The following is a 60,948-nucleotide window of genomic DNA, read 5'->3' as shown; positions in this document are numbered from 1 at the left end:
GGTTGGCCGGGACTGCTGACTGGGCCTGCTGACGTGGCTGCTGACGTGGCCGCCCTCTTTTTTTTTTTTTTTTTTTTTTTTTTTCTCCTCCTTTCCGGGTGCTACATCTTATGGTTTTGGCGCCCATACCGGACGGGGTATGGGGACGGCCCGTTTCACCCTCATACCAGACGGGGTATTGAGATTTATGGTTTTGGCACCCATACCGGACGGGGTATGGGGACGGCCCGTTTCACCCTCATACCGGACGGGGTATTGAGGTTTATGGTTTTGGCGCCCATACCGGACGGGGTATGGGGACGGCCCTGGAAACTGATTATGAATGTTAAAGGTTAACGGATAGCGGGACCCCTATGGACCCCCACGGATACTAGTAGGCTGGTAAATGAGAAAAAGATATGTTGTATAATGATTGAATTACAAGAGACGTGATAAGTGTTATATTTTACAGCTTATATTATTCCATGATTATGATAATGTTATTGTTTTTCTTATATTGTTTCATAAATTCCACCGAGGTAAGTGGATGGTAAAGGGTTTTATTACTGATAAATGAGTTTATTGTGAATTATGCTCCATTGGTCTTTTTGTATTTTCTACCCACCTTTACCTCCGTGATGGTGAGATATCGTGATGTTCTTACTGGGCTAGTGTAGCTCACTCCTTATTTAACCATTTCAGATCAGGAAGACATGGTTCCCGAGCCCGTTCCGCAGGAGGACGACGAAGGGGATGCCTAGAGACTCTGTAGTCATACTCATAGCTTTATTTTCGAGTTTCTCTTTTAGTTAGTTTAATCTTTTATATTTTAAGCACGTTTTTGGTTTTCGTGTAAGGGATGTTAAATGAAATTTTGATCTCGCTTCCGCATTTGATATATTTAAATACTCATTTCATTTTAATATTTCCGGGGTCGTTACAAAAATATTTAATGAAGAAATAACAGCTAATATATATACATATATATATATATATTACAATTACACTTGAATTTTTGGATTTTTTTTTTGGGTATTTAACCTTGTTGAAATTATATTTTTTTGTTTTACTTAAAATTTTCTAATTTTTTTTTATCATTTCTTAATTTACTTAACTACATATTTCATATAAATATTACAAAAATTAATTTATTCATTCCAAACGTAACGGGAAAAATCAAAATAATTAAAAGTTATTGAATTGAGGTTGAATTAAATTACTAAAAAATTATTTAAAAAAATTTATCCTAAAAAATATTCACAAATTTTGAAAAATTAAAAATTTAATAAAAGTGAATTTATTTTTTCAAAATAATTATTTAATTTCAATAAATTAAAAAAAAAATGAAAATTACTGAATAAATAGGGACTAGTATAGCCAAATAGGGGACTAGTGGGACAGTACAAATCAATTCATTCGGCTAACCCGCGGTTGACACGTCATTGTCGCCAACTTCCTGTCCCGAAGTTACATATATAAATACTTTATAATTAAGTTATACACACACATATACATATATAATATGACCTAAAAATATATTATTAAAAAATAATATTTTCTAAATTTACAAAATATTAATGCTAATTTGAATTTTTTTAAATAATAATAATAATCACCATCCTCATTATTATATTATTATTATTATTATTATTGTTGTTGTGATTTAATATTTGCTTTACAAATTATAAATATAAAACTCCAAATAATAAATTGGATTTAAAAACTTTTTAAATTAAATTATAATTAACGAATAAAAATAATAATTTTCTCAATTATTTAATATCATTATTTATTGCCTTAACAATAATCAGTAAGGAGTTTCTCAACGAAACAAAAAAAAAAATTACTCGTTAGAGAAAAATATAAAAAATAAAAAATTCCACGTAAGAAAATAATGAGACACAACCAGGGCCACCTGGCACCGAATCTTAAGCTGCGTCACCGACCAATCACAACTTGCAGTCTTGAACGGATCTTCCTTACACGCACCAATAGTTGTCGGAACGAAAACCTCAGCACACATAATTTAATTTTACTGTTTCTATTTTCCGCCATTTTTTTTAGTATATAAAAATGTAAAAAAGTAAATTCCATTTTAATTAATAACATTTTTTAATATTTTGTTTTCAAATAATTTAAATTTTTTATTTTTAATTTATATTTAATATCTTCAGAAAGAAAAAGCATTATTTTATTAATTTTTACATATTAAAATTTAAAAAGTAAAACCACGATTGATTTTAAAATAAATGAAAAAAATAATATGTAGTAACAATAGAGAATTTAGATAACTTATTTTTTTTATTATTACAAATTTGTATTTGTATATTCGTTAAATAATGTTATATATGAATTATGTGAATTATAATTACAATAAAAAATATACCCAATATATATATATATACACACACACACACACACGTGCGGGGGTGTATGTGTGTATATATATATATATTTAGATTCAACTCCTAATTCTTGTGTACCAAAAATGGTGATTATTGAATTTCAGGGACATTTTTTGAGATTGCTATGAATTATATATGTCATTGCATGCTTTACCAAATTTGAGTTAAATGCATTGAATTCACCTTCAAGTGGGAGCATTGAGTGTAATTATATGTAATTAAAAGAATCAATGTTCATGTAAAAATTTGTACATATATAAAAATTTTATTTTTTTTCTAATAATCTTTTATTGATCTTATATTTGGAATAAATTCAATTTCATGAAATTTATGTATAAATTCATATACTTTTCCCTTTTTTTGTTTAAGAGATTTTGTTTTTGTTTTTTTTTAAATGATTGAAATTAAGAAGTATGTTTATTATATAGGTAATATAACTTCAAAAAAAAAAAACCCAATTGTAATTTTACCAAATGGACCGATAAAAATTTATAATTTATGATGAATTTTACGTATAAATCAAATAGTAGTTCAAATAACTTAAATTAAATTTATATACATTAAATAATAGTTTCGGTAAACAACATAAAATCAATTGATATAATCTAAATTATTATAACAAATAATAAAAATTGAATTGAAATTGAATCAAAATAGTATGAACTCAAAAAAGAATTTATATATTAAAAAAATATTTTCACACATAAATATTTTCCATATGAAAAATGGAATTCTAAAGGGATTGTTTGAAATGATGACTTAATTAAGTTTTTCCTTTTCCTTTTTTGGTTGATTTATTATCACCAAGGAATCCAATGCTTTTAACTCCTTACTCCTAATACAATAATAGAGATATTTCCAAATACATATAATAATTAATTAAAAATATTATATTAATACTTAAATTATTTGTTAATCTTTTTTTTTTCTCGAATCTACAAATTTTTATACTATACCGTGTATGTAATATAATTTTAAAAGAATATAATTTGTACGTAAAAAAAAAAGTAAAAGAATTTAATTTTAAATGAGAAATATGTTGTGAAAAATAAATAGATAATCGAGAGTTTATATAGTATATAGATTTTAAAAGTTATAATTAAATTAAAATTTTTTAAAAGATAACAATTATATACATATATATATATATTTGTGGTGAATAAAAAATTAAATAATTGGTAAAAGAATTTTTCATATTTTTATATGAAGTTGATGATTGACTCAAGGGTATTATTTGATTAAAAAAGATTTAAAGGGGAAAATACTATAATTAATTAATTAATTTAATCTTGTCATGTTTAGCACTAATTATGTATCACAATGCGTTTGTCCACTCAATAAATCACCGAAATTCATTGGATTACTAATAATTAATCTTTAATGGGACCCATTTAATAAAAAAATTAATTATATAATAAAAAATTTTAATTTCCTAAATTAAAACCAAATATTGGTAAGGAATCCTTAGCAATTAATTAATCAAATCTTCGTTTTATTCATAAAAGGAAACGAGTGCATTTTTCTCATTTTACACTGCGAAACACTGTATCATTTCCCCTACATAAAGCCCCACGCGGACCAAACCCAGCCAACTCACCCATCGTCTCCACCATCTCTGTCGTCTCCTCTCTCTCTCTCTCTCCCCCTCTGCAAATCTGCAATCTCGAGAATTCACGAAAACCCACCATGTTTTGACAGACCACAACACAACTGACACAAAAAGCAGAGAGCTTTTTCTGTTCTTCTCCTAAAAAAATGGAGTTCAGACACCGAGTTATCATTCTATGTCTCTGTTTTTTGTATTTAACCGCTGTAGACTCCGATCTCGCCTCGGACAGAGCGGCACTTCTCGCTCTTCGTGCAGCAGTCGGCGGCCGGTCACGTCTCTGGAACTTGACGGCGAGTCCATGCTCGTGGTTTGGCGTGCACTGTTTTCAGGACCGAGTTGTCGAGTTGCGTCTTCCCGGAGGAGGTCTCATCGGGCAGCTTCCGATCGCCATTGGTAACCTGACTCAGCTCCAGACTTTATCTCTCCGTTTCAACGCACTTTCTGGGCAAATTCCCCCTGACTTCGCGAATCTCAACTCGCTTCGGAATCTTTATCTCCAGGGTAATGAGCTTTCTGGGCAGATTCCCGAGTTCTTATTCTCGTTACAGAACCTGATTAGACTCAATCTCGCGAAGAACAACTTCTCCGGTCCTATTCCTTCGAATGTAAACAACTTAACCCGGTTGTCTACTCTGTATCTGGAAGAGAATCAGTTAAATGGGTCGATTCCAGATATCAATCTACAGCTCGAGCAATTCAACGTATCGTTTAATCGGCTGAACGGGTCGATCCCGAAATCCTTATCGGGTCAGCCGGCGAGCGCTTTCAACGGGAATTCCCTCTGCGGAAAGCCGTTGCTAGCTTGTAATGGTACTGAGAGTGGGAAAAAGCTATCCGGCGCCGCCATTACAGGGATTGTCATTGCTTGCGTCTTCGTTTTGTTATTAATCTTAGCGATATTGATCTTTTTATGTAAAAGACGTAAAGGGAAAAGCAGTCGGTCACCGAATCTTGTCTCGACCAGTGGAGAGCAAACAGCAGCTCAAATTCCACGTTCCCCGTCGGCGGTGGAGATTCAAGACAAGAGCAGCGGGGTGACGGCTCCAGTTTCCGGGGATCAAAAGGGTAAAACGGGTTTGGTGTTTTTTGGGACCGCCCTGGGTGGGTTTGATTTGGAGGAGCTGCTGAGGGCGTCGGCGGAGGTTTTGGGGAAGGGAACGTTCGGGACGGCGTACAAGGCGACTTTTGAGGCCGGACTGGTTGTGGTGGTGAAGCGGCTGAAGGATGTGCCGGTGGCGGAGAAGGAGTTCAGAGAAAAAATGGAGGCTGTTGGAGCAATGAGACATGAAAATTTGGTTCCCTTAAGAGCTTACTACTACAGTAAAGATGAAAAGCTTCTTGTTTTTGATTACATGCCCAGAGGAAGCTTTTCTGCTCTCCTTCATGGTGAGGGATTTCTCATTTTCTCTGTTATTTTCCTTCACTTTCTTTCTCTGTTCCTGTTTGGCTTCTGGGATTTTCTATGATTGCTCTTCATGGTTATTATAGCATGCTCACATGATAATTCATATAAAACAAAAAAAAAAAACAAAAATATGATCATTCAATCTAAAATTTCTACCATCTTTACTTCCACTTCTGTTATAATGAAAAAAAAAAAAAAAAATCTTCCTTAAGTTAATAATAGCAAGAAACCAGTTAATTTGACAGTGGGATTCACAATTACTTACTATTATTTTACATGATTTTTTATTTGTGATATTATTATTGGATATTGTGAATCAATTTAGTAATTATTTTAATCTGCACAATCGATTATATTTATTTGTTCGAACGTAAAATAGGAAACAGGGGAGCTGGCAGGACTCCCCTGAATTGGGAAACAAGAGTGACAATTGCTCTTGGAGCTGCAAGAGCAATAACTTATATCCACTCGCAAGGCCCTACAATCTCCCATGGAAACATCAAGTCATCAAACATCCTCCTCTCCGATTCCTACGAAGCCCGGGTTTCAGATTACTGCGTCGCTCAAGTTGTTATTTCCCCATCCACTCCCAACCGGGTTGATGGCTATCGTGCTCCCGAAGTTACTGATCTTCGCAAAGTATCCCAGAAAGCAGATGTTTACAGTTTCGGCGTATTGCTTCTTGAATTACTTACAGGGAAATCGCCAACACATCCTCAACTAAACGAAGATGGAGTAGACCTCCCGCGATGGGTTCAATCCATTGTCGAACAAGAATGGAGCGCAGAGGTGTTTGATATTGAGCTTGTAAGATACCAAACAGTTGAAGATAACATGGTTAAGCTCTTGCAGCTTGCTATCAATTGTGCTGCTCAGTATCCTGACAAGCGCCCTTCCATGACCGAAGTTTCTAAACAGATCGAGGAACTTTGTCACGCCGCCTCGCAGAAAGACTAATCCGTATGATCTTCTATTGCAGAAGATTCAGGTTCAGAAAACCACGTTTGGCAAAGGGTTGAAATTGAAGAGATTGGAGATCTTTGATTTGGTTCGTGCTTTAGTTTTTAGCGGTTCATATTGTTTGTTTATTCATGGGGTTTTTTTTTGCCCTTTTTAAAACCCTTTTTTATTTTTTGTTATTCTTTTTTTTTTCTCCCACATTTTTTCTTTATATCTCTTTTTTTTTTAAATATATATATATATATATATATATGTTGGTAGCAACAAATTTGTTTGTCCATCTGATTTTTTTTTCCAATTTTAAGAATCTGTATTATGTGAAAAACAATGTTATTATTTTTATTTGATTGTGTGAAGTGTGAATAATTAGTTTGGATAATGATTTTCTTTTTTAATTATAGTTTGGTACGATATATATCTATATTTATATTTGAAAAAACAATAATTTAGTACTATATGAAAATTTAATATTTAAATAAAATAAATTTAGCATGAAATTTCATATTGACATGTATAAATTTTTGTTTAAAATAAAAGTCATAATTTCCAATTTTATTCAAATTAATTTCCACCGTTAACAACATATTTAATATTGTTCAAAAAATATTCAATGAAACAATGTCAATATAGTACTTATAACATTATCTTTTAGGGACGATTTTCTTTTTTTTTTTTTAATGATTATTTTTAAAATTATTATATTTACGATTGGCGTAATTTACAATATAAATATTCGTTAAATACATCTTTAATAATATAGATTAATTTTTAAAAAAAATTAAAAATATATGGGGCATTTGAAACAAAAATCACTGCATGAATCAATGTAATTTTTTTTTTTTGAAAAAATGCCAAATGGGTCTAGTGTAGTAATTAAATATTGAATTAAAAAATTCTTGTATTTATATATATATATATGTGTATATGGTAATAATAATAATATATAAACATAATTATATGGTTAGGGAGAGTAGGAGAAAACGGTGTCGTTTGGAGAAGAGGGAGTGGACGGCTGGGATGAGATGAGATAGACGGGCAGGATGAGAGGTAGGTGGAATATAAATAGGAAAAGAAAAAAAGAAAAAAAGGAAAGAAAAAAAAAAGAAAAACAGAGAGGAGGAGACGGGGAAGAAAAGGTTCGAGAGAAAGAGAAGCTGGAGCGAGAAGGAATGAGAAGAGAGAGCAGGAGAAGGAAGACGGTGACGGTGCGAGCTACAGAAATGCAGAAAGAAAAGATGGAGACTGAAGATACGGTAAAATTTAAGTTTTAAGCATAGGATGAAGATGAATGTGGAGTTGTGACCGTAGGTTTTGAGGAAATATATGAATCGCTTAGGTTTTAATTGTAGTTAAAATTAATTAATAAATATAATTTTTTAATTTTTATTTAAGATAAAAATGAAGAAAATTAAAAGGATGATGAAATTGAAAATAATTTTGGAAAAAAGATGTAAAAATTTGGATTTTGATGGTATTTTTGAAAGAAAAATAAGAAACTGGAGGTTAAAATATAATTAAAAAAATTGTGCCACGTATGACGCCCACTCAGCAGCCCCAACGAACCGGAGCACGTCGCGTGACAAGCCACGATGACGCGGTGCCACGCAGAGACCACAATGGCGATTTGTGTGCCCGTGATTGGATGGTTCAGATTCGTTTCTGCGCACACGGACGACCCAGATCTGTTCCCTCCCCAGACGCGATCGGACGGTCAGATTTAAATGCGATGAACGGTACAGATCCATTTCTTATTTAAACGCGATTGAACGGTCCAGATCAGATCGCGATAAACGGTCCAAATTTACTCCTTATTTAATCGCGATCTGACGGTCCAAATCAAACATGATGGACGGTCCAGATTAAAAGAGAACGTATATAAATAACTCTCTTCACACCAAACCCTAACTCTAGCCGCCGGACCCAGCTCTCTCCCCCCCTGTAAGGACTAGAAAGTAGAAAGAATAGAAAGAAAAAAAAATAATAATAATAAAAACGACGTCGTTTTAGAGAGGGGAAAAACGACGTCGTTTTGAAAGAAAGGAAAACGACGTCGTTTTGGGATGTAGGAAAACGACGTCGTTTTGGGGTAGGCTGGCAGAGTATAAAAGGAGGTCGGGAAAGGGAGAAGGAAAAAGGAGAAAAGAAAAAAAAAAGAAAGAAAGGGAAAAAGAGAAAAAGAGAAAAGGAGGGAAGGAGGACAGCGGAGACGAAGAAGAAGAGGAAAGTTCCAGAAGGAGAGAGGAGAGAGTCGGGGCGGAGGGGAGCGAGAAGGGAGAGGGAAGGAGGCCGTGGACGGACAATGCGACCGGCAGGAAGAAGGAAGATGGAAACGGGAGGTACGGTGAAAATTTGAGCTGTTTGGTGTGGTGTGTGTGTGTAGAGAATTTTGTTGCAGGTTGCAGCGTCGGCAATGGCGCGACGGAGTGGAGCAGTGAAGGTAGGCCGTAAGCGTGGGGTTGTCCCGCGCGCTCACGGAGGTGATCAGGGAAGGAATGGAAAGTATGGCGGTGTTGGAGGCGTGTGGGGAGCCGTGGGGAAGGATGGGGGTGGTGCGGGTAGAACAGAGTGAGGAGGATGTGAGAGACCAATCTAGGGGGCGCGGGTGGGATAAAAACTCGAGAGGACAGAAGAGGTGTGTGCGTGGGTGGGGATGTGGAGGGAGCCGCTAATAGGCGGTGATGTGTTTCCCCGAAATGCACGGTGGTGAGAGCGTGTATGTGGCGTGAAACAGTGCAAGCTGAGAGGTTAATCGCCCTAGGTAGGCAAAAGTGTATAGGAACCGGGAGGAGGCAGGAGGATGGGGGAGGTAGCGGGTAGGGGGCAGTGGGAGAGGGAAGGGAGCTGGAAGGTACGGCAGTGGGGACTAGGAAACAGGATTTGAGGGGGATTGGATGGGAGAAGGGGAGTAAGGTGGTCAGTAGGAGTTAGCAAGTTAGAACGCTTGGGACTAGCATGGTATAAGGGGAGATGGGAGCATGCGGTTTGGGAGGGGAGATTTGGAGGCCGTTGGTAGGGGCGGGTTGAGTTGCCGATGTTGGTGGAGCAGGGAGGATATGTATGTGAGTGTGGCCTAGCAAGGCCGAGAGGGGTAGAAGGGTGCATGAGTCACGGATGGTGGTGACGGGAGGTGGAAATGTTTGTGTGTGTGCGTGGCCCAACGAGGTCGAGAGATGGAGGAGTGAGTATGAGTCGCCGATGTTGGTGACGCGAGACGATGGTATTTGTGTGTGTGTGTGGCCTCTTTAGGTCGAGAGGTGGAGGAGTGAGTATGAGTCGCCGATGTTAGTGACGCGAGACGATGGTATTTGTGTGTGTGTGTGGCCTCTTTAGGTCGTGAGGTGGAGGAGTGAGTATGAGTCGCCGATGTTGGTGACGCGAGACGATGGTATTTGTGTGTGTGTGTGGCCTCTTTAGGTCGAGAGGTGGAGGCGTGAGTGTGAGTCGCCGATGTTGGTGATGCGGAATAATGGTGTGTGGGTGTGTGCGTGGCCTATTAGGTCGAGAGGTGGAGATATGGGTATGAGTCGCCGATATTGGTGACGTGGAATGAAGGTGGTTGAGTGTGTGTGTGTGTGGCCTCGTGAGGTCGAGAGATGGGGGAAGATTGTATGAGTCGCCGATGTTGGTGACGGGAGTTAATGGATGATTGTTGGGTGGGTGGGGTTGTTTGGCCGTGCTATTTCCTTGGAATAGGACCTTGATAATTAGTGTAGGGAGAGGGTTATGAGTTGTTTGGGGTTGGGTAGGATAAATGCATATAGACATTTCTGGAAATTCTTGTCACTGCATATTACACTTACAACTTGATTTTTATCGTATTGAGTTATGTGAACTCACTTCTCATCATTCACAGGTGGAGTAAGGACGGAATTGGGATCCGAGCGGCTGGTAACGGAGCCCCGTCGGTAGTGCCATAGGACACAAGTTTTGTTTGTAATTTAAAGTAGTTTGAAAGGATGGTTTAGTCTGGATATTGAATATCTAGGAATGTTTGATATTGTATTACTATGTATTGTAGAGGTGGAGATGTATGTACAATTGATTTGGAACATGGAAGGTGGACAAATTTCTCTTGTGCATGGTTGGAATAATATGGATTTCAGTATTGTGTTGTATGATTGCTTTATCGTACACCGTTAAGAAAAAAAAAAACAGGGTGTTACAGTTGGTATCAGAGCAAAACTAAGTATACCTACTAACTGGTATAACTATCCTGCAGGTGTATCAAGGGAGGTGACGAAGAAAGGACGGGGCCGACCCCGTCGCGGAGCTGTCCCGGGGCTGCGGGACTCACCGGGGATTCCACAACGACCACCTGGGTGTCCCCAAGTACCACTCCCAGCATTTTACGGGCCACCCCCGTATCAAGCGGTGCCCCCTCCCACACAACCGAGGCCCGCGCCTGGCCCAGCGGTAAACCAGACGGGACTGCCTGGGGTACAACAGGAAGACTTCAACCGACTGTGTAGAGTGGTGGAGAGTCTGGCCACAGTGATCAGAGATAGAGAACTACGGGCTGAGACAGCCTCGGTCCCACAACCGGGGATTCACCAGGGTGTGGTGGACACCAGCAATATTGAGAAGTATCGAAGGTTAAACCCTCCTGCTTTCAATGGGAGTACTAATCCCTTGGTGGCGGAAGATTGGATAAAGGAGACCGAAAAATTATTCGAAGTGATCACAGTGACCACTGAACAGAAGGTGCAACTGGCCACATTTATGTTTAGAGGATCCGCTGAGCGTTGGTGGAAACTAAAAAGAAGAACTCTAGCTCCCCCAGTCACTTGGGAAGTATTCCTGGAAGCCTTCAATGCAGAGTATTTTCCGAATTTCTTGAGACAACGGAAGGAAATAGAGTTTGCCGAACTGAGACAAGGAAGATTGTCAGTGGTAGAATATGCTGAGAGGTACATAGAATTGGGGCGGTTCGCGCCCGAGGTTCTGATGAATGAGACCAAGAAGGCTCGCAGATTCGAAAAAGGGTTACGGTCTGAACTGTATCGTCAAGTGGCTGTGTTTGCATTACCCTCATATCAGATGGTGTTAGAAAAGGCACAGTTGGTGGAAGCACTGTATAAAGAACAAGTTGAGAACAGTAAAGGGGAGTCCAGTTACAGACGTCCACCACCCCCCTCCGGCCAAACAGAGAAAAGGCAGAGGATAGCACCGGATTTTGCCCCGAGTCATCAGGTATCCCGGAGTAAACCAAATTGCACCCAATGTGGTAGAAATCATGGGGATCGACCATGTATGAGCGGCGCGCGGGGCTGTTATCGATGCGGAAACACTCAACATTTTGTGCGTGATTGCCCGTTGCCAAAGGAGCTGGGTAGACCGTGGGTTCAAGGACGGGTGTTCGCCATCACAGCGCCAGGAGCGGCCGCCACTTCCGAAATAATACAAGGTATACTTTACATTTCAGATATTCCTGCTAAAGTACTAATTGACCGTGGTGCCACACATTCATTTGTATCGCCTATGTTTGCATCTAGGATAGGTATAGAACCTCGAGTGTTAGATCGAGTGTTAGTCATATCTACGCCAACTAATGGCCCTTTATGTACGGATGTGATGTTTAATTCTTGTGAGGTAGATGTAGAGGGGAGGAAGTTAAAAGTGGATCTAATTTTGTTAGACATTAAGGATTTTGATGTAATACTGGGGATGGATTGGCTTGCGGCCCAACATGCCCATGTAGACTGTTTCCGTAAGAGGGTAGTGTTTAAGATGCCTAACGAAGAACCTTTTTCTGTATGGAAAGAAAAATCTCAATGAATGAATGAGTGTTATATTAAAATGTGCTAGCGAGAATATGTATATGGATTATAATTTTGTCTACGTTTGATAGGTAACGAGGATAAGAGACTTACACTCCGAGAGATACCAGTGGTAAGAGATTTTCCAGACGTTTTCCCAGACGACCTTCCGGGATTACCACCCAATAGAGAGGTCGAATTCGCCATCGAACTCCAGCCCGGCACCCAACCAATCTCTAAGACCCCATACAGGATGGCGAGATCAGCACTAATGGAGTTAAGTAGACAGTTACAAGAGTTACTGGATAAGAAATTTATAAGGCCGAGCATATCACCGTGGGGAGCCCCAGTATTGTTTGTTAAGAAGAAGGATGGATCCATGCGAATGTGTATTGATTATAGAGACCTGAATCAAGTGACAATAAAGAATAGGTATCCGTTACCTAGGATCGACGATTTATTTGATCAATTGCAAGGGGCACAAGTGTTTTCAAAAATAGATTTGCGTTCGGGGTATCATCAGCTACGGGTAAGAGCCGAAGACATTGCCAAGACAGCATTCCGCACCAGGTATGGTCACTATGAATTTTTAGTGATGCCTTTTGGACTAACGAATGCGCCTGCAGTGTTTATGGATTTGATGAATCGGGTGTTCCGATCCCTGTTGGATCGCTATGTCATTGTCTTCATAGATGACATATTAATTTACTCAAGAGATTTGGGAGAACATGCAGAACATCTGACTACGGTGCTGGGGATGCTTCGAAAAGCTAAACTGTATGCGAAACTTAGTAAGTGCGAGTTCTGGTTGGATCAAATTACCTTCTTGGGACATATTGTGTCGAGAGATGGGGTATTAGTAGACCCAATGAAAATAGAAGCGGTGGTAAAGTGGGAAAGACCAAAGACTGTCACCGAGATCAGGAGTTTTCTGGGCTTAGCAGGATATTACCGTCGGTTTGTGCGGGGGTTTTCTAGTATTGCAGCACCTCTTACCAAGCTGACAAAGAAGAATGTGAAGTTCGAATGGGATGAAAGGTGTGAGAGTAGCTTTCAGGAATTGAAACATAGACTGACTACTACGCCAATATTGGCCATCCCATCGGGGGAGGGTAATTTTGCAGTATATAGCGATGCATCTCATGTTGGGTTAGGCTGTGTATTAATGCAACAAGGGAAGGTTATAGCGTACGGGTCGCGATAATTGAGGACACATGAAAAGAACTATCCGACACACGATTTGGAACTAGCTGCAGTGGTCTATGCTTTAAAACTGTGGCGACATTACTTATACGGGGAAACACTTGAAATTTACACAGATCATAAAAGTTTACAGTACTTGTTCACGCAGCGGGAATTGAATATGCGACAGAGGAGATGGATGGATCTGTTGAAAGATTTTGACTGCAGAATTAAGTACTACCCGGGACGGGGAAACGTCGTGGCAGATGCACTCAGCCGTAAGAGTACTGGGGTGTTATCTCATTTGATGGTGTCGGAGTGGGGTATACGGGAAGCCATGCAACGATTGGATATTCAAGAGGGGAACAATGGCAGATATGTGGCTAGTTTGAGGGCACAACCTACTTTGGTTCAGAAAATAAGAGAGGGACAATTGGGGGACACTGAGATACAGAGGATCCGGGAGGGAGTGGAACAGGGTACAGTGGGAGATTTTGGGTTGGGGAACGATGGGATACTCAGATTTCAAACCAGAGTGTGCGTTCCCAGTGATTGTACACTCAGAGAAGAGATACTCAGTGAGGCTCATGACACCAAACTTGCTATACACCCGGGAAGTACTAAGATGAACAAAAATTTGCAGAAGAGCTTCTGGTGGAGGGGCATGAAGAGGGATGTGGCCGAGTATGTGTTAAAGTGTTTGGTATGCCAACAAGTCAAGGCGGAACACCAGCGGCCTGGGGGGTTGTTACAACCCCTACCTATACCCGAGTGGAAGTGGGAACATGTCTCTATGGACTTTGTGACCGGGTTGCCAGGTAATCGTAAGAAACATGATAGTATTTGGGTGGTGGTTGATCGTCTAACTAAATCTTCCCACTTCTTGGCAATGAAAGTGACCGATCCAGTAGAACGGTTAGCGAGACTGTATATCAGAGAGGTAGTGAGATTACACGGCATTCCTGTGACAATTGTCTCCGACCGGGATCCCCGATTTACTTCCAGATTTTGGAGAGGGTTGCAACAGGCTTTGGGTACTAAATTGAGCTTCAGCACAGCTTTTCACCCACAAACGGACGGACAAACGGAGAGGACGATACAAGTGTTGGAGGATATGTTGAGAGCCTGTGTCATCGACACGGGAGGAGATTGGGAAGACATACTACCCTTAATAGAATTTGCATACAATAATAGTTATCACACCAGTATCGGCATGACTCCTTATGAAGCTCTGTATGGTCGACCCTGTAGGTCGCCGGTGTGTTGGAGCGAGGTGGGGGAAGGACAGTTGTTGGGGCCGGAGATGGTAGAGGAAACCACAGCTAAGGTGCGGATGATACGACATAATTTACAAGCTGCCCAGAGTAGACAGAAGGGGTACGCAGACAATCGTAGGAGAGAGTTAAGCTTTGAAGTAGGGGATCATGTGTTCCTGAAAGTTTCTCCCATGAAAGGGTTATTGAGGTTTGGAAAGAAAGGGAAATTAAGTCCCCGGTTCATAGGGCCGTTTGAGATTTTGGAAAAAGTGGGGGTGGTTGCGTATATGGTAGCGCTTCCTCCTCAGTACAGTGGGGTTCACAACGTATTTCACGTATCACTACTACGAAAATACCGTCCGGATCCCAACCATATTCTAAGGTATGAATCGTTGCCATTGGAGAAGGACTTGTCTTATGAGGAGGAGCCAATCCAAGTTCTCGAACGACAAGAAAGGAAGTTGAGGAGCAGGGTGATACCTATGGTGAAGATACAGTGGAGACATCATGCCAAGGAAGAGGCAACCTGGGAACGGGAAGACGAGATGAGACGGAATTATCCAGAATTGTTTGGAGGTAAGGTAACAAAATTTGAGGGACCAAATTTTTTTTTTAGGGGGGAAGTGTTGTAAGGACTAGAAAATAGAAAGAATAGAAAGAAAATAATAATAATAATAATAATAAAAACGACGTCGTTTTAGAGAGGGGAAAAACGATGTCGTTTTGAAAGAAAGGAAAACGACGTCGTTTTGGGATGTAGGAAAACGACGTCGTTTTGGGGTAGGCTGGCAGAGTATAAAAGGAGGTCGGGAAAGGGAGAAGGAAAAAGGAGAAAAGAAAAAAAAAAGAAAGAAAAGGAAAAAGAGAAAAAGAGAAAAGGAGGGAAGGAGGACAGCGGAGACGAAGAAGAAGAGGAAAGTTCCAGAAGGAGAGAGGAGAGAGTCGGGGCGGAGGGGAGCGAGAAGGGAGAGGGAAGGAGGCCGTGGACGGACGACGCGACCGGCAGGAAGAAGGAAGATGGAAACGGGAGGTACGGTGAAAATTTGAGCTGTTTGGTGTGGTGTGTGTGTGTAGAGAATTTTGTTGCAGGTTGCGGCGTCGGCAATGGCGCGACGGAGTGGAGCAGTGAAGGTAGGCCGTAAGCGTGGGGTTGTCCCGCGCGCTCACGGAGGTGATCGGGGAAGGAATGGAAAGTATGGCGGTGTTGGAGGCGTGTGGGGAGCCGTGGGGAAGGATGGGGGTGGTGCGGGTAGAACAGAGTGAGGAGGATGTGAGAGAACAATCTAGGGGGCGCGGGTGGGATAAAAACTCGAGAGGACAAAAGAGGTGTGTGCGTGGTGTGTGCGTGGGTGGGGATGTGGAGGGAGCCGCTAATAGGCGATGATGTGTTTCCTCGAAATGCACGGTGGTGAGGGCGTGTATGTGGCGTGAAATAGTGCAAGCTGAGAGGTTAATCGCCCTAGGTAGGCAAAAGTGTATAGGAACCAGGAGGAGGCAGGAGGATGGGGGAGGTAGCGGGTAGGGGGTAGTGGGAGAGGGAAGGGAGCTGGAAGGTACGGCAGTGGGGACTAGGAAACAGGATTTGAGGGGGATTGGATGGGAGAAGGGGAGTAAGGTGGTCAGTAGGAGTTAGCAAGTTAGAACGCTTGGGACTAGCATGGTATAAGGGGAGATGGGAGCATGCGGTTTGGGAGGGGAGATTTGGAGGCCGTTGGTAGGGGCGGGTTGAGTTGCCGATGTTGGTGGAGCAGGGAGGATATGTATGTGAGTGTGGCCTAGCAAGGCCGAGAGGGGTAGAAGGGTGCATGAGTCACGGATGGTGGTGACGGGAGGTGGAAATGTTTGTGTGTGTGCGTGGCCCAACGAGGTCGAGAGATGGAGGAGTGAGTATGAGTCGCCGATGTTGGTGACGCGAGACGATGGTATTTGTGTGTGTGTGTGGCCTCTTTAGGTCGAGAGGTGGAGGAGTGAGTATGAGTCGCCGATGTTAGTGACGCGAGACGATGGTATTTGTGTGTGTGTGTGGCCTCTTTAGGTCGTGAGGTGGAGGAGTGAGTATGAGTCGCTGATGTTGGTGACGCGAGACGATGGTATTTGTGTGTGTGTGTGGCCTCTTTAGGTCGAGAGGTGGAGGCGTGAGTGTGAGTCGCCGATGTTGGTGACGCGGAATAATGGTGTGTGGGTGTGTGCGTGGCCTATTAGGTCGAGAGGTGGAGATATGGGTATGAGTCGCCGATATTGGTGACGTGGAATGAAGGTGGTTGGGTGTGTGTGTGTGTGGCCTCGTGAGGTCGGGAGATGGGGGAAGAGTGTATGAGTCGCCGATGTTGGTGACGGGAGTTAATGGATGATTGTTGGGTGGGTGGGGTTGTTTGGCCGTGCTATTTCCTTGGAATAGGACCTTGATAATTAGTGTAGGGAGAGGGTTATGAGTTGTTTGGGGTTGGGTAGGATAAATGCATATAGACATTTCTGGAAATTCTTGTCACTGCATATTACACTTACAACTTGATTTTTATCGTATTGAGTTATGTGAACTCACTTCTCATCATTCACAGGTGGAGTAAGGACGGAATTGGGATCCGAGCGACTGGTAACGGAGCCCCGTCGGTAGTGCCATAGGGCACAAGTTTTGTTTGTGATTTAAAGTAGTTTGAAAGGATGGTTTAGTCTGGATATTGAATATCTAGGAATGTTTGATATTGTATTACTATGTGTTGTAGAGGTGGAGATGTATGTACAATTGATTTGGAACATGGAAGGTGGACAAATTTCTCTTGTGCATGGTTGGAATAATATGGATTTCGGTATTGTGTTGTATGATTGCTTTATCGTACACCGTTAAGAAAAAAAAAACGGGGTGTTACACCCCCCCCACCCCGCCGGAGAAGAAGACCTAGCTGCCGGGAAGGAAGCCGCCGCCACTGCCGTCGTGGCGCCGGAGCCACTTCTGATTTCCAAAAGAGGTAAAAAAAAATTTTCTTTAATTGAAATTCGATTTTAAACACCCCCATGACTAAATCACCGTTTCCTTTTCTATAGGTTGATCGAAGTAAAACACTCAATTGCGAGGTAAGCTAGTGGAGCCGCCGCACCGGAGAACCCCACCGCCGGTAAGTTTCGATTTTTTGACCAACCGAACTCCCTTAATGTGTTTTCTCGCAGGGATTGGTACAAAACCGACCGAATTCGATCGAAAACGGTTGAAAATAGCCAACCCGAGGCAAACTGCCGCCGCAAGCGGCGGTGCTGACGCCGGAGCACAAAGGCGCTGCCGTGTCGGAATCTCGAAATTGGCTAAAAAGGGTTCCTAACACTGATTTTTTTATTTTTTAGAATATTTCTATATACTTGAAGCGCGTTTTAATCCGCAAAGGAAAATTCAGGATACTCAAGGACCGCCTGTAGGTGCAGTCAAAAGTTTAGCATTTTGAATATTATTTTGAGTAAGAATCCTTCACTTTATTCCTTGTTATGGAATTGAAGTGTAATTTTAAATAATATAATATTTTGTAAAACTCAAAATATTCATAATTAATTACAGGTTACTAATAGAGGCGGAACCGGTTATTTACTGTTGTTTGCTATGTTTAACCGATTGCCTGATAGACGGGGTATTGAAGGTTGATATCTTTTGGTGCTCATACCGGACAAGGTATGGGGACAGTCTGTTAATTGTAAAATGTAAAATGTAAAAAGAGGATTGACGCGTAGTGAGGATATCTCTATAAACCCCCATGGATTCTAGTAGGCTGAAAAAAGAAAAAGTTGTTGTTCGGACTAATTGTGTATGAAATTATGATATGTGTTATGTTATTGACCCTATAGGTTGTTTTTGAAAATCTTGTTACGGTAAGTATGCGGTAAATGATTTTATTTATAATAAACGAATTTACTTAAATTAAAATATCCATTAATTGCTTTTATAATTTCTACCAACATTCATTTCTATATCGGTGAGTAGTATGATATTCTTACTGGGTTAGTGTAGCTCACTCTTTCATTAACTATTTCAGATCAAGAGCACCAGGATTCAGAGCCCAATCCACAAGAGGATTGCGAGTAGAACATTTTGTTTGTTTACTTTTAATTTATTTCTTTAGTTATTAGTTGTTCTTTTAAAATAATTATTCTCGTAACCTCTATTTAGTACTTTCAGTTATTGTTTAATAAATATAAACCCTAATTTATTATTTCGCTTCTATACTAAATTTATAATTTATCACATTTAGAGTTTTCGTGGTCGTTTCAATATAGGTTGATAATTATAAAATTATAATAATATAAATATTAGTATAATGTAATTATTTGACGTTTTGGCTTGTGGTACAACCTTGATTTGTTGAAACTGAAGTATTAAAAGCAGGTAGAAATTTTAGTATTCTTGTTGTGGGTTTTGCTTCTGCCATAATTTTAATTTGTTGAAACAAAGCTTTTAACTTGGAAAGCTGATTTCAAATGTATAAAATCTTTAATTGCTTGGAAAAAAAATTTAAAAAAAAAAGGAAAAATACAATCGTGTGTGTGTATATATATATATATATATAGACAAAGTGTAAATACTCTTAGAAAAATAGGTAAAAATGGATTAGTGTATTTTTTAATTAATTTATTTACATAAATTAACAATAAGCAGTTGATAAAATAACTAAAGACTATTAGTCAATAAGAATTTCGTAATTTTTAGGAAGAATATTTTGATTCAAAATTATGTAAAAACAAAACAAACAAAAAAAAACAAAATAGGCCAAGTTTATTTATCTCTATATATATGTATATGTATATTTATATGTATATGTATATGTGTGTGCTTGAGAGAAAGAGCTTTCACTTATGTCTTTTTGTTGGGTTTATCCAAGTTTTTGGGCCTATCCCGTATAGTTGGGCCCACGTGAAAAAGCCCAAAATTCAACACTATCAAGAAGAAGAGGATCAAAATTACATATTACTTTTTTTTCTTTTTTTTTCTTAATCAAACACTATAATTTGTACATGTATGTATAAAGATTGTATGTATATATAGCCATAAATCAAACACAATGGATGGTTTAATTGGGATGATAACTTATGCACCTATCGTGCGAATAATGTATATATATCTATACACACATCATGAGGATTTTGGGTGATATATAAGCACCACGTACAAAAATTTTATCCTCCACCTCTACTTATGGTTTACATATATTTATATATGTTATAAATATGTTGTATTGGTGATTGAAAAATGTTGTAATTGTGACTCAATAGACTATAAATTGAAAATAAAATCTATTTTCTTTAGGGTAAGGAGTATTTTGGAAATGCTTCTATGATAAGATTAATATTTTATAGGAGTAAGAGTGTGACGAGATTCGTATATATAGAGGATGTAACGGGCTCGAAAATTTAAATGAAATGTATCTATTAAAAATTTTAAGTGCGGAAGCGTAATAAAAATTTGATTAACATCCCTTACACAATAACCAAAACGTACTCAAAACATGAAAGAACAAACTAACTAAAAGAAATACTCGAAATAAGAACTATAAATATAACTCTGAAGTCTTTAGGCGTCCCATTCGCCGTCATCCTGCGGAACGGGCTCGGGAACAACGTCTTCCTGATATGAAATGGTTAAATAAAGAATGAGCTACACCAGCCCAGTAAAAACATCACACTATCTCACCGCCACGGAAGTAAAAGTGGGTAGAAAAAAAAAATGACCGTCCATCAAGATTAAATCTAGATAGTCCGATCGCGATTTAATTAGAATTAAATCTGGGTCGTCTGTACGCGATGAAATCTGGGCCGTCCGTACGCGTGAATATGGGCCGTCAGTGCGTGCGGGAACGAATCTGGGCCGTCCAATCGCGCGCACGCAGATCGCCCACGTGGCCCATCTCGTGTCTGCGTTTTCTTGCCACGCGGCGTGTCCTGGTTGGCCGGGGCTGCTGACCGGGCTATTGACGTGGCACAACTTTTTTAAATTGCATTTTGACCCCCCGATTTCTGATTTTCTTTTCAAAAACGCCCCCAGAATCTAAATTTTCACCCATTTTTTCTAAAATCAATTTCAATTAAATACAAATAATATTTTAACCCAATTTTATCATTATTATTATTTTTATTTTCATTAAATTAAATTAAATAAAAATCTAAAAAAATTAAATAAATAAAAATAAAAATAATAAGATAAAATAAGAAAAAAAAAACACTTGGGTGTTACAGAGGATCGAAGATATATGCATGATGAAATTAGTATCATCTCTAACATAAAGTGTTTGTACGATAAAATTAATACATAATAATATTATGAAATGATCGTGTCATATTAATATTTTGTGAGATTAGAGTTGTAAATATCAATTTCCTAACGAGATTAATATCTTAAAAAAGTCGAGTATCTTTGTGGGTATGTATGATTATAAGGTGAGAGTTCTTATGTTATTATATCCTCGAATTTTTAAATAATTTTATTATTATATTATAAAATATTATTCTTGATATAATGACTCGGAATAATAAATATTATGTACGAGATACAACTATATTTATTAAATTTATAAGAACATGTTTATTTTATGTAAATTTGATCTCTAGAGTTATAATTGTAAAAATAGTTATGAAGATTAAAAATTAAGTTAACGCATAAACTTGTTTTCCTTTATTGTGAAGATTTTATCTAAACTCGACCTAATTATATATATTTAATTTTTTTTATTATTATACATATATTTATATTTATATTAGTAAATATAATTAATCATATTATTATAATATTAAGAAATATATTTTTAATCAATAAAAATAATACATTAATATTAGTAAATATATGTATAGATAAATTATTACATATTATTAAATATATTTTAAAATTTTCTTTCATATAAATATAAGTATATTTATATTAATATAATAAAATAATAAATATATGTTAATATGATCTATTTTTTTTTTAAAAAAAATATTTTTACCTTTATAAAAACGAATTTGCATTTATTCTTCAAAGAGGATGGATTGAATTCGAGTTTAGTTAAAAGTCGTAATGGACCCGTTGTGTTCTTATCTCTAATATTTTTTATAATATTGTATATTTATATAAAAAAAATATATAACTTTTTAAAATTCATTTATAACATGTTTGAATTAATTGAAATAGAGAGAAATAGTGACACGATGAATCGTTATTTCTTTTCTTTTTATTTACGAATTTCTAATTTTTTATTATTTATTTATTAATTAACTTGTTATTTTATTAATAAAAAATAATATTCACTATTTATTTTCAAATAATTATTTTCTTTTTTATAAAATAAAATATTTTAATTTTTTTTTCTTTTTTTTTCCCTATTTTTCAGTTTAAATATTACGATTTTTGTTTAAGAAATTTTTACTGGAAAAATAAAATATCTTTTTAAGAATTTCGAGAGTGCCGAACACGCGCTCAGATGGAAAGTGAAGTGACAGAAGAAAAAAAATAACAAGAAAAATCTGTCGGTGATTGATGCGGACAAGAGATACCGACGACTCCATCGGAGGGTCCACAATTTCCCATCACCTTTTCTGAAAAGATAAAACTAAAACCGGAAGTATTCAATCCATTTATTTATTTATTTAAATTAGATAATCAATCTAAAATGTATGTAAACAATTTTTGGATTTATTATCATATAATAAATCAAATGACAAAAAAAACCATAACTTATATAACTAAAAATTTGCTAATTATATTAAAAACTATTTATATATTAATAACTAAATGAATTTAACTAAAAAAATTATGTATTTGTTATTTAAAAATCTTATCAAAAAATTCCATTACCCTCCTAAAATTTTAAATTTAATGAATTTAACTATCAAATATTTATACTTGATTAAATTATTATTAAAAGTAGGTCTCAAGTTGTGCAAAATTTACTAAATATGATATGGTTTGAGAAAATAGCTTATTTGGGTCAATTGTATATGAGAGCATATAAGAATTTCTCTAAATGTAGTTTTAATTCGTCTTTATTTATTATGTGAAGTAGTCGGGATCCAAATATGCATTAATCACTAAAGATTTATATGTATGAATCAACTATTCCAACTTTCTATGTGTTTTTTTTAATATCAGAAAATTAAAGTATAAGATTCTGATTACCAATTTTAGTAAATCAAATTATTTTTTGACTCGTTAAATATGGTAAAACATACTTATAAAATATTTATTTTCTAAATTTATGACACCCCTAAACAGTTTCTACTATAAAATTATACACTATTCATTCTTCCACCCCAAACAAGATATTTATAATTCTCCAACCAAATCACATTTATCTATTAATTTAAAAAGAAATCACTTCTCGTACAATGAATAACTCTATAATCAAAGAAACTATTCAACTATCACCATACACATAGAAGTTCCAATATTATTCTAATGCTGTAAGTGTACTACTATGTCTCATCATGGTTGAGAACATCCTGCTACTTTTAAGCCCGGTGCTCCGTTGCTAAGTTCTCCATTTTCGGTTCTCGCCTCAAAACATAGAAAATGAGAGTAATGAGTATGTATAACCCAATAAGATTAAATTTGAAACTAAAACTAATGAATGATAATTAAATGACCTCCCTCATTACTATCATTTTCCTTATTTCGATCATTCTGTTTTTCTCCCTCAGATAACTATTAAATAATAACACTATTCCCTCCTAATCCCACCTAACCCCCTTTCCGTTAGCCCCTCGTTCGCACTCTACCCCCTTTGTTTTAACTACAACACTTTACCAACTCGACACTATTTCGGTAATCTTTACGCTACACCCATACCCTTCTTAATCAACCCCACCTTTATCATATCTCTCATGTAAAGGTCTGGAATTTAAAAAGAAATAAATCATAAATTAAATGCGGAAGCAAAATGATAGAGTTAGGATTTATATTCCTTACACAATAATTTAAAATACCCAATAGGGCTACGGAAATGATCATTCTAAAAGAACAAACGAAAAATTAAAGAAATAAATAAAAAATAAATTATTAGACATCTTACGACGACCTTCACTAGCTTTTGAAGGGAGTCCGGATGATGAATTATTCACAACTCCCTTATTGATCGGGATCTGGATCTTGGTCCTCTTGATCTGAAATGGTAAATGAAAGAGTAAACTATACTAATCCAATAAGAATATCATACTACTCACCGATACAAAAATGAAGGTTGGTAAAAATCATAAAAACAACCAATTGAGCTTTTAATTTAAATAAATTCATTTGTTATAAATAAAATCATTTATTGCATACTTACTGTAGCAAGATTTTTAAAATCGACCTATAAAGATAATAATACAGACAACATCATAATGTCATATTCAAATGGCTAGAACAATAACTTTTCCTTTTTTTTTTTGCTTACTAGTATCCCTAGGGCTTCATAGGAATGTCCCACTACGCGTGAACCCATATCAAATCTTGTCAACTAACCGACCGTCGCCATACTCCATCCAGTATGAGCGCCAAAAGTACTATCCCTCAATATCATGTCCGATATGAGAGTGAATCGAGTCGTCCCCATGCTCACTAAGGTATGAGTGCTAAAGATACCATTCCTCGATACTCCGTCTAGTATGAGGTAACGTTCACAATAGGGTTCCCTATGTACCCGATTCGTCCATTATCTCCTACGATATCCAGTAAGATAACTATTCACTCATTCACTTAACCAATTAATTTTTCGTGTACATTTTAATTTTCAACTTCACAATTTAACCGTAAATCACGTAAGACAAGCAATACATGCATCAAGGTAACACAATTAAATCATGTTACCAATTTCAATCTATTATCATGCATTTAAAACTGTAAAATAAAACAATTAGTTAAAACATGACCAACAGTAATAAATAACCGGTTCTGCCTCTATTAGTAACCTTTAATTAATTCTCGAAAATTTTTAAATTACGTAAAATACCGTATTATTGATAATTAAACTTTAATTTTATAACAGGAAATAAGGTGAGAGATTCTTACCCGAATCAGTGTCTAAAACATTGAACTTCTACTACGCCTACTAGGGGTCTCTAGGTTTCTTAAATTTTTATACAGAGATTAAAACACGCTTTACGTACTTAAAAATACCTAAAAATCTAAAATTAGTGTTAAAAACCCTTTTATGGACAATTTTGGGGTTCCACATGGTGACACTGTTGTGCTCTGGTGACGGCACAGCCACCCATGGCAGCAATTTGCCTCAGTCTAGGCGTTTTCGGTCAATTTTAGCCTTTTTGGCCGGTTTTATACCCATCCATGCGAGAAAACACATTAGGGGGTCTCAGTTGGCCCAAAAAAATCAAAAAATAGAAACCTATCGATAGTGAAATTTTTTGGTGTGGCGGCTCTGCCGGCTCACCTTCGTGGCTAGATATTTTCCTTCGATTAACCTATAGAAAACAGAACGGTGAACATAACTGTGAAAAAATCACACAAAATGAGAATCGGAAAGGGACTCATCGGAGGCAGTTGCAATTTTTTACCTGTGGCAGCGCTGTCGGACTTTGCTCGTAGTTTTCAGCTCACCCACCATTTATTTTGCTCTGATATGGCCATATGGGGTGTTCGAAATCGAATTATGAGCATAGGAGAGAATTTTTACCTTTTTTTGTGATCGAAAGTGGCTTCAGTGCGCAAGAGGCTGTAATGCCCAAAACTGAAAAGAAGATAAAGACATGAATTGCATACGGAAGCAAAACAATAGAGTTTAGGGTTTACATTTCTTACACAATAATTTATAATGTCCAATAAGATTACATGAATGTCTATTCTAAATAAACAAAAGAAAATCAAAGAAATAAACGAAAGATAAACAACTAACATCTTAGAACGACCTTCACTAACTTTTGAAGGAGTTTAGGTGGTGAACTATTCATAACTCTCTTATTGATCGAGATCTGCGTTTTGGTCATCTTGATATGAAATAGTTAATGAAGTGGTGAGCTACACTAGTTTAGTAAGAATATCACACTACTTACTGATATATAAAATGAATGGTGGTAAAAATCATAAAAACAATCAATTGAGCTCTTAATTTAAGTAAATTCATTTATCATACGTAAAACCATTTATTGCATACTTACTGTTGCGAGATTTCTAAAACTGATCTATAGAGACAATAGGTCAACAACATCATAATATCATATTTAAGTAAGTAAGAATAACAATTTTTCCTTTTTATTTGCCTATTAGTACCCATAAGAGTCCATAGGGATGTTCCACTACGCGTGAACTAACATCCAACCTTGTAAACTAATCGGTCGTCCCCATACCCCGTCTGGTATGAGCACCAAAAATACTATCCCTCAATACTCCGTCCGGTGTAAGGGTGAAACGGGCCGTCCTCATACCCCGTCCTGTATGAGCGCCAAAAATACTAATTCTCGATACCCCGTTCGGTATGAAGCGACGTTCACGGTAGGGTTTCTTATGTCCCCAGTGCATCCACCATCTCTCAAGATATTTAGTAAGGTTACCATTCATTCATTTACTTAACCAATCAATTTTATGTTTATCTTTAATTTTCAGTTTCACAATTTAACCTTAAATCAACGCAAGACAAATAATACGTGCATTAAGAAAATACAACTGAATCATTTTACCGGTATGAATTAAATAATCGGTTAAATATAATAAAAATAATAAATAACCAGTTCTGTCTTCATTAATAATCTATAATTAATTCTCAAGACTTTCTAAATTACACAAAATACCGTATTATTGATAATTAGACTTCAATTCCATAACAAAGAATAAGGTGATGGATTCCTACCCGAATTAGTGTTTGAAATACTAAACATTCTACTGCGCATACTGGCGGTCCCCGAATTTTTTAAATTTTCCTGCATAGGTAAAAACACGCTTCACATACCTAAAAATACCCTAAAAAACCTAAAATCGATGCTAAAAATCTTTTCCAGCTAATTTTGGAATTTCGACATGGCAACATCGCTGAGCTCCCACGACGGCACTGCTACCCGCAATGGTGGTTTGCCTTGGATTGGCCATTTTTGGCTAGTTTTGGTCGGTTTCAGCCAGTATTATACCTATCTCTGCAAAAAATACGTTAAAGGGCATCGATTGACCGAACAAAGTCGAAAACCAAAGATTTACCGATGACAAGATTTTTCGATTCGGCGGCTCAGCTGGCTCACCTTCACGGTTGGACTTTTTTTTTGTCAACTTATAGAAAATAGAATGATGAACACAATGGTGGAAAAATCGCATGAAATGAGAAACGGAAAGGGGCTCATCGGAGGTGATTTTTAGTTTTTCCTGCTGCGGTGCCGTCGGGCTTTACTCATAGTTTTCAGCTCATCCGCCGTTTTTTTTACTCCAATTTGGCCATGGAGAGTGTTTAAAATTAAATTTCGAGTGAATAGGAGAACTTTTACCTTTTTTGGTAGTCGAATGTGGCTTTGACACGACGGCGGGTGGCGGTCGGCTCCCTTCTCCGGCGAATGATTTTTCTTCTCCGGTGGGGGGCTGGTGGCTAAGGTTTAGGCAGGTTTTAGCTGATTTTGCATTAAAACTTGCGAAAAACCAAATTAAAGGGTCTTTGTTTGCCTAAAAAGGTAAAAACTGAAACCCTATCGGGTCTTCGGATATGGTGGCTATACCATTCCTCCTTTGCAGTCGAGGTGTTTCCTCAGCTAACCTACATCAAAATGAAACGAGGAACACAATAATAAAAAAATTATGGGATGTTGAAAACGGGAAGAGGCTCATTGGAGGGAGTTTTATATTTCAGCCGCAGCAGCTCGGCCGGGCTTCCCTTGTATTTTCCAACTCAGTCGTCGGCTTTTCAGCTCTGATATAGGCATAGAGAGATTCGGGATTAAATTCTGAACAGATGAGAGGAAAATTTTACTTTTTTGGCATCGGTGCTAGCTCTAGTACGGTGACGACGGTGGCTGATCTCCTTCTACGGCATCTGGTTCCCTTCCCGACTACCCTTCTTCTTCTTCTCCAGTCACCCATCTGTCGGCTAGGGTTTTAGTTTCCTGTGAAGAAAAGTTTAAATACTCATATCCATTTGATCCAGACCGTCCGTTCGAGTCGACATGGAGTGAGGAGAACCGTCCGATCATTGCATGTTTAGGCCGATCATGTGTGCGAACAGATCTGAACTGTTCATGCGTGCGGGATGCAATTTGGACCGTTGAATCGCCCAGGCACGCAGATCGCCCGTGTAGAACCAATGTCAGCGTGTCTGTCACATGACGCATTCTGACTCGGCGTTGCTGCTGACGTGGCCGTCTCACATGGTCGAATTTTTTTTTTTTTTTTTTTGCAATTTTACCTCTTGTTTTAAATTTTTCTTTCAAAAGCATCTCATCTTATTCACAATTTCTCTTTTTTTTCTAAATTATATTCAATTTCATCCATAAATCTATTTTTCTCAAAAATTTTACAAAATTAAAATAGAATAAAAATTAAATTATTTTAGTATATTATTTTGTTAATTGTAAAATTACAACGGACCAAATATTCGGACCCGGGTGTTACAAAATTAATCAAAATATTTTAAATTAGAATGCTAATATTCATAAGAATAGAGATATTATTTCATATATAATAATTGGGAAGCCCGGTGTCCCAATTAAAAATAGAAATTTGAATACGACATTAATTTCACGTGCATGAATTTAATAAATCCTTCTGGACCACAAAAATTTTAAGATAAGAAGTGTAGGTGGGTCCCCCCACCCCCCACCCCTGGTGTATTGATTTATTTATTTATTGATCTCATCGTTAATTTACTGCTTAATATTTATAAAAATATTTTTATGACGAATTAAATAAACTTATTTAAAACTAATTAAAATACTATTAATTAAGGCTAATTTTTCATATAAAATATATTCATAAAATAATTAATTTTTATTTTGCATTTAAAAATTATTAATACAAATTAATAAATTACTCTTCAAAAGTTGATATTTATTATAATTTAATTTATAATATATTTTTTTTATTTATGTATTTTTCTCTTCTTTTAGTTTCCCACGTTTTATAAACAAAACATAAGCTATTTTACATGATTGGAGGAGAAAATAAGAAACACAAAAAGTTATATAAAAAATATATGTATATTTTTTTATAAAAAAAATATCAGCAGCTTCTGAGTTATCTTCACTTCACTACATCTATATATAATGAATCTATCTACCCTTTATAACCATATATATATAATATCTATATCTACATATACATACAGAAATTATTATAACCCTAAATTTTATTTGTATTACTAATCTTCTATATATAAATCCTGGAAAAGGGTTTGCGTTCTTGAGACTGCAATAATGGAGAGGGGCTTTCTCGGTTTGCAGTGGAAAGATTCATGTCATCAGAAAAACAAAAATGCATTCAATGATTCAGGTATGTATATATATAAATATATATATTATATGTATATACACTGTCTAGGACCTTTTGATCTTCTTTTCTTTTTTAGTTCTTTATATTTTATTATAAATTCTCTGTTCCTTTAACTAGCTCAAGTACAGTTCATCCTTCGTTTATATGCCTGCTGCTTCTCTCTCTCTCTCTCTCTCTCTGTGTCTTTCTGTGGATGTATGTATGTATGTATGTATGTATGTATGTATTTATGTATGTATGTGTATACATATTACTGTGGCTCGATGATTTGCTCTTCACCTCCATGTAAATGATGAATGGTTCGAGCTTATTTTGATGTTGAATTATATGTAATAGTTTCCAGCGAGTGTATTTTCTTGGAAAGTATAGTAAATATATATTTTCTTGGAAAGTATAATCATAGTAAATATTTTTTTTTTTGTTTTTGGATGAATTTTGTAAATAAGTTTTTTAATGAAAATTTATATTTATCAATGATTTATATTTTTTGTTGTTATTGTTGTATAAAATATATATGTATGTGGAAATATAAATTAATATATTATTAATTAAATTAATTTATTAAACATGTGAGAAGAATAATGTTATAAATTGGCAGACAAAAATAATTAAATTAATTATATAACATTAATATTTGTATGTTAATTGAATTGTATTAATTTTTTAAATTATATTAGTTAAATACATAATTTGAAACAAGTAAAATTAAAAAAAAAAATTAAAGAATAATATACAATATTAATATTAATTAAATTAATTATATATTACTTAAAAGTATATATGTAATTAAATTAATTAAATTGGTAAAAATAACCATGTAATTAATAAATTATACAAATAATTAACAATGCTTGATGATATTATTAATTATATATTATTTACATGTTTATTTCAAAAAAAAATTATATACTATTGACATGTATATATAATTAATAGTTATATAACAGTGTTTGATTATATGACTTACTGTGGTGCTAATACTTTCTAATTTTACACACACATATATATATATATAGATATAAGATATTCAACAATAATTTTACAATTTTGTTTTCTAAATCTGCAATATATATATATATATATATGTGTGTGTATATATTGCCTTTTACAGAAAAATAAAAGCCCAAATAACTTCAGTTTCCTTTCCCTCAACTTCCCAAATTTAATTTGTTCTTGGTTTGATCTTATGGTTAATTTGGGAAAAGCTTCAGACTGTACTCAAATGCTTATGTATGTATATATATGAGATTAGAGGTGACTTTAACTTGAAGCAACATCTATATATATATATATATATATTATGTCCATGCAACTATATATGCAGGGAGGCAGCTTGGTTTCTTGAAGGATTTGGCGTATACACTTACAAAACCTGCTAATAATTACCAAGAAGAAATAAGTTCAATTCAAAGAACACGTACAAGTCTTCATGACGCCATTAATTCTCCACCTTCCTCTTTCCCTCCTTTCGCTCTTCCTTCTCCACCTGTTCTAATTCCCAAGGTAATTCATTATTACTTCATACATACATCCATACATACATACGTATATACCCACATGTAAATACATGTGTAATATCTGTTTATTTTGTTTAATTATACAGAAGAAATCCACTTGGAACTTTCCATTCATGTTTGAATCAGTTCCATTACTGGGTACATCAAATAATGATTTAAGGTATATGGTTCATCACACTTTTCAATCTTGATGATTTAAGATATATGTATATATATATATATATATGTATATACATTCATGTACATGTTTACGTATATGCAGACCATCAAATTCAGGCGGTCAGTTGACAATATTTTATGCAAATGATGTGTATGTTTATGAAGATGTTACCCCTCACCAGGTTAGGTTAATTTTCTCTCTGTTCTTTCACCATGGATTGATTTGAAATTTACTTTTTTCTGGGTTTAAAAAATAAAATTACCTTAGGTAAAAAAAACTTTTATTTAATTAATTTTTATGCTTGAATTAATATTAATAAACACATTTTTCACGTGTAAATCAAATTTTTTAAGTTTTTAATTAAGATTTAATTAATAAAGAAGTTAGAAATTAAATTCAGGTGGAAGCAATTATGGAATTAGCCAACAGTGGTTCTGGGAAGAAGAAACAACCAGCTGAAAATGAAGAACATCAAACCAAAAAACAATGCCCTGATCCCAACCCAGCTGCTACCTCAAGATCGCAGCAGACTTCGAGAGCAAGTCAGTACTAACTACTATATATATATATATATGTAGTACAAATATTATGTGCATGACTGCGTATGTATGTATATGTATGTATATGTATATATGTTATAAATCTGAGACGTAATTTTACATATGCAGCTGTGCCTCAGGCTCGTAAGGCCACACTGGAACGTTTTCTACACAAGCGGAAGAACAGGTACATACGAGACATATATATACACATATATATATATATATGGTATATAACATCACGGTTCTTTTTTAATTGAGATTTTATAAATTAATTATAATTAATCATTATAATATATATTTGTACTTTCACGTTTCGATTATTTTATTGATTGCCAGCAGGTTATTACATCAGCTGCGATTATTATCTTTAATTTTCACTAATTAATCCAATATTAAATAAAAATTAAAGTGCATCATAACTTAAAATTCCATGAATTTCATGATGCTTAGAAATGATAAAAATTAAAGGGTAATTTTTTAAAAAAATTATAATTTACATGAAATTTTATTTATAAAATTAAATATTATATTCATAATTTTACACTACTTGGGTAATGCAGATCTATTGACATATAATATATATATATGTATATGTATACATATTAAGTAGAATTCATATATTGTTGGTGTGATTTCCACAGGTTGAACAAATGGGTGCCTTACAATTCCATGCAGAAGAAACCATCTCTCTGCTTCAATGTTGATATTGACTTGGAGTCCTTTCCAACACAGCATGAATGCTAAACTCCAATCAATTTATTTTTATCTTTTTAATATTATTATTTTAATAATAAATAAATATATATATACACATATGTGTGTGTGTATATATATATATATACATGAACTTTATTAAGGTTCAAGCCTCTTATGTCAAGTTCATTCTTGTTTTGAGTAAATTACATGAGTTCATTAAGCATAGGATTCTATGATCAAGATTACTTTACAATGTTAGGCAATGAATTTCAATTTCTAGTATATTTGACATTGGAATTTGTGAATTTTATTGAATATATAGGATACTAGTATTATTTGAAATTTGTGAATTATACGATCGAGATTACTTTTACACTGTTTGATATGATTCACATATTTATATTTTAATTAATCTATTTATTTCTTATTTAGTTTAATAATATCATATACATGATGAAGAATCATAAAAAGGGTTCAAAAATTATAAGTAGAGAAGTTATACCCTCCACGCTTAAGTGGAACAGCGCACTTTCGTTTGATTAGAGCTTCAGGGGTTCGTGTTTTACTTTACATTAAAGGGTCCACTCAAATTCGTCTGGATAAAACTTATTTCAATCTTCTAAGAAATGTTTTTTTTAGAGATAATAATATGAAAAATCTTAATAAATGCTACCTATATCATTGTCAATCAAAGTTAGTGGATCATTTCCATAACTATAATGCATGCCCTTTTTGTTTTCAACTTGACTAGGAAACCTATTTTGATTTCAAACAATTTGTGGCCCAAGCTTTTAGCATAATTGTGAACTAAATTAGGGAACTCTATTATATAATTCATAGACAAAGTGACGGTCTAAATATGGACACTTGTGATTATATATCACAAAGACTAAAACTCATTTGCAAGATAGGACTCTTAGGATCCAAAAATTCATCAAAGAAAGGAATTTTTCCTTCCTTAAAAGCCTTGAAGTTACATTGAGGGCCCAACTCATCGATCTCTTATATTGGGAAGAAGTGATTCGGTCCTTAAAAGTATATATTAGTACATATCCTTTACTAGCCATAAGATCAATAGACAGTATCTCGAGTTTTAAAGCATGTATGACATGCATAATCTGAGTGAGTTTAAATATCATAGTGTATAGTCGTAAACTCATCTAGAAGGCTGGTTCAAACTTAATATAGATGATTTCACTGAAGACAACCATGATGCAACTACTTGTGGTCTAATTAGAGATAGACAATGTTGTAATACCCGGAATTAATTTTAAAAAAATTTAAAATAATGTATAAAATATAATTTTTTAATTTATAAATTTTTATTTAATGTAAAAATTAAGAAAAATAGGTGAAAGATAAAATTGAAAATAATTTTGGAAAAAATGGGTGAAAATTTAGGTTATATGGGTGTTTTTAAAAGAAAAATCAGAAACTGATGGTAAAAACGTAATTTAAAAAAATATGTCACGTAAGACCGGCCAGTCAGCAGCTCCGACAAACCGGAGTGCGCCGCGTGACAAGGCACGCTGACGCGGTACCACATAGGAGGCCACGCTGGCAATCCACGTACCCACGATCGGACGATTTAGATTTGTTCCCACGTGTGTAGACGGTCCAGATCCATTCCCTCGTCAGACGCGATCGAACGGTCGTAATTAAACGCGATGAACGGTTTAAATTCATTCCCTTTTTAAATGCGATTGTACAGTCCAGATTAAATCGCAATGAATGGTCCATATTCATTTTCTATTTAAACGCGATCGGATGATCGATATCAAATACGATGAACGGTCCAGATTAAAGAGAGATAGATATAAATACCTCACTTCACATCGAACCCTAACCCTAGCCGTTAGCCCCCCGCCGGAGAAGAAGAATCAGTCGTCGGAGAAGGGAGTCGACTGCCGCCCCCCGCCGCGTCGGAGCCATCTCCGACTGCCAAAAAAAGTTAAAAAAATTTTATTCGCTCAAATTTTAATTTTGAACACCCCCATGACTAAATTAGACCAAAACGACCAATGGATGAGCTGAAAATCATGGGTAAAGTCCGGCGGTGCTGCGGCAGACAAAATAAAAAATCGCATCTAATGAGGTCCTTCCCAATTCCTGTTTCGTGTGATTTTTCTACCATTGTATTCACCATTCTGTTTCGCATAGGTTTATCGAAGAAAAATACCCAACCGCAAAGGTGAGCTTACAGAGCTGCCGTACCAAAAAATTCCACTGCCGATAAACTTTTGTTTTTCGATTTTTTTTCGGTCAACTGAGATCCTTTAACGTATTTTCTTGCAAGGATGAGTATAAAATCGGTCAAAACTGACCTAAAATGGCCAGTCCCAAGCATATTGTTGTCGCAACCGGCAGTGTCATTGTTAGAGCACGGCGGTGCCGCCGTGCAAGAATTTCGAAATTGGCTAGAAAATGTTTTTAACACCGATTTTCGATTTTTTGAGATATTTCTAGGCCCTTAAAGCATGTTTAACATCTGAAGAAAAATTCAGAAAATTCGGGACCGCCAGTAGATGCAGCTGAAAACTTAATGTTTCGGACATCGATTCGAGTAAGAATTCCTCACTCTATTTTTTATTATGGAATTAAAGTCTAAATATAAATAATATAATAATTTATTATATCATTTTAGCTTTTTCTATTCTATATAAAATCATTAATATCATATCATTATATAAATTTTTAATTTTAAACTTGTAAAATGCACTTCACAAACAAATAATTTCATTCACCTAAAAAAAAAGTGCATTATGGAACACAATTTTAACATAATCATTTACTCAATTCCATTATTTCATACAGAGCACAATGCAACAATATTGAACATTGTTAAAAACATGAATAGAAATTAGGAAAGTTGAACCATAAATATGTACGTCGGCGTGAAAGCGAGAATAGTGAAATGATCTTAAACTCCCACAAAAATCAATAAATGATAATTGAGTAGCAAACAATTTAAACAGAAATCAAGTAAAATCACGTTGCATTCGATAGTCGAGAAATTAACTTTATAAGAGATTTTCGGATATCCCGGTTGCTTATGGTCCAAGGGTAATAATGCTCATGGGTGACCCTAGCTCATTTATTTGCATTTATCATGCACTAAAATCGTCTAGCAAAAGCAGCATAGGAAACATATTCAATCTTAACAAAGTACAGAATCGAACAGGATGATCACAAGCATAAGGTACACTGCTATAATCCTTGAGATAAACCCGAAAAAGTTTTAAGTTTATTCGGCTGTTTGTGACAAACTGAAACAATGAAAGAACAAAAGGAAGTACATATAACAATACATGACAAACAAGCCTCAAGAGTTCCATTTCTTTAGGAAACACTTTTTAATGATACAGATGAAGCCAAATGAGAGAGAGATAAAGAAACTCCCGGGGGGGTAGAACTGCCATGTTCCCCACTTCATCTTTCGTAAGCAAAGATAAAATTTTGTGTAAGGTTGAACCATTGCTTATTTGGCAGATTTTGAGTGTTTGATAAGCCAATCAATAACGACATCTATGTTTATAGAATCCTTACACGAGATCATATAACAGCACACTTCTCTATCAGTGATTGTGTCGAGGCCACTGTAAACCAACCAAGAAAACACACACATGCTTCTAAGATATTTGACAGTGGGGAAAGGAATTTGTTTCGATGGTAACATGTAAATTTAATAAAACCAATTGTAAGGGCTGGAACTTACAGCTGATCCACCAAAGCTTGCTTGGAAATAGCTTCCGATTTGTCAATTTTGTTGCCCAGAACGAGCACGGGGATTCCGGTTAATGAAGGTTTTGTCAGAAGATCATGCAACTCACTTCGAGATATGGGAACACTATCTCGATCAGCAGCATCAATAACATACCTGCCTTGTATTCATCAAAAGGTTAACAACAAACCGATCAAATTTCAAATATGCTCAACATTGAAAATTCTTGACCCACCTGAAAAAGGCACCGGCTTTTTTATAATGAATGAAAACCAAAAGACTGACATGATTTCGGTTAGAGGAAAAGTTAACATTTTGATTAAAAAGAGGAGAAATTTAAGATTTAACAGGACTGAGGGCATTACACAATTGCAGAGACACCACGACAGTAACGCTCCCACATTGTACGAAACCTCCTTTGCCCTCCTAGATCCCAAAGCTTTATTGTGACGTTCCCTTTTGTAACTTTCCGCATATTGAACCCAACCTGGTTTCCAGAAAATAAAGAATCCTTGCAACAACCTTCTCAAATCATAATAAAATTAGAACTTGGAGGTTGTTGAAGTATGAGATACCTACAGTTGGAATCATGTCCTCACTGTAGCCTCCTGTCTGGAAAATACAAACACAAATATGATTCAGACAATGCTGCTATATAGATTCTAAGTGAATATTATAAAGGGTGTTTTACTCACAGCAATTGCATTAACGAGAGATGTCTTCCCAGCATTTTGGAGACCCACAAGGGAAAGTTCCATTTCCTGTTTAAAGAACAAGCTGACATACGAGCACGAGTAAGAAGCAGAAAGATTTCATAGCTTCGTAAGTGATTGCACAACTCTAATAACTCAAATTTCACATTTTTATTCTCAACTTCATAAAGCAAAGATACTTCTTGAAAAAACTAATGATAAACACAGAGTCAGGAGGATACAAAGTTATATGAACATATATACATATATATATATATGATTGATATATCTAGGAGAGCAGCTAGGATAAAGGAACATATAGGTGCAAACTGCAGATGTAATTCCATGCAACTCGGAAAATTTATAGAGAACATATATTTTTACGATAAAAATACAGACTCTTTGTCGAAAAGAAACTACCAGTAAAGTTAAAATTACACTAGTTACTTGGATAGAAATCTTGTGCTTACATACTCTAGGTATTTCTATTGTTAAAATCATATAATTGATCCATCATAGTGATGAGTCTCTACAGAAAACCTGATCCTTTTTGTCTAATTCATATACAATTAACAAAAAAAATGAAAAATAACATCCATAAATTCACAAAGTAGTATCAATATTTCCGGAGATGATCTTGTGTAAAAGAAGCATCTAAATAAAGAGAAAGAAAACAAATCTTGGGCCTCAATGGCTCCCCTAATCTTCTATGCTGGGGGAATCACAGGAAAACGCCTTGTGTATTCCCACCTTGGTATTATGCACAAATCTCCATTAACTTACAGACAAGATTAACAAACATCTTTGCAAGAAAGATGGTCTTTTGCCATTTGAATAAATATTTTTCTTGAATAGGATTTAAATCATTGTGTTGAGGGTTAAATGAAAAAAGAACTAGATACTGGAAAGAAAACAAGTAGGAAAACATCATATGATTAGGGGAATCCAGAAACATGAGGAAAAAGCCAAGAATTAGCTCGGAATTTTCAATACCATGAACTCGAAATCACGGGTACCATCCTTCAAGATTACCTTTAGCCTCCGTTACACCCAAATTGTGAACACATGAAAATCTTCCAGACTTATTAAAGAAAAAGCAAAAAAACAGTAAACTGACAAGGAAAGTCGAGAGCTATCATTCAAAAAACTCTAGTTCGACTTCAAAGTCTCGTTCTTCTGAACATATAAAAAATTAAGAACCACCTGTGTAACATAGCACGATCTAATAAAAAATTCTTGCCTTTAAAACTGTAAAAAAAATTTAAGCAGTCCAATTTTCTTGTTCTCCTGTCAAAATTAAGTACTGGGTATACTTGAAATCTCGAAAAGCAAGTAACCAACATACATAAACAAAATATTGAAGTTGGAAAAATTGAAAAGCTGAAGAAAAAATTGGGAGCAGAGAGTTGAAAAGAGGAAAAGAGGGTTACCTCCGGAGCCAATCAAGAAGGTACTCCCAGAAACCCATGTGGAGAAACTGAGAGAAATGTGAGTGAAGATTTTGGAAACCCTAACTTTCTCGAGGGATAGAAACAAACAAGAAACAGAGGGAAAGTATAGGAAACGAAACTTCGCCAAGCCGAAAGGTGTCTTCTCTTTGTCCGTTTTCTGGTACTTTGTCTTTTTAACAGCTCGGTGCTTGCCCTGCCCCTACTCCCACTAGTTTCCTTAAAACACATCTTAAAATATTATTCAGTTTTTGTTAATAAGGTTCAGAAAATAAAATTTGATACTTATTAAATATATCAAAATATTATTACATATAATTCTAACAATGTTTAATATATTATATTGTTTTGTCTTTTAACAAATAATAATAATATTACTTGATATTATAAATTTATTTTCCTAATTCGATGATGGGATAGTTAGAATTTACATTTAGAAGTAAAAGCTACCATTATATCATAAGATAGAGAATAATTTTTTTCTCATATAGAATAGGAGGAACGAGTTTTTTCATAGTAATAAGGATAACTTCACGACTCTGTCTACATTTGCGATCATTAAATTAGCTTTGGTCAGAGTATAAGGATTTTGAGATTATTTAGACTACTTATTTTACAGATTAATTTAAGTTTAAGATGGATTAGTTGACTTACAGTGACCCTGACAACGCTACAGCTAACGAATTTATTCGTAAAACCAAAAGTATTTGAATGGTTGGTTTTACGCGCCACATGGGGCACAATTTTCCAATGGATGTTGAGGTTGTTAGGCTCTGGAAGACCTCAAGCTTGCGTGGGATATAGGGATTATGAAGTTTATCCTCGAAGTTGATTCTCTCTATTTTATGCAAGCCCTCAAAATAAGGGACGTACTTGAATTTTCTACCTCAAATTATGAGACTTAGTTTAGTGATTAATTGAACAAAGATCGTAAAATTCAAATAATTCATGTGCGAATTATATTTTATTAGATAGATGTACCATCTCCTTGAGAGTACTGTTTGGCTTATGAACCGTTGGAAGTTCTTAAACTCTTTATTATTATTTTTATTTGAATTATTATAATCCTGTAATATTCGGGCCCAAAATTTAGTTCGTGATTAATTTTAATATTAAAAAATATTAATTTAATGTGAAATTATAGAAAAAAATAGGTTGAGAATGAAATTGAAAACAATTTTAGAGAAAAATGGGTGAAAATTTAGGTTCGGATGATGTTTTTAAAAGAAATATCAAAAATTGGGGGTCATAACGCAATTAAAAAAAATTTTGTCACGTAGGACCACCTAATCAGCAGCCTCGACGAACCAGAGTGCGTTGCGTGGCAAGGACGCTGGCGATCTGCGTGCCCTGCGATCGGATGACTCAAAAGCATTTTCGTGCGGGTGGACGGTTCGGATCTGTTCTTTCCTCAAATGCGATCGGACGGTCGTGATCAAATACGATGAATGACCCAAATTCGTTTTCTCTTTAAATGCAATTGGACGGTCGAGATCAAATCACGATGAACGGTCTAGATTAATTTCTTATTTAAACGTGATTGGACGGTCGATATCAAACGCGATGAACAGTCCAAATTAATGCGAGACGGGTATAAATATTTTGTATGACACTGAAACTAAACCCGAGCTGCCAGAGAAGAAGAACCAGTCGCCGGAGAAGAGAACCGACCGCTGACCGTCACCGTGCCGGTGCCAAAAAAGGTTGACTAAAGAAAAACATTCAACCACGAAGGTGAGCCGGCAGAGTTGTTGCACTGAAAAATTTCACCATCGATAAGTTTCTATTTTTTTATTTTTTTCAACCAATCAATGAACCCTAACGTGTTTTTTTTTTTACAGGGATATGTATAAAACTAACTGAAATCGGCTAAAATCGGCCGAAAACGGCCAGACCGAGGTAAACCACCATCGCTAGTGATGGTGCTGTCGCCGGACCACGGCGATGCTGTAGTACCGAAACCCTGAAATTGGCCGAAAATGGTTTTTTTTTACCAATTTTGAATTTATATGGTATTTTCAGGGACGTGAAGTGTGTTTTAATCTTTGGAATAAAATTCAAGAAACCGCCAGTAGCCACAGTAAAATGTTTAGTATGTCGGACACTGATTTGGGTAAGAATCCCTCACTTTATTCTTTATTATGCAATTGAAACTTAATAATTGATAATATGGTATTTGTATAATTTAGAAAATTTTGAGAATAATTACATGTTATTAATGGAGGCGAAATCACACACCAAGAGAGGCCACATGGAATCTAGAATCAGATTTAAGAGCCAAATATACCCAACTGTTTGATTGAGAGTGAGAAAAACAAATTTGAGGGACTAAATTTCTTATAAGAGGGGGGAAGGAGAGTTGTAACACCCTAAATTAGTTTTTTTATAATTTAGGATTTTATTTTAAATATAATAAAATAATTTTTCAAATTTTTTTATTTATTTAGAGTAAAAATTGAAATAAAATTAATGAATGATTAAATTAAAAATAATTTTGGGGAAAATGGGTGAAAACTTGGGTTTTGGGGATATTTTTGAAAGAAAAATCAGAAACCAGATGTCAAAACACAATTTAGAGAAGTTTCGCTACGTCAGACGTCCGCTCAGCAGGCCCGATGAATCAAGACACGCCGCGTGGCAGCGAACGTTGACATGGTGCCACGCGAGCGATCCACGCACCTGCAATCGAACGGTCCAGATCCGTTCCCGCGCACACGGACGACTCAGATGTGTTCCCTCCCCAAATGCGATCGAACAGTCAAATTTGAACGCGATCAAATGGTTTAGATTAGATTGTGATGGACGGTTCAAATTCACTCTCTATTTAATCGCGATCGGATGGTCCAAATCAAACGCGATGGACGGCCTAAATCAAAAGCGGACGGATATAAAAAAAAAAATTTTTTCCTCGGAATTCAATTTTAAACACACCCATGGCCAAATCGGAGCAAAAGGACCGGCCAATTGGTCAAAAAACACAGGCGAAGCCTGGTGGCACCTCCGCGAAAAATTTCACAAAACGCCTCCGATAAGGCCCTTCCCGATTCTCATTCTGCGTTATTTTTCCACCGTTGTGATCACCGTTTCCTTCTCTACAGGTTGACCGGAGCAAAAGACCCAACCGCAACGTGAGCTGGAGGAACCGCCGCACTGGAGAGCCCTGGCCCCGATGAGTTTCAATTTTTTGTATTTTTCGGCCAACCAAAACCCTTTAACGTGTATTCTCACAGGGATCGATGCAGAATCGGCGAAAAATAGCTAACCCGAGGTGGATCACCGCGGCGGGCAGCGGCGCCATCGCCGAAGCACAGCAGAGCCGCCGTGCCGGAATTCCAAAATTGGCCAAGTGGGCCCTGGGACTGATTTTGGATTTTTTTTTTATATTTGTAGGTACTATTAGCGCGTTTTAATTTTCGAAAAAAAAATTCAGGGAACCCGGGAATCGCCCTTATGTGCAGTCAAACAACTTAGCTTTTCGGATATCAAATCGAGTAAGGATCCATTACCCTATTCCCTATCATACAATTGAAGTCTAAATGAATAATAATACGATATTTGTGTGAATTTAGAAAATTTGCATAATTAATTACAGATTGCTAATGGAGGCAGAACATAAAATTATCTATTATTGCCTTGTTGATTGTTTTACAGTTTAAATGCATGATAGTACCTTATTAATTGAATTTATGGTTTTGAATACATGTATGGTTTATTATATATGTTTATTGCTGAATCGAAAAAAATGAAAGTTAAATGGTAAAAATTATGTGATGAAATAAATAGATGAAACGGCAGTCTTACTGGATATCCTGGAAGATGGTGGACAGACCGAGTACATAAAAAACTCTATAGTAAACGTTGTCTCTTACCAGATGGGGTATGAGGACAATCTGCTTCACCCCCATACTGGATGGGGTATTGAAGTTTAGTAAATTGACACTCATACCGGACAGGATATGGGGACGTTCCATAATTGAGAATATTAAATGAAATGGTTCACGTGTACCGGGGACATTCCTATGAATCTCCACGTATACCAATAGGATGGTAAAAAGAGTGACAGTTATTGTTTGATTTATTGATGATGGATATAAATTTATAATATGTGCTATGATTGTTGATTATACATGAAATCATGATCTGTATAATATTATTGTGTATAGATTGTTTTTATAAATCTCACAACGGTAAGTGAACGGTAAATGATTTTTATGATTAATAAATGAATTTGCTAAATTTAGTGCTCCATTAGTGATTTTTTATTTTATACCAATATTTACTTCTGTGTCGGTGATATAGTGTGATATCTTTACTGGGTCAGTGTAGTTCATCCTTTATTTAACCATTTCAGATCAAGAGGATCAGGTTCCAGAGCCCGATCCGTAAGAAGATTGCGAGTAGATGCTAGATTTCTTTATTTTTCATTTATTTTATTATTTCTTGTATTTCTTTTAAAATAGTGAATTCCGTAACACTGTTTGGTACTTTAAATTATTTGTGTAAAGAATGTAAACCCTGAACATTTATTACGCTTCCGCACTTTAATTATCTTTTATTTCCTTTGTATATTTCTAGAGTCGTTACAGTACTTATATTATTATAATAATATATGAAAATATATATATATATAATTTAATTTAATGAAATAATCATATATCTTTAAAATACATAGAAACCAATCCATCAAAAGTTGTACTATTATTATTATTGTTATTATTTTACATTGATTTTTTATTTCTATAATTATTAATTTGTATCACATGCATAAGTTGTAAACAGAAATTAACAAAATAATAATAATAATTACTTACATCAATTTATTTTATTTATAAAGTTACATTGTTTATATCACATGCAAAAGTTGTAAATAGCCATTCAAAGTACACATACAACAAATTAGCTTTAAATAATTATTACATTCATTATGATACAAAAATAATAAATTCGTTGGATTTAAATTAAGATAATTATGCCAATAACTTTGAATATTAAATATAAAAACTTTGATTATATTACAATTAAATATTAAAGTTTATTTTACATCAAGTTCAAAAATTACATTAATTAAGTTTATTTAAATTAGGTAGATTATAATAACAACTAAAAATCATTTCATTCGTGTTAAATATAAATATTATTTTTTTTAAACACTAAAATTAGATATAAAAATTTTCCTAATAAATCAATTATAATAAAATTCATAGTTTATGAACTGATTAATATCAAATTATTTATTTAATTAAATTTAAACTCCACTTAATCCCCCGATTAACTTAATATCGGGCTCTTAGCCCACCCATGAACCCAACACATGAACTTAATGGGCTCATTGTAATTTAAGTTCGGCCCATAAACTTAAAATTATTTGATGACGGTCACGAGTTTATAATTATTTTCCTATACGTATATATATATATATATATATATATATATATATGTATGTATAGATATAATACCCTGTTAATGTCGGCTAGTTATATTAAATTATAATGATAATATAATTTTGAAAACAATGTGATTAGAGACGGATTTGTGGGTAGAAAACTTTCTAATTTTGACTAATTAAAGAAGTTAATTGTAAGTCACGATGTTGATGTATAACGTGACTTTATTGAGAAGCAAAAGCATGTGTTCCTAATAAAAACATAAACCATTACATAAGCATTCGTAAGTTTCATGTCACCTAAAAATTTTAATTAATCTTATTATATATCAATCATAGTATATAAATGTTTTCTAAAAATTACAAATATATAATCAATTTAATTAATATATTACATACGAATCCGCCTAATAAAAGACGGAGCGCGTGTGCACGAGTTATGTATACAGAGTGTATATTCACTTCATTTTGAACCGAAGTATAAATAACTTACTTTTTTATTTGAAATCTATGAAATAATACTTTTCGTTTTATCCTATTAAGAATTTCTCTAAAAATTATTGTGTAGGAAATACAAAAAATAGATTTTATATCTGAATCTAAACCAACCAACATACTCATTTTAAATCAAAGAGATATAAATTTAGAAACAGAAGCGTATATGAATTTATAATAGAAGAAATCTGTATATTGTGCGGAATATCTTTCAAATAAATACGTAAGATATTTAAAGATATAAATTTATAACAGAAGAAATTTGTATATTGACTATTTATATCATTTAATTTTTTGTTATTTTTAATTAATTAAAATAAATTAAATTAAAAATCCATTAACTTTAAAAAATAATTATAATTAACACACACACACACTATATATATATATATACAACACATATACATCCACACACGAAGGCTTAGAAACTATCTCCTAATTCGGTCATTATGGATCATAATACAAAATAATGAAACAAATTAGAATTAATTAATTAATTAATTAATTAATTAATGATTTTAGTATCATTTAATCGTTTAGGCAGAAAACAGTTGCAGTCGGGACCAATCAACCCCACCGAGCCACCTTTCAATCTTGATGCTCAGTATTATGTATATACAGTGAAGGAAGACTTTATATATACATATACATATATATACATATATATATATATGTATATATATAGGATATGAGTGAAAGACTTAACTAATATTCAACTGAAATGCCGATGAAAAGAATATATTATTGACTGAAAAACGCGTCTTTTGTCGACTGTTATGTTTATTTGTATGAGAATCTTTAGACGTTTCTACGTGATAAGATGAATATTAGTTTCCATGCAATCCCACGTGCGTGTATATATACCCTCCAACATATATATACATATATATATATATATATGTTATATATATAGCGTGTTGAAAATTGACGTACATTGATAATATGTAGGACTGCAAGTCCACAACTAGTGTTCTAAACTTGTAATGTATCTTGATTATAATGTGCATATACGACTTATTCATAGAAATTTGTATTTAATTTAATCATTTAATTAAAGAATTTAAATTTGAAAAAAAAAATATGAAATTAGTCACCTTACAAGTCAATATTTACAATTTAATCTAAAACATTATTCAGAAAAATATATATATATATATATATATATGTAAAGCTAAGCCTTAAGAACTTCAAAACAGAAAATTATATGTAAATTTATGAAACTTAAATAAAAATAAAATCATAAATTAAATTCGGAAGCGAAATAATAAAGTTTAGATTTATATTTTTTATATAATAGTTTAAAATATTCAATAGAGTTACGAGAATGTTTCTTCTAAAAGAGCAAACGGAAATCAAAGAAATAAACGAAAAGTAAATCACTAAATATCCTAGGACAACTTTCACTAATTTTTGAAAAGAGTGCAGGTGATGAACTATTTGCAATCTTCTTGTTGATCGCGATCTGAATCTTAGTCATCTCGATCTAAATAGTTAATGAATGAGTGAGATACACTACCTCAGTAAAAATATCACACTAATAACAGATACAGAAAATTAAAAATTGATAAAAATCATAAAAACAACCAATGGAACCCTTAATTTAATATAAATTCATTTACTATAAAGAAAGTCATTTATTCTATATTTGTGCAATAAATCTCTCCCAAACAATAACTCACAAAAACTCAAATTCATGCATTATTATTTATCACATAGAAGATAACAAAAAACAATTATTTTATTTTATTTTTACTCGCTTACCGATACCCCTGAGGGTCCATCGGGATGTCCTCCTATTCGTGAACTAAATATCCAATTAAACAATTAACCGGTCGTCCCCATACCTCATCCGGTAATGGGCGCCAAACATTCCACTATTTCGATACTCCGTCCAGTCTGAAGGTGAATCATATCTCTTAAATCTTACTGATAAGTGACTTTTTAGCCCCATCCGACTGAAGTAACGTTCACGGTAGGGTTTTCTATGTACTAGCCCCGTCCGCCCTTTCTCGAGTACCCAATAAGTCTTTCCTATACAAATTTCCATCAGTATAACAATCAACTATACAATAACCATATCTCTTTTTATACTCACTGTTTATTTAAACAACAATATAGCTTAACACAACTAAATCACCAATAATCGGGATACCGTATACAATGAAGGGGAAACAAATAACAAAATAACCAAAAAGACCCTATAAATCATCAGTTGAGTTACGCACAATATAATAGTAAACAAATATAAGCAATATAGAAAAATAAACAGAAAATCGAAACGATTGTGAACTAACCGGTTCTGACTCTACTAGTAATCTGTAATTATTTTTAAGGTTTTCTAATTTTTCATAAAAATACATAATTATTAATTATTAAGTCTCAATTTAATGTAACGGAGAAAATGATGAGGGATCCTTACCCGAATTAGTATTTCGAGACTCTGCACTGTCTACTATATTTTCTAATGGGTACCCAATTTTCTGAATTATTCCTGCAGAATCTAAAACACTTATCACGTACCTAAAAATACTATAGGAATTCAAAATCGGCGTAAAAAATTTTTTCTGATCAATTTTAAAATTCCAGCAAGGCAGTACCGCCGTGCTCTAACAACGGCACCACCGCCCGCGGTGGTAGTTTGCCTCGGTCTAGCCATTTTCAGCTAATTTTGACCAATTTCAGCCGGCTTTATATATCTCCCTACGAAAAAAAAAATACGTTATGGGGTATCAGTTGGCCTAAAAAAATCAAAAAATGAAAGCCTGCCGATGGTTGAATTTTTCGAGTGCGGCGACTCCGCCGGCTCACCTTTGCAGCTGGAATGTTTTCCTCGGTCAACTTGTATAAAACAAAACGGTAAACACAATAGTAGAAAAATTACTTGAAACAAAAATCGGAAAGGGGCTCGTCGGAGGGGTTTTGGGACTTTGATCGCCGCAGCTCCGCCGAGATTCACTTGCAGTTTCTAGCTCACCCGCTGTTCCTTTTGCTCTGATTTGGTCATGGGGTGCTCGGAATTAAATTTCAAACGGATAGAAATTTTTTTACCTTTTTTGGCGGTCGGGAGTGGCTCCAGTGCAATGGCGGTCGGCGGTCGGCTCCCTTATCTGGTGACTAGTTTTTCTTCTCTGGCAGAAGGGTGGTAGCTAGGGTTTGGGTTCAGTGTGATACAAAGTATTTATACCCATCTCACATTAATCTGGACCGTTCATCGCATTTGATCTCGATCGTCCGATCGTATTTAATGAAGAAATAATTTAGACCGTTCATCACGATTTGATTTCGACCGTCCGATCGTGTTTAAATGAGGAATAAATCCAGGTCGTCTACACGTGCGAGATCGATCCTGGGCCGTTCTATCGCGGGACACGCAGATTGCCCGCATGGCATCGACATCAGCATGTATTGCCACGCAACATGCTCCGGTTTATCGGGATTGCTGACTGCACAGTCGTACGTGGTAAAATTTTTCTTATTTGCACTCTAACCTCCAGTTTCTAATTTTTCTTTCAAAAACACATATCGTACCCAAATTTTTACCAATTTTTTTCAAAATTATTTTTAATTTCATCAACAATCTATTTGTTTTCCATAAATTCAACAAAATTTAAAATAAATTAATTCTTATATATTTAAAATGTTAAAATTAATTTCGAACCAAATTTCAAAATCGGGTATTACACTATATTTATTTATCACATTATCGATTGAGAAATTCACATCATCATATACATCATATAATATTTTGACAAATTTTGATTTTTTTAAAAAATAAATAAATAAATAAATTGAATGAGAATGGATCAAAATATTTGCAGATGAAAGACGAAAAATCACAAACAACGGTTTCGATGAAACCTTCAATCGGGATTTTCTTTCTTTTCTTCACATTATTAGGAACGAGAAAAAGAAACAAATATACCACGCACCTATACATACATATTCGATACACACACACGTGTGACTCCCAACTACGAGTTTCCCAAAAATTTGACAATTCTCAATTATCAACTTATATCATCATTCTCTAATTACAACTTACTAATTATAATTACATACATATTATTTTTCGTGCATACCAAAGTCAAAATTGAGTCAACAAAATGGATAAAGTTGGGCACGAACGAAAGAGATGAGTACGTAAAAATTCTACCCCTACCACGCGGTTTCTAACCACTCTTTTGAATGCAATTTTTTTTTTTTTTGGGGGTCTATAAATTGATTAAAAATTAGTTAATTTAGGTGGGAAAAAATTAAATTAATTAGTTGAAATTGAAAAAAAAAAAATTAACATTTACCCATCAAATTTTTTTTTAGAATTTTAATTTTCTATTATTAGCAAATATAAACATGCTTATACAAGTTTAAATAATAATTAGGCCTTTTGGGCTAAATTCAGCCCATTAATGTTTAAATTTTGACCATAGAGGCCCATTTACGACGTCTCGAAAAATTTAATTTGATGATAATAGGGAAATTTAAGGAATTTTTAAAAAAAAATTATATATTTAATCATTAAGAATATTTGTATTGTTGAGTGTATAAATATTTAAATAACTCGAGAGGAAAAAATATATATATATATATACATATCACAGCCTAGTAATACAATAAATATAATATGTTACATGGTCAGTCCAAGTTTTAAAAACATTAGAGATATTGACATTTTTGTACATTTTGTTTTGATTTTTTTTGACTAAGCATGAGTAGTTGACTTTTAATTCAAATACTATTATTATTAGTATTTTGATCAAAATCAAACCTCTATATTTTTCTGAAATTATACATAGTTTAATTAAAATATAATACAAATTATATTAAAATGATAAATACTAAACTTGTTTAAAATTCTATATATCGTTATAACTTTTTAATAAAAATTTAAAATAAGCTAAATACATTTGTTACTTAATTTTTTGTTCATATAAGTAATTGTATCAGTCTATTTTAAAATCTAAAAGTATTCGTACGAAGTTTTCTGAATTAAATGCTTCTTACAACTAATTATTTTTTTAATTATGTATCATATATATATATATATAGAGAGAGAGAGAGAGAGAGAGAAAATAGTAGATTATAACATTTGATTTGTCCAAAAAACTAATGTGTTTTGAAATCTGTTTTTACGCAGATTCATTTGGCAACTTCACATTTGCTAGTATAATGAGGAGCTCGAGACCAAAATTATGAAGATTATAAAATATTTTGTTCGTAGTTATAAATAGAGATTATATAAGATATAACGTCGAGTTACTATAAAATAAAGTATTTAACTCGTTTTCAAAATTAGAACTCTAATTAACATGACACTTATACAAATACTTCAAAAACTAAAATTTGCTCTTTCTGAAGTTGCCAAACAAAAATCGAATTTAAAAGTTAAAAGTTCTTTTGTCTTTCTACTTTCACCTTAACGGATTTTCCCCAACTCCATACTACTTTATGCCGAAACACTTTTGGTTTCATTTAGGAAACGCCATTGACATTGAACCTCTACATTAATCGTTTTGATTTCTCTATTAAAACTTGTTTTCTTTACTGATATTTGAAAAGAATTAATTAGTTCGGAATGACTTCTTACTAAATTTTAATAGAAGACTCGCAATATATTCAATAAGAACACTCTAAACCATTGGCAATAAACAACTTAAACCTCGTCAGGTTGTTCTTCCTCGTCTTCTGCAAAAAAGAAAAATTATATTTTTTTATTTAACAGATTTTTTTTTACTCTAAAATATAAAAGTATGAAATCGACCATTATATTTAAAATTAATGGTGTACTATATGGTATTATTAATAATTAATTGTGATTAATTAAGGTAAATAAAGTCTTTATTAATTAATTAGATACTCAATTAATATTTAGTAATTAGTTTTCCTTGGGTTAGTGGGATTGTTTTCCTTTTACTTTCCCTTTTAGCTGAGCTGTTGGAGAGAGAAAAATCTCTCGCTTCCAATTGAAGCAAAAATAAAGTTAGATGAGCTGACGCTGTCTGACGACGATGTCGCACGTGCGCTACGCGTTGCTCCCTCTCAAACTCACACGTGTGCAGAACACATCCACTACTAGCTCTTAAAATTCTTTATAATTTAATTTTTTTATAAAATTAAGATCAAATTTATGCTTCTTTTTTTTTTCTTCTTTCTGAGGTATTGGTATTTATTTAAATTGGAATTATATTTTATTATTATTTTAATTTTATTATAATTTGTTCTTTTTTACAATAAAAAATAAGAAAAAAAAAAAAAAAAGGGGGGGGACAAACCGTGTCCATGTTGATTTATAAATGCATGTTGTAGTGCTCATAATATTCTGCATATACTCCAAATTATTTATATAAGTGCTTTGTTTTGGTCTTCTTCTCTCCCTGTCTGTGTGTGTGTGTGTGTATATGTATGTTGATATAAACAGAGGTCATTGTAGTGTCTCTCCCTCTTTGTCTTCAAGCAACTACCCTTTCTCTCTTTCCCTCTCTCTATATATATCCATACACACACACACATAGAGATATATATATATATATATATCATAGTTCTGGGGTGTTGGGTTGATTGATCATCGAGAGGATTTATAAAGATGGGAAGGCAACCATGCTGTGATAAAGTAGGCCTGAAGAAAGGGCCATGGACAGCCGAGGAAGACAAGAAGCTCATCAACTTCATCCTCACCAATGGCCATTGCTGCTGGAGAGCTGTCCCCAAGCTTGCAGGTCATACACACACACACACATGTTATTTTCTATTGAAGCATTTATTAATCACAAATTTTGATATACCCAGATCATTTTTTTATGGGGAAAAATATAATTTACATACATGTAGATATTTGTGTAGTGACTCATGGTGGGTATTTTTTATATTGTATATCTATATGTATATATACATAAATGCAGGATTGTTAAGGTGTGGGAAGAGTTGCAGGCTGAGATGGACGAATTATCTTAGACCAGATTTGAAGAGAGGACTCTTATCAGAATATGAAGAGCAAGTAGTCATTGATCTCCATGCTCAACTTGGCAACAGGTTAATTAATTTCCTTTGTGTTAATTTCTTACTTAATTTTCTATCCTCTTCTCAACTTTAGGGAAGTTTTTCTTTAAATTTTATATTAATTCTCTCAGTGTTCTTACATGAGTTTTGGGTCTATGTATTTTACCATTTTAGACCCAGTCCTCTATATGTGTGTGTGTGTGTATATATATATATATATGTTATACTTATGTGGTTATAGTATCAGTCAAATGTCAAGCTCTCAAGTGGGCAAGGTCCAATTTCTTCTTAGGAGTATTGATTAGTCTTTCAAAATAAAGAAATGGGCAAATATGTCCTTCAAATTGAGCTTTCTACTTTCTAGTGGGCATAAAAGATATTGCTTCTCTATGTAATCGTCTCCAGTGGTCCTAATCTTTCCCAGATGATAAAGCTTGATCATTCCATAGAAATGATTTTGTGCAGTATATGAATGACATTCTTTTTTCTTTTGTTATCGTATAAATAATACAATGAAGTGTTTTATATATGTTTGTTTGAATTCTTAAAACGTTCAAATTAATTTATTATTTAAAAGAATGTTAAAGTTATAAGGCTGAGTTTTTTGAAAATTTTAACTTGTTACAGATGGTCGAAGATTGCTTCTCATCTCCCAGGAAGAACAGATAATGAGATAAAAAATCACTGGAACACCCACATAAAAAAGAAGTTGAAGAAGATGGGAATTGACCCTGTCACCCACAAACCGCTTTCTACTACTGATCAACAGCAGCAACAGCAATCCAAGTCTCAACTACAAAAGTCCAAACATGAAAAAGAACAAAAGCAGAAGCAACAAAGCCAAGAACAAGAGCAAGAACAAGCTTCTTTGTCCACTACTATGATTGAATCAGACAACAATATGGTCGAGCCTGCTGAAATGTTAATCAACAAACAAGAATTAAATGAAAGCTTGATGATGAGTCCGTTCGAGCTCACCAACAATGGTTTCTTCTGCGTAGATGAAGTTCCTCTTGTTCAACCTCATGAGATTTTTGTTACGAATTCTGGACCATCAGCGTCGACACCATCATCATCTTCATCTTCTTCTTGTGACTCTTCAAAGTTTTTCGAGAATTTGCAATTCCCCAATCTTGAATGGCCAACTGATAGTCACAACAATAATAACAACAGTAGTAACGACGCGAGTACGTGGGACGAGGATTTGAGCTGTTGGGACTTTTTAATGAATGAAGACATTGACAATAAACTTCCGAATTCTCTTCTTCCGAGAATGATTTTAGACCAAGAACATTGTTGGACATTTGGACTCTTGTAATTTTAAAAAAAACTGAGTCTTTTGTTTTACATTTAGTTGATATTAAAGAGAAGAAAATAAATCAATGTTCTAAGAGCACAGATGAGTCAGAACACTATATAAATGAAATATGTTCGTTAAATTTTTTTTCATGATTTTCTGACGAAATTTTAAAATAAACTAAATCACGTTTATTACGGTCTTTCATCTTATTTGCGTTCCTGAAACTTTGGTTTTTTCATTTATTATTTTTTTTTTGCGGGTTTTCTCTATATTTTCGCTATCACGGGTTAGAATGAAAGAAATAAAAATTTATAAATTATGAAATCCATGTAACTTGGGTTGTCAATTACAATTAAGTCGTGGGCTCCATTTCATATAATTATAAAGAAGTGGGATTCTGTAAAGGAGAAGTCTTTAATCATTTCTCTCTAAGATTTTTGGTTTCTTCATTCATTTAATAATTTTTTTTTTCTGATTATGACTTGTTGTTTAATATTTTATAGAACTCATTTATTATTTTGCATGTCATTGTTTCTAATTTGTCATAACTTTTTTTTTTTTTTTTTGTTTTGTCTTGGTCCAACTCTCAACACATCATAATGATGTTCTTCACAGTTTCACTTAATAATTAAGAAAAAAATATATATATATATCTATATATATATATATATTGAATTTTATAAATATTTTACTAGTTCATTTTCAATATTTTTTAAAAAAAAATTATAAAAAATAAAATTTAAAATTTACCAGTTACATTTTCAGAATCTCTTGACTCTTGTATTTAATAATACTTCTTGAAAAATAAATGGTGTGTAGATTGCTGGTCAATGAAGTTTCCTCTCAGGTATGATCAGTTCTCAATTGAAGCTCTTGGTTTCTACCATGTATATATATATATATGTATATGTGTGTGTGTGTGTGTGTGTGTGTATATACACGAAAAATTTATAAAAAAAAAAAAAGATATCACCCTTTGTAGAAAATATAAGAAAGCGTGTAAGAAAAATTAAGTTTAGGTTTGAATTGGGATTATAAGAAGATAGAAAGGGAAGAAGTAGAAAATATAATGGGTCAAATATCATTTAGATAATTTTGACCCTATATATATATATATATATATACATATATATATTATTTATTAATTGATATATATATATTAGCATATCATAATCTTTTAGTTAAAAAAATTACAAAATCTGACTCAAATTATGCTTTCTAAGTAATTTTTATTTTCTTTTACAATATATATTCATATCCATGCTACTCTCATGGAGCTTTTACTATATATATATATAAAATATATAAAAAGACTATGATGGGTATCATATAATTACTAGCCTATTATACGTATATAAAAATTGAAACATGTTGACTTTATAAATTTCGGCTTACCGTTTCTATTTCATTTGTTCTGTATTTTGTTGAATAATGAACTTGAGCCAAACAAGATTTAGCCATATAGACTTTAAATTTCACAACTTAGATGAGGATCATACACATATATATATATATATATATGTATACATATTATATTATTATATATACAAGTTAAAAGTCTATGTAGTTCTTTAACTTCAAGGATTTTTCTATTAGTTTTCTATAAACAATTTAATATTAACAATGAAATTTCAAATACTTGTTTCATTATGTATAGAAATCGAAGTTTAAAGAGAAATATTAATTTTTTTAAAGTAAATTACGTAACTCTCTTATATCATTATTTAAATATATATATATATATATAGAGTATTTTGATTGAATTTTATAAGAATTTATGAAAACGAAATACAGCGTAATAAACGATTAGAAATATATTATATTAATGATTATGATGCCGAATTCATTCATTCGAGAAGAATTAATAAAATTAAGACGAAAGAAATTTTGAATATGTAGTTGGAATTATATGACGATTATAATGTTATTTTACCTTAAATTAAGGGAGAAAAAAAAGAAATAAAATTTATATTTATTGACTTAAATTACTCTTTTTTGAAAAAATAAAACCAGGCTAGAATTTCTTGTATATCTTCATTTCAAATAAAATAAAATGGAAAAGATTAGTCTGACCGAGTAAACTCTACATACACACATACATACATATACATATATATATATATATGTGTGTGTATGTATATATTGAGAATGAGTAAACTATATTATGTACTAATGGGTTTGAAATTTTGAAATTAACTGTCTCTATTATCTATAGGTATATATATAAACTAATTATCAACTTGATTAGAATGCTTGCTAAATGCTAAGTTAAAATAATACATACACATATATATATGCTCGATTCAAACTTCAAATACCATGATTATAAAATATAATAATATATAAGTAAGGGATATTCTGCCTATTATTCAACATTCTTATTAATTAAATATATATTATCTTCTAATTAAAGTGTGTAATTAATTACACAAATAATAAATCAAAAGACAATATAAAAATAGTGTATGACTTAGCTTGACTTGGTAATTAGTACAAAGATTGCTTTGTCGTGTAAACTAAAACCTTAGGGTACGAGTAAAAATGACTTTGTTCCAACCTTAATTTTAAATTAAGTTAATGGGTTAATTTCATGTATTGTTATATAACATATAATTAATTATTATATGATAAAATGGTCTTATAAGAATTGGGCATGCCACAAAATTTTATTTTTAGTCTATCAAACATTAAATATACACATATTGTAATATAATTTTTATATAATAAGATGAAAATGAATTAATTGTGCATGTAAAATTATTATTTGAATCATAAAACAAAGAATTTTTTTTTTTTTTTTCAAAGTCAAAATTGTTTTTGATTTTAGTGTGAAAACATGAATATTGAACTTCCCACCTTTGTTGAATTTTTAGCAAATTGTCTAATGATTTTTGGTAACTTTCATGCATTCACACCCTTTGAGCCTTTTATTTTTCTTGGTTTCATGGTAACTTTTAAGACAATATTTTTACCATTGGGTTTAATTTTATTTTTATTTTTTACTTTGAGTTAATTTTAACTTTACCTACATGTAACATTTATTTTATAATTAAAAAAAATTTAATTTAAAGAATTAAATATTCATCGAATATTTAACTTATTTTAGTTATTTCAAATAAAAAAACTTAACTGTTACAAAAATATTATTTTCGTCCAAAAACGTAAGAATTTATTAACTCAGTTTGATTACCATAAATTCACAAACACATAAATAAATTAAATCTTTAGTATCACTAAATCAAATATTATAATTCGATTACTGTCTGACTATAATATATTTATAAATTATAAAAAATATTTAATTTAAATTAACTATTTTTATATTTTTTATCTTGATAATTGTAATATAAATTCATTATTTAAAACTATTACTTACACATAAAATAATTAAAATTTATAAATTAAATGAAAATAAAAATAATGTGTGTATATATATATATATATACACGTGTGTATATGTAACGTATTTTCTAGTTATAGGAAAAATATGGGAATCGTATCTATACTCCCACGTGGCGCGTGTAATAGAGAGCGTGGGTGTTCCAACCGGTTATTTGGTTGGGTTCCTGGGTGCGGGCCAATAAATATGTACCCGAAATTTTGTTAGTGGAAGAACCCATGTGGCGTCTGCCCGCTCCACTCTCCGACAAAGGCGTGGACCAGCAGACGCGGAGAGAGAAAACTGAATAAGTGACGGACAGCTTAACGAAATCCCCATTATTGACCAAAGTACACATGTCGCTGTCAGAATCATTCCAGTCAACACTACTTCTCTTCTCGTGCCACGTCATCAGGCTTCCGGGTTCGAATCTCACCAAAACCCATCACAATCAAATCCATTCTCCCTAATTATCCCCCGTATCATTCCCTTAATAATTTTCTTTTTTTATAAATATATATATATTTATTTATTTAAATTTCTTAATTTTTTAATTAATATTATTAATAAATGTTAAAAAAATTGATTTTTTATTTTATTTTTTCGTAAATTATAAAGATTTTATTTTTAATTAATAAAATAAGTTTTTGAAATGAATTTTATAGAAAAGGACATATAAACAAATGGCACACATGAATCTCTTTTTGGGAGAGAAGAAAGTAACCCAACACACTCGAAATTAAATTAATTATATATATATATATATGTATACATATAGATAATAGAAACCCATATGACATCATTGCTTAATCATAAGTTAGTCACCATTTTTTGCCAATTTAAGATTTTACAATATGAATTAGGTAAAAAGATATTACTAGTTTAAGATTAATAAAGACAAGTCCAAAAATCAAATAATAAGATTGTTTCTTTTTATTTATGTTTAAAACATGTGTATGTGTATATATATATATATGTATATATATCTATATATAAATATGGGTATACACATGTATATATATATATGTGGGTTATTAACAAGAATACTATTTTTATTCATTTAATATAGAATTATATATATGTGGGTTAAATTATGATGAAATAATAAGAATGATTCTTTTATATTTATGCATAAAACAAGTCTATATCTAATATCCGAATCCGGAATAAATTTTGTTAATTTAGATATGTATAAAAAATACATTTTATAAATTAATTTAATGTAATTTATGTTATATTTAGAAAAAAAATAAATTATGGATGAGATTGAAAATAATTTTGATAAAAAAAAATATAGAAATATGAGTTCTGATAGTATTTTTGAAAGAAAAATTAGACTGCAAATAAAAAAAATTGGCCACGTAGGACTGCCCAATCAGCAGCCTCTACGAATCGCAGTGCGCCGCATGGCAAGACAGGTTGACTCAGTGCCACGCAGGAGGCCACGTTGGCAATCCGCGTGCCCCGCGATCGGACGACCCAGGAACAATCTTGCATGCGTAGACGGTCCGAATTTGTTTTTTTCTTAGGCGCGATCAAACAGTCGAGATCAAACGCGATGAACGGTTCAAATTCGTTTCTTCCTTAAGCGCGATCGGACGGTCGAGATCAAACACGATAAACGGTCTACATTAACACTAGATGGGTATAAATATTTCGCATCACATTGAACTCGAACCCTAGCCGTAAGTCTCCCTGCCGGATAAGAAGAACCAGACGCTGGAGAAGGGAGCCAACCGCTGACCGCCGCCGCACCGGAGCTACCTCCGACCACTAAAAAATGTAAAAATTCTCCTACCCGCTTGGAATTCGATTCCAAGCACCCCTGTGGCCATATCGGAGCAAAACGAATGGTGGATGAGCTAAAAATTGCAGGCGAAGCCCAACGAAACCGCCACAAGCAAAACCCGCAACCTCTTTTAATGAGTCCCTTCTCATTTTCCGTTTAATGCTATTTTTTTATCGTTGTGTTCACCGTTTTGTCTTTTGTAGGTTGAGAAGGAATCTCAGACGCGAAAGTGAGCCAGTGGACTCGCCGTACCCGGAAACCCTACCACCAGTTGGTTTCTGTTTTCTGATTTTTTCAACCAACCGATACCTTTTAACTTGTTTTTTCGTATGGACACGTATAAAGTCGGCAAAAAATGGCCAAGTCAAGGCAAACTGTCGTCGCAAACGGTGGTGTTGGAATCCTGAAATTGGTCGAAAAAATTTTTTAATACCAATTTAAAGTTTTTGGAGTAGTTTTAGGTACGAGAAATGTATCTAATCTCCGCAAGAAAATTCAGAAAATCCGGAGACTACCAGTAGGCGCAGTAGAATGGTCAGTGTTTCGAATACCGATTCGGGTAAGAATCCCTCACCCTATTCCCTGTTATGGAATTGAAGCTTAATAATTAATAATATGGTATTTTGTGAAATTTAAAAATTTTTGAGAATAATTACAGGTCACTAATAGAGGCGAAGCCGGTTAGTTATTTATTTGTTCTATTTAATTAATTATTTAATTTTACAACTTTAAATACATAATAATATATTAGAATTGTTAAATGATTTAGTTGTGTTTCTTTTATGCATATATCGTTTATCTTACGTGATTTACGGCTGATTTGTGAAATATGAAATTAATATGCAAATGAAAATTTGATTGATTATGTGAATTAATAAATAGTTGTTTTACTGGATATCATGAGAGATAGTAGATGAACCAAGTACATAAGAAACCATATCGTGAACGTTACCTCATACTAAACGGGGTATCGAAAAATGAGATTTTTAATGCTTATACCAGACGGAGTATGGAGATGACCCGATTCACCCTCATACCAAATAGAATATCGATATATGGTATTTTTTGTGCTCATATCAGATAGGGTATGAGGGCGGTCGGTTAGTTGACAAGTTTAAATATTTAGTTCACATGTAGTGAAACATCCCTATGGATCCTCAGAGATACCAGTAAGCAAATAAAAATGAAAGTTATTGTTCTTACTCACTTGAATATGATATCATAATTTTATTTGAGTTATTGTCTCTATAAGTTGATTTTGAAAATCTCGAAACGGTAAATATACAATAAATGGTTTTCTTTATAATAAATAAATTTACTTAAATTAAGAACTCAATTAGTCGTTTTATGATTTTTTATCGACATTCAGTTTTTGTATCGGTGAGTAGTGTGATATTCTTATTGGATTAATATAACTCACTCCCTCCCCTATTAACCATTTCAGATCAAGAATATCAAAATTCAAATCCTGATCAGCAAGAGGTCTGTTAGTAGGTATCCTCCAGATTCTATCAAGAACTAATGGAGATTGACCTTCCTACAATATTTATTTACTAATTTCATATATTATTACTTTTTTTTTTATAAACTGTTATGAAATTGACATTTCTGTAACTCTATCAGATATGTTAATTTATGTGTAAAAAATATAAACCATAATACTATTATACGTTTTTGTATTTAAATTATAAATTTATTTTATCAAAAGTTCTGAACCTCTACACACATAATATGTGAATTTACTATTAGTGTATTTAGAAAAAGATATATTATTCAAAGAAGTGGTGGAAAGTAGAAAAGTGTAAAATAAAAAGGGGAACAATTAATGATTGTTTCTCACTCCACATAATGTTGTGGTGGAAGAGTGAATTGGATTGGAGCAAAGCATGAGATCACCCCCTCCCCCAAAATAATAATTAATTAATTAATTAATTTAAAAAAGTGAAAGTCGGCAGAAATTATAAAATTAAAAATAAAAAAAAAAGTTTGGTAAATTTTTTAATTACACTTTTCAACACTTTATTTTTTTATTAATTATTTTTTAATAAAAATTTATACATTTTATTTATTTAATATCAATTATAATATAATTTCAATACGAATATAATAAAATTAAAAAAAATAAAATAAAATAAACATTGAACATGAAGGAGGCTGCATGCCCAAAAGGCCTGTCCTTAACTGGGGCGGTGGCCGAATCATAGGGTAGGCGGGGGGTCCACGTGGGCTGTTTTAATTGGCTGAATTTAGAGATACTGGTGGGTCCCGCTGCGTTGTGTGCATATTTTTCAAACTTGGAGGCATGACGTGGCAAAATCGTTACGATGCTCATTATGGATGAAGTGGAATCAAGGTTCCAATGAGTGATAAACTACTTCCAAAATTACTTTCATTTTTATTTATTTATTTATTTATTTATTTTATTATGTTCCATCACTATCTTTTGATTTCGTCCAATAATTTTTATTATCCTCTACATATTCGAACTCCACCAATCAAAATAAGCCACCTCATCGCCACACGCAATGCTTGCGTCACCATGATGTGTACCGTGTCCCACTTAACTCAATCGCCCCGTATATTCCACAAAAAAAAAAATTACATTAATTACTTTTATAATTAAATAAATATGATTAATGTTATTAGTTAAACTTGGAATACAATTTTTTTTAAAAAAAAATTATATGTTTTATTAATTTAATTGTATATGTATATTAATAAAAAATATAATCTTCTAATAAAAAATTATATAATACAATTTTATAATAGTGATATACATAAAATATAACTTACAACCTGAATTTATATAATTATAAACACTAAAGAGTATTTTGTTTAAATAGTAATTTTAATTATTATGATGTGTATTTTTATTAAATTGTATATGTTAAAGCTTAATTTCTATTTCTTTTAATTAGATATTCAAATTTTAAACGAAAAATCGTAGTTTTAGTGGTTAGTTATAGAATATTAAAATCATATTTGGAAATATTTTAATGTGTAAAATAAAATATTTAATGTTTATTATTTCAAATTCACAAAATTTCATATGATGTTATTTTTTATACAAATTTTACTATTTTTTATTTTAAAATATTAAATTATAAACAAATATACAGTAAATTTTTGATTTATTCCTAACATGGTTTATACATCCAATTTAAAGAAAACGGCACGTACCGAGACAAGTAGCAAAAGTATAGTAGAAGTATAATTAACAAATAATAAAATACCTAAAAATAAAATAGATTTAGTAGGATACGTGATAATTAAGTTAGTCAGAATTTAAACGATAGCTAAGTTAATCAAACTTGACAAGATACATTAAACCGAGTTAAATATTGTTTAAGATAGTCAACCTTAGTCTTAATTACTTAGTCATAGACGTTTATAATTAATCACTTTGTATTTACCCACACCTAGGCCATTATTGGCAATATTATGCTTATGTCATAACCATACCGTTATGATGGTCAACATTTCTGAAGTTCTAACTATGAAACCAAGTTATTTAATTATACGTGAGTTAAATTTTTTAGAGATATTCTATACTTCTCACTCTCAACTCTTAGTTCTTGTTCTCGTACTTTTTAAATTTATCTTATTACTTTTTGTATTGGCTTAAATTTGGAGTATTAACGTACGATAATACTTAACATATTACAGTTTATTCTTTTTTATAAGTTACTGTCAGTTTAGCACTGACACTTATAATTAAAATTTTAAAAATTTTGACGATGTATCTACTCATAACTTTTACGTCCGACTAAGTGGGTTTATACATTTTTATTTATATATGTAATACATATTATATAATTCACGTAATGAATTGAATTGAATTAAAATGTTAGAAATGATTATAATAATTAATGAAGTAAATGAA

General features: G+C 33.4%; 4 protein-coding genes across 5 annotated transcripts; 3 read left to right on the top strand and 1 right to left on the bottom strand.

Annotated features, from left to right (window-relative positions):
• Positions 1-3,918: 3,918 nt before the first annotated feature.
• On the top strand, positions 3,919-6,737 carry LOC110809773 (Leucine-rich repeat protein kinase family protein). Its single transcript, XM_022035696.2, has 2 exons — positions 3,919-5,379; positions 5,778-6,737. The coding sequence occupies exons 1-2, from the start codon at positions 4,140-4,142 to the stop codon at positions 6,353-6,355; spliced, it is 1,818 nt and encodes a 605-aa protein (XP_021891388.2). The 5' UTR covers positions 3,919-4,139; the 3' UTR covers positions 6,356-6,737.
• Positions 6,738-28,750: 22,013 nt separating this feature from the next.
• Positions 28,751-32,138, top strand: LOC110809768 (protein TIFY 7-like). Its single transcript, XM_022035690.2, has 7 exons — positions 28,751-28,950; positions 30,275-30,453; positions 30,554-30,627; positions 30,730-30,808; positions 31,028-31,169; positions 31,296-31,353; positions 31,811-32,138. The coding sequence occupies exons 1-7, from the start codon at positions 28,875-28,877 to the stop codon at positions 31,911-31,913; spliced, it is 711 nt and encodes a 236-aa protein (XP_021891382.2). The 5' UTR covers positions 28,751-28,874; the 3' UTR covers positions 31,914-32,138.
• A 2,910-nt stretch (positions 32,139-35,048) lies between these two features.
• On the bottom strand, positions 35,049-37,948 carry ARLA1A (ADP-ribosylation factor-like A1A). 2 transcript variants are annotated; one of them, XM_022035715.2, is made up of 6 exons: positions 37,709-37,948; positions 36,282-36,363; positions 36,166-36,198; positions 35,952-36,073; positions 35,581-35,742; positions 35,049-35,461 (listed from the first exon to the last, which is right to left on the bottom strand). In XM_022035715.2, exons 1-6 carry the CDS (start codon positions 37,744-37,746, stop codon positions 35,344-35,346), a joined length of 555 nt encoding a protein of 184 aa, XP_021891407.1. In that variant the 5' UTR covers positions 37,747-37,948; the 3' UTR covers positions 35,049-35,343. The 2 variants fall into 2 exon arrangements, with proteins under 2 accessions (XP_021891407.1, XP_088069062.1); XM_088212936.1 differs by lacking the exon at positions 37,709-37,948 and adding an exon at positions 37,272-37,598.
• An 11,974-nt stretch (positions 37,949-49,922) lies between these two features.
• MYB43 (myb domain protein 43) lies at positions 49,923-52,091 on the top strand. The gene is made up of 3 exons (XM_088212933.1): positions 49,923-50,317; positions 50,501-50,630; positions 51,225-52,091. Exons 1-3 carry the CDS (start codon positions 50,185-50,187, stop codon positions 51,913-51,915), a joined length of 954 nt encoding a protein of 317 aa, XP_088069059.1. The 5' UTR covers positions 49,923-50,184; the 3' UTR covers positions 51,916-52,091.
• The last annotated feature ends 8,857 nt before the right edge of the window (positions 52,092-60,948 follow it).

This window comes from Carica papaya, chromosome 1 (genome assembly GCF_054855325.1).
Source record: "Carica papaya isolate Zhongbai chromosome 1, ASM5485532v1, whole genome shotgun sequence".
In the NCBI taxonomy this organism is placed as follows: domain Eukaryota; kingdom Viridiplantae; phylum Streptophyta; class Magnoliopsida; order Brassicales; family Caricaceae; genus Carica; species Carica papaya.
This window is presented reverse-complemented; position numbering and strand designations above follow the sequence as displayed.

Excerpts from the sequence above, each read along its gene's own strand:
- LOC110809773 (XM_022035696.2), top strand. The coding sequence starts at position 4,140 with ATGGAGTTCAGACACCGAGTTATCATTCTATGTCTCTGTTTTTTGTAT. Across the intron at positions 5,380-5,777 it reads CTTTTCTGCTCTCCTTCATG|GAAACAGGGGAGCTGGCAGG; the intron begins GTGAGGGATTTC and ends AACGTAAAATAG.
- LOC110809768 (XM_022035690.2), top strand. The coding sequence starts at position 28,875 with ATGGAGAGGGGCTTTCTCGGTTTGCAGTGGAAAGATTCATGTCATCAG. Across the intron at positions 28,951-30,274 it reads AAATGCATTCAATGATTCAG|GGAGGCAGCTTGGTTTCTTG; the intron begins GTATGTATATAT and ends CTATATATGCAG. Across the intron at positions 30,628-30,729 it reads ACATCAAATAATGATTTAAG|ACCATCAAATTCAGGCGGTC; the intron begins GTATATGGTTCA and ends ACGTATATGCAG.
- ARLA1A (XM_022035715.2), bottom strand. The coding sequence starts at position 37,746 with ATGGGTTTCTGGGAGTACCTTCTTGATTGGCTCCGGAG. Across the intron at positions 35,743-35,951 it reads CGTGGTGTCTCTGCAATTGT|GTATGTTATTGATGCTGCTG; the intron begins GTAATGCCCTCA and ends AATACAAGGCAG. Across the intron at positions 35,462-35,580 it reads CAAGCTTTGGTGGATCAGCT|TGGCCTCGACACAATCACTG; the intron begins GTAAGTTCCAGC and ends GTTGGTTTACAG.
- MYB43 (XM_088212933.1), top strand. The coding sequence starts at position 50,185 with ATGGGAAGGCAACCATGCTGTGATAAAGTAGGCCTGAAGAAAGGGCCA. Across the intron at positions 50,318-50,500 it reads AGCTGTCCCCAAGCTTGCAG|GATTGTTAAGGTGTGGGAAG; the intron begins GTCATACACACA and ends ACATAAATGCAG. Across the intron at positions 50,631-51,224 it reads CATGCTCAACTTGGCAACAG|ATGGTCGAAGATTGCTTCTC; the intron begins GTTAATTAATTT and ends AACTTGTTACAG.